The sequence below is a fragment of the Pongo abelii genome, chromosome 2 (genome assembly GCF_028885655.2).
Source record: "Pongo abelii isolate AG06213 chromosome 2, NHGRI_mPonAbe1-v2.0_pri, whole genome shotgun sequence".
NCBI lineage: Eukaryota > Metazoa > Chordata > Mammalia > Primates > Hominidae > Pongo > Pongo abelii.
This window is the reverse complement of record NC_085928.1, coordinates 2,832,496-2,904,584: the sequence shown is the minus strand read 5'-3', so window position 1 is coordinate 2,904,584 and position 72,089 is coordinate 2,832,496.

The window sequence follows — 72,089 nt, the reverse complement described above, 5'->3', positions numbered from 1 at the left end:
ACTAACAAGTCAATATACAAGAAAAAGTGAGCATGTATAGCTCCTTTTCATTGATGAGGAAATTTAAGCTAATAAATTCATTGTTTTTGCAAAATGAAATCACTGATAGAGTAGAGGATGTCTACAAAGACCACGCTCTTGACTTCAGGCTCTGATCTCCTCATTAGCAAACAGAATGTTGAAGTCCTTTCATTTTCAGAATCTTGCTTGCTCCTCTCCCTCTGCCGGTCTACTCTGAACTCAGTTTTGGATCAATCAATTGCTACTTCAGAGACTGCCTTTTCTTGAGAAACTGCATTCCTCTTCCCATATATCCTCAGATGGCATGCTGTGCCTGAGCATCTTGAATAGACTCATTCTCTAGGTTTGGAATTTTTCCTCTTTAAAATCTGCATTCTCTCCAACACAAACACTACTGTGAGATATTTCAAGCTTGATCCTAAAAGGGGCAGGTGGTTCCAGAGATGAGATAAGTTTCCAACAGATGAAAAAGGAAGTGTTAAGGGGAAAAGCAGTTTCTCAAAAAGATAATATCACTGAAATGTTTCCATGGTAATTTTGTTCTTTAAAATTCTTTCTCTAATATAACTATTTTTCTTAGTATGCAATATAAGCATGTTTCTATCTTTTCAGTGTCTTTGGATGAAATGCAAATATATATATATATCACTTATATATCACTTTGTTTCACATTTTGTAGGTTTAGTGATGTTGATACAGAAAAACTATTCTCTGTTTGTTTTGAGAATTCTCAACTGAAAGAACACAGTTTAAATTTAATTAAATAAGACATACCTACTTGCAGATCTATACTGCTTGAGAAGTTAGGAAGATTTTTACTTTGGAATTCAGTAACTTAACTAAAAATAGCATATCCAGTTTGGGAAGAGAAAGACCTCAAGCTGATCAGTCTCCTTGTCTTCACATTGTAAAATATATTTCTGCTATCTCCAATTTCCAGAAATACCAAATGTGTTGAAAATTACATTTTGTCCTCGGTGTTCTGGATTCAATTCAACAATAATATAGCCTAACAAGTTAAATAAAAATAGATTTTAATAGCAAAACTAACAGACAAGCATTTCTTACTGAATCAATAAGTAAAAGAGTTTAAGTTGTATCCCTAAATAAATAGGTGCTGTTTCTGTTAGATCCTAGTATTTTACTAAAGAGAAATAATATTTTTCATAAGATATTTACATGACAGGTTAAACCTGTCTCTCAGACATCACATTTAAATTTAAATACATTTTAACTTACTGAAATATATATTACTTCATATAAGTATAAATATACTTATAAATTAGTATAAATATTTGATGAACTAGTTTACAAAACTAAATCAAATCAAGATATGTAGATGTAAAGAATGTCCAAATATGCTACCATATTGAATTAAATATTTAAAAATTATGTACTAATCTAAGAATAAATTAAGGGAATACGCACTAGTCTAAGATGAAAATGAATTAATAGGTAAATGTAAGCAATACATTTTCTCTGACCAAATTAATCCACTATTGATGGTTTATGTGAATTATTTTAAGATAATATAACAAGGTTTAGCAGCATGTATAGCAGTGCTTTTGTAACAGAATATGTGACAGAGATTTATTTAATAGTAAGATAGATATTTTTATATAATATGTAAAAAATGTTTTCCTTATGCAACAACCATTCATAATGGAGAATAGCAGAGAACAATAACTTATTGTATACCTTCATATAATTGAGCTTAGTCACAATATATTTCTCCCAATATGGAGTGAAATGGAGGCACGGACAGAATCATAGCCTGGATTTTCTTTAGAAGATTGAGAAGGCTTTACAGAGGCTAAATAATGCATATGGAAATGGAAAAAATAGTTGATGATAATTTTATATATGAAAAAATATACTACTAAATCACGTCCAGAAATTATTATCAACATATTTTTAATTTCATATAAATCCAAATGTTGTAAATAAGTTTTTGGCTGAGTCCAGAACCATTAAAATAAAGGTAAACCAATAACTTTGAATTGAAGTCCAAACTTTCTTACATTAATTTTAGATAAAAAATATCCCTCTGCACGTCCTTTGTACTGCCTTATATCATCTTTCAGAGTAGATTGAAAAACACATACCAGTCTGTATGGTGTTCACAGGAGTCACATTTTAACCTAAGGACACCAAAATGTTGAAGGCAGAAAAACATGGTTAGAAAACATGTGAATTTAGAAAGTTTGCTCAATACAATTCTGAATGATCTGGGCATACTTCAAAATGGCTACTTCTTCCCTTCCCCTGATGGAAGCACAAGAGAATTTTCTGATCTTCACCCTGATGACCTAGTAGGGCTCTTGAAGATAAAATTTACAAAAGTGTATTATCTCCTCATTCCTCACCAAACCTAGACTCTAAGAGATTTTATCTTTCAAATTAGTCTATGTTCAAACTCCTGTAATTAATTACCATTTAAGTGTTGCTAACAGCAAGCACTGTTGCTACTAGAAACTTCTGTTCTCAGTAAACTGAGATTCTCTCTTCATGTGTCTCCTCCTTTTCTTCCCCCCTTTTGGGTGAGAGGTTGTTGGTTTTTAGTTGGTACAGCTTTTTTTCTTGTTGTAAATGGGGGTGATGACTCCCAAGCTCTAAACATGTCAGAACTTCAGAGCTTTTCAACTTCTGCCTGATGTAAATTCAAGTTGTAGCTAAGGATTTAAGGCAAACATTGGAGGTGACTTTGAGTCAGGCCACAATTCTTTTTATACCCTAGTCGCTGAAGACTTAAAATGTTACTGTAACTAAGATGTATTTGGCCTAATGGTTCAGTGTCCTGTGCAACCCCAGAATTCAGCAAAGTCCCATTGGGGAAATTTGACTGTGTGTTTAAGGCTCTTTAACTATCTAGTTTGTAATTCTAACCTCACAAGACTGCTGGCAGCTTCTCTCCTTCCTTTTCAGAGGACACATTTCCTCTGACTGTTCAAAACTTAGCCTCCATATTCAATGAACAAATACCTGCAGGAAAAATGTCTGTCAATCACCAATATGCCTCTGAAGAGTTTAGTCCTCTGTGGAATTTTTATTTATTTAGTCCTCATTACTTTCTAACACTTTCACAAGGTATTTTTGTGTGTGATTTTCCCAGCTTTTCATTGTTGTTTTTTCCACAGGATCATTGACTAGCCATGGCCTCTACCTTTTACATGTAAATAAATGTTTCCTTTCTGCCATTTTAAAAGGCTATTTTAACTGTCTATGCAATACTGGACTGGCATTTATTACTTTCATAATTTTTTTTTTTTTTTTTTTTTTTTTTTGAGACAGAGTCTTGCGCTGTCACCAGGCTAGAGTGCAGTGGCGTGATCTTGGCTCACTGCAACCTCTGCCTCCCAGGTTCAAGCGATTCTCTTGCCTCAGCCTCCCGAGTAGCTGGGACTACAGGCACACACCACAACACCCAGCTAATTTTTGTATTTTTTGTAGAGACAGGTTTTCACCATGTTGGTCAGGATGGTCTCGATCTCTTGATCTTGTGATCTGCCTGCCTCAGCCTCCCAAAGTGCTGGGATTACAGGCATGAGCCACCGCACGTGGCCGTGCTTTCCTAATTTTAAAGTTGTCTTCTGATTGTCCTTTGGTTTCAGCATTTCTTTTAACTTATATTTTGTTCATTCTCTCTGAATTTAAGATTAATTGTTTGTTTCTGATTTTCAGGAGTTTTGTTATACTATTTTCTCTGAATTTATATCACTTAGAAATTATAGAACATTTGAATCTTTGAGATGTTAATTTCTAACATCAATTTTTGAAAATTCTCAACTACTATCTCCTCAGATACAATTTGTGTGAAAATCCTTTAACCTCTGCTCTTGAGATTCTAATTATATGCGTGAGAGATTATTTTATAGTATTCCAGGTCTTTTATTCTCTTTTATTTAATTTCCTTTAAAGAAATCCCCATGTTTTTAGTTTCCGAGGGTTGCTGTAACACATTTCCACAAACTGGGTGGCTTAATAAAACGGAAGATATTCTCTCACAGTCTAAAGTCTAGAAGTACAAAATCAGGATGTTAGAAGAATGAGTTCTCTCTGAGGGCTTTGTTCCATGTATCTCTTTGAGCTTCTGGTGCCAGCTGGCAACTGGCTTGTCGATGCATCCTTCCAGTCTTAGTTCCTATCTTCACATGGTATTCTCCTCATATTTGTGTCTTCATGTGGCTGCCTTTCCTCTGGGTTTCTCTTCTCTTCATATCAAAATTCACTTATATTCAATTAAAAGCCCACCCTACTCCAGAATGGCCCCATCTTAACCAATTATATCTGCCAATAATTTTGTGTCCAAACAAGGTCCCATTCTGAGGTACTGGAGGTTAGGGCTTCAACACATATCTTTGGGGAATCACAATTTAACCCATAGCATAGCAATTGATTTTGCATATTTTCTTTTGACCTATCTTTAAGTTTAGTAACTTCGTCATCTGCTCTTTGATTATTTTATTAGTCACGATTCTGGAAGTTAACCTTTAATTTTTTAAAATAATTTATAATTTTGAAAATTATTTCATTTATTTATTTTATTCCAGATTTATTCCATTTTTTATAAATAATTACATTTACGTTTCTGTCTATTAACTTTAATATCTGGATTATATCCATTTCATTTTTTTCTCTCGGATTTGATTTGTATTGTACTATGTCTTGAATGCTTAGAAATTTTTAAATGAATCCAGCACACTTTAAAAATAGTTTTGGAGTCTCTTAGAATGGGTGCTCTAGAAATAAATTCCAAGACAGAGTGCTTATCAAAAAATACATCTTATATAGATAGCTATGAAGTAGGATAGGAAATGAAATCGCAGAGCAAAAATGTGGCTCCACTAATTCTAATCTTGTCTTGATCCATAACAGAAGGTCTAAGAAGTATACCTTGTACCAAAGTGTTGAACTCTAACTCTAAAGCAACAGGGTTGCCTTTTGTATTCTAAGACAACCATTAGCCTTGGCCATATTTGATCATCTGACTTCTCAGATGATCTTATTGTCAGAGACTGGTTTATCTTTTTTGTTTTCCTTTTTTCGAGATTGAATGACAGGCATAACTTTCCAGAAAAGGAATCGTTGAGTCAAGGAAAATCATTTGGAAAAGTAGGATTTCTGTTAACTATATTAAGTTTAATTAAATTTAGTCTAAAGCAGCCTCTATACATGGCAAACTGCAACATGACTTAGCATGTAAACAAACTGCATCCTAAGAGTATATTCTTAGTCCCTCAATCCAAGAAGACTAGAGTGTTTTCATCTGGATCTCCAGTCAATTTTATGTATGAGAACTGTGGACCCAGAACCTGTGTTTTCCGAGGAAATGGGTGAACCTTACCAAAGGTAAGTTAGAGTTACCAAGGATAATAGAGTTACAGTGGCCACAGTGAGGAAACTCTTTACAAAAGGCAAATAGGCAGAGGTCTTTATAGCTACAACAGCTACAGGCATCAAGGAGACTCCTTCCTATGTATTTTAAACCCAAACAATGAATCTCAAATTTAAAAATTCTGTTTTCCTATATATCTCCCTTTATTGTTAACAGCCCAATCACTGGAAAATAAATTATCCACTTTTGCATAAGCAGTTCTGATGGACTCACTCCCTTTGGCCTGGAATGTTTCCCCGACTAGAGAGGCCCCACTTAACTCCCAGGACAATAATCAATCAGTCTCTCAGAGAGATAAAATAATATTTCTTTGGTTAGGGTTTTCAATAAAGTCTAAAATGTCTCCATTTCAGAATCTTTCCAATTGAGAGTATTTTTTGGAAAACATTTATAAGAATCCTCTCTACTTTCTCTACTTCATCCTACTTCTCTCATAAGCACCACTCAGTCAGCAGAAACCCTTCTGCTCAAACCCCTTTTGACTACATGTTCTGCCAATTCTGTTCACCTTTCTTGTAATTATATTTGCTATACTCCCAAACTCCTTCTTGAGGTGAGGGAGAGGGGACAAATTAGCCTGTCATTCAATCTTGAAAAAAAGAAAACAAAAAAGATAAACCAGTCTCTGACAATAAGACAATATTAGCAGTGTCCACGCTGGGTCTAGGAATAGAAAATATTCTTCCTAGGATTCAGTAGTTCCACTCACTCAGTATTCTAGTTAAAAGACACAGCTTGCAGTGAGCCGAGATCATGCCACTGCACTCCAGCCTGGGCGACAGAGCGAGACACCAGCATGACACATGTATACATATGTAACTAACCTGCACCTTGTGCACATGTACCCTAAAACTTAAAGTATAATAATAATAAAATTAAAAAAAAGAAAAAAAAAGACACAGCTGAGTTAGGGAAATTGTCAGTCTAACCAAATTAGTCTCCAAAATATGACTTTCTGTCATAAGAGCTGTTTATTTTCAGCTGGTTATTTTGAGACCCTTTTGTAAAAGAAATTTACATCTTTAAAGGAAATCTTCATTTGTCGAGGCCTTCTTTACACCTAAATTACTAGAAACATTTACAATGGCGAAGGCATTTGTTTAAAAATATATAACAACTCTTGTCTTTGTTAAAGACACTCTTCCTCAGGATCTTGCCTTAACTGGGCCTTTATCAATATCCTTCTTTTCTGGTTTAAGCCAATAATGGTATTTAGGTCTGAAGTCTCAGCTCTGTGCCTATGAGACATAAATTTCCTACCTGGTCTTACCTAAGAACCATCCCTTTGGAAATGCAAATTTCTGGGAGACAACATCAGAAGATGAGAGAGCAAAAGAAAAACAACTGTTTAGAAATTGGCAAATAATTTTTTTTCTTCTCTTTTTCTCTCTCTCTCTCCCGCTCAAAAATTAGTTAAAGGTTTTGGCCATTTGAGTAGGTAATCTTTTTTCCTTGGGGAAACAGAATTTGACCAGATTTTCTTTAATAAATTTGTGAACTTGATAGTATTGTGTCTGGCCCATGGCTAAAATTTTAGAATGAAAACTATAAGATCTGTTTCTGCCTTGAGAAATAAGACAAATTTGTGTATAGGATGTGTTTATGTATATCTGTGTGTGTAATATATATGTTATATGTTTGGTTTCTCTCTTATCTTACCACATTGCCAAAATTAAATTGTAAACAGCTGTATTTAATTGGCTTAGAGAAAAATAATCACATATATAAATTAAGTATCCCTTCAGAAAAAGAAAAACTAACCTAAATGCTTTTCAAGTTAATGCCATTTGGGTAATAGTTGATAAATAAGAATATTGATGGTTTGATTAAAGCAGACATATCTCTAGAGTTGTCAGCATTAAATATAATACATAATCATGGCTTTTCCTACCTTTGTTTACTGGTAAAATATGTTATTTCTATATCACAAAATTCATCAACTAAACAAAGTTAAACATGATTGCTAGTTGTTTACTATACCATTTTCATAAGCATTCCAAACATGATTGTTAAAAACAAGTGATTTAAGTTCATGTAAGATATAATTTCTATGTAAAAGATGTCCTTCTGAACCCGGAAGCTTTTAACATTCTCAAGACTGAGAGAAGTCTGTACAAATAACAATTTAATTCTCAAGCTCACCCAGACAAAAGCAAAAACCTAAGTTGATAGGGATAAACTTTTTCCTTTTCTACAGTTTCTTAATATTGACAGATTAAATGTATATGAAATTGTTGGTAGACATGTTCTGCGCCACACTGACAAATTATACTAAAATAAAGGATATGCTTTTAGATATTATGATTCATAGATTTGCCAAAGTACAGACTGCCAGTGTGCAACTCACAATTGCTTGCTTCCTAGTGTTCACTGGAAATTAAAGATCACTATGAGCTATGTAAGACTTCTAATTAATATATGTAATTAAAATTATTAGAAATAGTAAGGCAAAAGCTCCATATGAAACTATAAAAGGAAGGTAAGATATATTTTTGGTAAGAAAAATATATAAGGTATGAAGATGTTTTGTTAAGAAAAAAGAGTAATGCTTGTACTAAAGTAGAATAATTGGTTATTTCAAAATAAAAAATAAAATTGTAGGATGAAAAATGGAATGGATAAGAAAACTGGAGAATGTGGAGTATAAATCTTGTAAAATAAATTTTATGTGTGATGAAGCTGGCTAAGATTAGAAGGGAATTATTTAAAGTTTTTCCAAAAATTGAGCATTAATATAAAAGGAACACTGATAGAAAACTAAAATTTGGCCCACTGTGTTAAAACAACACAACTTTCTTGGACTACTGGTCTATTCTTAACAGAAAATTGTGAGTTTTCTTTACCTTTTGAGTAGCTGGTCTAGGAAACAAAGATTCTGTGTTTTACCACCATAATTTCCTGTGCTTTATGTTGTCTTTTTTAGGGGTTTTTCCATCACTTAAAACTGGGTTATATCTATTGAAAGTCTAAGGTTTTTCTACCTTCTGTATCTTTCTGTATTTTCCCTTGAGGTCTTTAAATTGCCAGTCTTGTTAAATAAATGACTATTCTTCACAGTGGCCTGTGATACTATTTTGATGAAATGTTTTAAACCCTTGATTTTTTTGATAAGTTTCCCAAATCAAAATCAAAATTATATTTTTATTTCTATTTCTACATTGAATTAACTGGGATTTTCCAAATGAGTCTTTGGAGCATCTCAAAGAATATCTAGATAGACAGACAGACAGACAGACAGATACATACATACATACATACATACATACATACATAGACAGATACATAGATACATTTTTTTTTTTTTTTTTTTGAGACAGAGTCTTGCTCTGTCGCCCAGGCTGGAGTGCAGTGGCACAATCTCGGCTCACTTGCAACCTCAGCTTTCCAGGTTCTAGCAATTCTCCTTCCTCAGCCTCCCGAGTAGCTGGGACTACATGTGCACACCTGCACACCCAGCTAATTTTCTTTTTTTTTTTTTTGTAGTTCAGTAGAGACAGGGTTTCACCATGTTGCCCAGGCTGGTCTCAAACTCCTGAGCTCAGGCAATCCACCTGCCTCAGCCTCCCAAAGTGCTAGGGTTACAGATGTGAGCCACTGCGCCCAGCCAACAGATATATTTTCTTACAAAAAGAGGGATATTAAACTAATTAGGCTTATTTGTTTTGTTAAATTACATAAAAGTCATTGTTAAATAATAAGGAATGCTAAATATCCCATGATTTATGGCCTAGCACCGTGGTTCATGTCTGTAATCCCAACACTTTGGGAGGCCAAGGCAGGCAGATGGCTTGAACTCAGGAATTTGAGACCAGCCTGGGCAACATGACAAAACTCAGTCTCTCTAACAACATAAAACTTCACTGGGCATGGTGGTGCATGCCTGTAGTCCCACCTACTTGGGAGACTGAGGTGGAAGGATTACTTGAGCCTAGGAGGTCCAGGCTACAGTGAGCTGAGATCACACCACTGCACTCTAACCTGGTTAACAGAGTGAGACCCTGTCTCAAAAAGAAAGAAAAAAATTTATTGAGTTATTTTTGTATGGATGTCTTACCAATATGTCTTCTATAGTATGAAATTCCTAGAAATCTGATGAGACAATTGGACTAGTAGAAATTCCCTGAACTCTAGTGAAGAAACTGGTTTTATAAAACTGATAACCCAACATCAACAGTACATTGACTATATACCAAGAAAATTCTTTGGCATATTTTCATGCTATGCCAGCCAATACTGAAATTGTTAAGATTTGCAATTTGAATGAACTCCACAGGATTAATTGAAGTCAATTTTTCCATAATAACCTATTTAATAAAAAGTTATGCACCTGAATTTGGGAAACAAAATTGGTATTTAAGAGGATATAAATCCCTTGTTAAGCATAGACTGAAGGAGAGCCTAGATGGCTGCTTGGTCCTTCCTAAGTCCTTAAAGCTTTCATTTTTGAAAGCCCTGTGCTCTAGGACTCATCACGGATTAGATAAAATTGTACAAATCATAAATATAAAGTAGTAAAATGACTATTCTAAAATTCCTAAAGTGGTTTATAGCCAATGTTTGATTCATAAATTCCATAATACTGTCAAGACAATAAAAATCTCAGGTGATACATTTCCAGGACTGGATGGATCATTTGAACACTTACAGATGGACATTTCTATAGAAATCTCTAGCAATAGAAGTACTCATTTCACTGGAAAATTTGTAAAACAGATAAATAAGGTATTACAAGCATGGTGGTATTAGGCAAAGCTGAGAAAATCAATTGGATTGCCTTGGTCAAATAAATTACCAATCAATGGCAATCAGATCCACTTTCACTGGAAAACATAGATTAATCCCTTATGAAAATAGTTACTGGAAGGCCTATGCCACTAATAATAGAAACATATGCATCTCCTGCTCCTGTAAACTCTGACATGACTCAATATTGCAAAGCTTCTGATGCATTATGACAAAGTGTATTTTCACCAGGTAAAATAAGTCCTTTCATGATCCACAAACTGATGACAACTAGACCTTATTCTGTAGAACCTGGAGATTGAGTTTTTATGAAAAGACACCAGAGAAAGACTGCCCTTGAACTCTTTTGAAGAGACAATATCAAGTTTTTTTCTGCAACAAAACCTCAGGGCCTCAAGTCTTAGATCCATATCTATCAACTTAGAAGAATGCTTCCAGACTCTTGGGACTATACAGCCATTGGAGACTTCAAGGTAAAGCTAACAAGGAAAAGTCTTTTCTTTGGAAGATGACATCCTAGATGTAGAAGGTTTTCCCAAGATCTTAAATCAAGACTTTGTTTCTCTGTCACCATGAAACATTTGTTCCCTTTCCTCTTTACTCTGGTTTTGTTTTGTTTACTGCTTACAAATGGCAAGGTAATGTAAAAGTTAAAATTTCATAATCTACATTCTATAGGGTTATGCGTTTAGAGTCGCATATTAAGATTTCTTCTTTAATTTTAAAAAGCAAAAACCCATAGTAAAGGTTCTACAGTTAAATTATACCAAAAAATTGAATAAGAAATCCAAGAGTAAGATAATTTAATAATTTTGAGACAAATTTATAACCCTAATTCCTTAATTCCTTCTAACCATGAAATTATTTAGTAAGAGAATCGCAGACAAATATTATTAGTGTTTTTCTATTGCTGATCCCCAAAGCATCCCACAGAGAACTTTCTGTTGATCCCATCTAGAATATATTTTTATGTATGTATTATTTAAATATCAACAACGCATGTGAGCAACTCCATATATCAACAAATGGGAAATAAGGGGCAAGTGTGGATTAGGGATTCTAATGGTATCATTGTCACTCCATAACTAGTTGGAAACTGAAAATTTGTCTACACTTCTTAACTGGCACTATAAAATAAAGAAGATTTGCCAGCAGGCATAAATCACTCTAAATGGACATGTTTAAGTAGAATTATCCTTTCTCAGTTTGGAATAAATGCAAATAAAAATATGATTAAAAATCTGTACCAAACATAGCTACTATAACTGATTCCACTTCAAAGGTTATAGTAGCCCAGCACACATTTTTAAATTCTCTTGTAAAAATTGTTTTAGACAACACGATTGTTTTGGACTATCTATTGGCTGAACAGGAGAGAGTGTGTGTGATATCTACTTAGATGAATATGTTTGATACAGTAAAAACTCAGTTGTGAGAAATCAATAAATGAGCTACTTGAGGTTGCAATGAGCCAAGATTGCGCCACTGCACTCCAGTCCAGGTGACAGTGCAAGACTCCCTCTCAAAAAAAAAAAAAAAAAAAAAAAAAGCAGGTAGATTCCCCTTCTGGCTTATTTTTACTATGTTGATTTTGATCAGTTCAGTTCATGGGGGCTCCTGTTAAGGAGTATATTTTAGTCTGTTGGTATTGGCTTCCTAACAGCTATTATAATAGCCTTCCTGGTCCACTGTTGTCCCTCAAGAGTCTTAAATGTCCCTGTGCAGCCATCATTATATGTCATCTGTTCTCACTACAGATAAAATAACAAAAACATGAAGAGGACATAAAAAAAATTCAGTTAACCTGCTATCAAGAATTGTGAATTTTATTCAGAGACAAAACAAATCCATTATGATGAAAACAGAGAGCAGCATCCATGCCCACGATTTAGGTCAGTCTCTCAATTAGAGATTGACCCAAAGGGGGCAATTATTAAATTTAATTAAATTGTGCCTAAAACTGACTCCATACATAGCAAACTGCAATATAATTTAGTGGGCAAACATAATGCAACCTAACTTAAAACTATATTCTTGTAATAGATAGCTGAGTCTCAGCCAATCAGAGCAACCAAGTCTCAGCCAATCATAGGTTACCAACTTTTAACACCATGTCCATAAAAGGCAAATGCCTTATCATACCATGCCCAAATAAGGCAATTGCCACACAGTAACCAATCAAGTGGTTTCTGTGTGTCACTTCTTTCTGTTTATAAATACTGTCTGTCTGCATTGCTGGTAGACCTCTATGAATCTCTACTGGTTCAGGGTGCTACCCAACTTACACATTGTTCTTGGCTCAAATAAAGTCATCTAAATTGAATTTGTCTAAAGTTTTTCTTTTAATAACTATTACCAAATAACCCTATCAGCAGTTAGAGATGTGGACATCAGCCTGTTCAGGAGGGTTTGAAACCAAAATAACATCTATTACAGAGGCTGAAGTCTACATCATTCTTCTTCAAAAACAGCTCACTTTTTCTTCTGTATGATAACCAACATAGGTTCAATTCAACTAAATCCCTCCAGGATTTAGCTGAGTAGATGCTGAATTGTGGTTTTGATGAAAATCAGCACCCCACAAGGTTGACTTCTTCCGAGTGCCTAGACCTTCAAAGATGTTGGTTGGGTGCATTGTGTGTGTGCCCTTCAAGGCCACAGCTCTTTCTCTAGTTCTGGATGCACATCTTTATCTCTTCAGTTTAATCTAATTTTAGAAAACTCTGCTCTCCTTTTAAAAGTTTTAAGTGAAATCTGACATCTCCCAGCTACATGGCTTCATAACTGAGCAAATATGTTGAGGAAATAACTATGAATTTGAAGTTTCAAACTTGCTACTTCTCTCTTTAGCCCATGAGATCAACAAAAAGCCTTGAATATTTTGCTTTCCTACAGTAGTTCCTATTTGCTCACATAAAACCATATTTTAAGCTTCTTGAAAGTGACCAAGATCAGCAAATACTCTCAGGAAAAAAAATGTGGCTACAAATTGTCAGGTAAGTATTCCATGGTTCTACCTCTCTAAAAACGTAATTCCTCTCTCTCTTTTTTTTTCCTTTGATGTCTATATTTATTTTTCTAATTTTTCTATTTGCTCATGAAAAGAACATTGTTCTGCAGCAAATTATTCCATCCTATCCAAAGGAAATTTGTAAACATGGCTGGGCATGGTGGCTCAGGCCTGTAATCCCACCACTTTGGGAGGCCGGAATGGGTGGATCACCTGAAGTCAGGAGTTCGAGACCAGCCTGGCCAACATGGTGAAACCCCGTCTCTACTGAAAATACAAAGATTAGCCAGGCATGGTGTCAGGCGCCTGTAATCCCAGCTACTCAGGTGGCTGAGGCAAGAGAATCACAATCATTTGAATTCAGGAGGCAAAGATTGCAGTGAGCCAAGATCGCACCACTGCACTCCAGCCTGGGCGACAGAGTGAGACTTCGCTAAAAAAAAAAAAAAAAAAGAAAAAGAAATATGTAAACATTTTTTTTAATCTCTTAAATGGAAGTTACTGTATGGTGATACATTTTTGTTTAAATGATTTTATTATAAGTTGGGGCAAATCAGTGCAATAACTATAGTATACAAATATTATGGAGTTTTAGAAAGCAGAGATAAATTATTATTTGGGGGAATGGAAATGTGAAAAACAAAAAGTAGTATGTGTTTTATGGTTTTGAAAACATATTAGTACAAATAAAAGTAAACATCCTAAGCAAAGAGAGCAATGGAACTAAAGTCATAAAGTTAATCTATAAGGTATGGGTTTAAAGTTATGTATTGGCAGTAATAAAAGATAAAACTATGAAGTTTGGTTGATACCAGGATTGCAGAAGGATTGGATTGGCACCAAAAATGTGATCATTTTAAATAGATAAATGCTTGCTGAGCATTTTGTAATGATTCTTGAAATAGTTAATACATATCAAAGTTATCCTGTAGAAAAATTAAACAGCTCTGCATATTCAAGTAGGTTAGGAAATGTCTACAACATTCTCGAAGATCATTAAGAAAATCTAGGAAATTAGAAAGAATAAGAAATATCAAATAGAACCTATACAGAAGTTACTTAAATTATTTAACAGCTATATAAAAAAAGAATTAACATTTAGTACTCAAAATTTGCTAATTTGATATAGCAGAATGGCAATGTGCCCTTAAAATGTTTTTTTTCCCATTTGCTTATGGTAATAGTGAATTGCCTGAGCATGTGGCCACTCTGCCAAAGACCAATTCCTGGCCTTTCTTGTACACAGCGTGGCATGGTCATTTGACTAAGATCTAAAGAGTAGAATATGAGAGGAAGTGATTGTCCAGCTCTTTTTGGCCTCTTGCTTAAAAGAAAGTTGTCTGGCCTAGAGTTTCACCCTTTCTCTTTTTGGAAAGCCAATGTGATGTTTACCTATGCTCAACCATGAAAAGGAAGAACTTCTCTCTCTAGCAAGAACGATCATGTGGAATACAGCTTCCCTGCTATCCTGGAGCACCCACCTCCTGATTTCTAAATGAGAGTGAAATAAAATCATTTCTCATCTAAGTCAGGGACTTCTTATATAGCAGCTTATGCTATACTCTGAAATACACAAATGTAGCTGACAGGGAAAAAACAAAATATTCCTGTTAACAGAAACAGGTAACATAGAGAGTGGAGAAGACTGATATATGCTGGAGAAGAGGGTAAAAAAAGGAACCCACACCTCAGGTATAAAGACTGATTTTTAGGGACCAGTAAAATATTCAAAAGAAAACAGTGACTAGAAAGTTGATGACAATATGAGGATTAGGGAGAAAATTGAAAAATAATGTAGAAAACAAATGAAGAAACCAAATTCCACAAGCATTTATTCCATGTCTAGCTATACAATTTATTTTTAACTTTAATAATTCATCATATTAAGAATAAATCACTTAGCTTCAGCAATAGGAAGTAGAAGGTAGAAGGAAAAATTGTAATCCGTTTTCTTAGCCAATTGAAGACACATTCGTAATGTATCACTTCCATTTTTCTATTCATTTGTTTCTTGCTTTTCTTAAAACAAAAAGTGACTTTTGAAAGATATTTTACCTTGGCCTTTATAATGGTTTTATATATTTCAAAACAGATAAACATTTTATTATAAATGAGAGGTGAAATATTTTCTTGTTATTCATAACTGTATATTTGGCGTCTTAGCAATCTTTACCATTATAATACAAAAAGTCAATATAAATGTTATTAATTAATGAATCTATCATCCATTTAGACATTGTTAATATTTATCTTTATTCTGCGATACATTTGAAACCTAAATCTGTTCTAAAAGTTTATCTTATAAAACACATGTCCATTTTTATGCTATTATAAGAAGCATCTTATGCCAAAACAGGCAAAAAGTCCATTTTCAAGGGATATTATTTTAAAATCATTGAATTTGTTATTGAAAAAACCATCAAGAAATTACAGAGACCAGTGTCCTTCGATAGCATTTAAAAAAGCAGAATGAACTATCTCAGAATTATCCCATGGGCTAAGAAACATTGTCCCATGGGCTAAGAAAGAGACAATTGTTTTAAAAATGAGCTTCGTCATTGCCTACTTGAAATAGAACTGCAGTTTGTATCTTGAACAATGCTGAAGACATATACTTCAATATATATTTATCATTAAATATATGGATTGCTTATATTAATGTAAATGAGTTAGAAACATAAGAAAAAAATAGTAAATACCTTGAGGCAAAATTATCATTTTATTTATTATATATTCTGGGTTGTGAAAAAAATTCACTCCTACTTTTTATCAACCCTAAAAATAATTCACTTAGCAGTATGCTATTTTTGATAGTTCATCCAATTAATTATGCCTGGAGAGAATACTAGAAAAGTGACGCAATAAGGACAGCTCTTCTCTGGAAAATGCAGTTTCTTTGGGTGAGATCATTGTGGGTGACTTTTGCTTAAGGTATTGGACTCTCAATTCTCTAGGAAATAATTATGGAAATCCCAAGGGGAAAAGATGTGACATGATTACAGAGGTCAGCGGTAGACTGGGGGTGGCTCCCATGATTGTTAAGTCTTATTTTAACTTAAAATATTCTAGCATTATTGAAAAATACACCAACCGATTTACTGAAAAATGAATAGAAAATTTTTCTAAACTTCCTACGTGCTTTTATCAACCTTTGCCAACACCTTAGTGTTTATGTTATAGAACTATAAAGCTTACAGCTAAAAGAAACCCAGCAGATAACATTTGCTTTTCAAATTAATTTGCTTTTCAAATTATATTGTCTTGAGTTACAACAATGCAAATAATATTTTCCATATATTGCTTTAAAAATATAGTTCCACAAGAAATTAATCAGCATGTTGTATACAATGAAATATTATAAATGAATGAATTAGCTAGCAGTAATCTATAATAGTATCCTTTAGCAAGACAAGATCTTTGACACACCAATAAGAATACAATTTTAAGGACAGATACTTGTCAAAATATACTTTTAGCATTTCCTGGTAAGGAGTGAAGATATGGTGGGAAATTGGGAAAATAGATAATTAATGTTATTTAATATTTTTAGTAAAAATTAGTATAAGCACATCTAAAATAATGACTAAAAATTGTACAATATAAATTCATAAGGCTTTAATAATTCAATAAAAATTTATGTCTACAAAATACCAAATGTAGTGTTACTTACTAATAATTACTTGCTAAAGAGAAAGATGTCTAGAAGGTATCTTTTTCTTTGAGTTGCTCAATTTTTGACAAATTACACAACTAAAAATAGTAATTTAGAAATTACATTTGAAATGGATGTAAATGCTTTTTTTTCCCGGGCAATATGGCCAAATAGGAAGAGCTCCACTCTGCAGCTCCTAGTGAGACCAAGGCAGAAGGCGTGTGACTTCTGCATTTCCTGGTTCATCTCATTGGGACTGCTTAGACAATGGGTGCAGCCCATGGAGGACAAGCAGAAGCGGGGCACGGGGCGGGGGGGGGGGGTAGGCGTCACCTCACCCAAGAAGTGCAAGGGGTTGTGGAGCTCCCTCCTCTAGCCAAGGGAAGCCATGGGGGACCCTGCTTTGAGGGATGGTGCATTCTGGCCCAGATAGTATGCTTTTCCCACAGTCTTTGCAACCTGCAGACCAGAGGATTCCATTGGTGCCTGCACCACAAGGGCCCTGGGTTTCAAGCACAAAACTGGGTGCCCATTTGGGCTGACACTGAGCTAGCTGCAAGAAGTTTTTCTCGTATGCCAGTGGTGCCCGGAATGCCAGCAAGACAGATCCATTCACTTCCCTGGAAAGGGGGCTGAAGCCAGGAAGCCAAGTGGTCTTGTTCAGCAGATCCCACCCCCATGGAGCCCAGCAAGCTAAGATCCACTGGCTTGAAATTGTCGCTGGCAGCACAGCAGTCTGAAGTTGACCTGGGATGCTTGAGTTTGGTGGGGGGAGGGGTGTTCGCCATTACTGATGCTGGAGTAGGAGGTTTTTCCCTCACAGTGTAAACAAAGCCTCTGGGAAGTTCAGACAGGGCAAAGCCCACTTCAGCACCTCAAAGCTGCTGTAGACAGACTACCTCTCGAGATTCCTCCTCTCTGGGCCAGGCATCTCTGAAAGAAAGGCAGCAGCCCCAGTCAGGGGCTTATAGATAGAACTCCTATCTCCCTGGGAGAGAGACCTGGGAGAAGGGGTGGCTGTGGACACAGCCTCAGCAGACTTAAATGTTCTTGCTTGCTGGCTCTGAAGAGAGCTGCAGATCTCCCAGCATAGCGCTTGAGCTCTGCTAAGGGACAGACTGCCTCCTCAAGTGGGTCCCTGACCCCCATGCCTCCGAAGAGAGCTGCAGATCTCCCAGCATAGCGCTTGAGCTCTGCTAAGGGACAGACTGCCTCCTCAAGTGGGTCCCTGACCCCCATGCCTCCTGATGGGGAAATACCTCCCAACAGGGGTTGACAGACATCTCACACAGGACAGTTCTGGCTGGCATCTGGTGGGTACTCTCTGGGATGAAGCTTCCAAAGGAAGGAGCAGGCAGAAATCTTTGTTGTTCTGCAACCTCAGCTGGTGATACCCAGGCAAACAGCATCTGGAGTGAACCAAGCAAACCCCAGCAGACCTGCAGAAGAGGGGCCTGAATGTTAGAAAGAAAACTAACAAAAGAAAGAAATAGCATCAACACCAACAAAAGGACAACCATGCAAAAATGCCATCTGAAGGTCACCAACAGCAAAAACCAAAGGTAGATAAATCCATGTAGATGAGGGAAAAACCAGCGCAAAAAGGCTGAATGTTCCAAAAACCAGAACATCTCTTCTCCTCCAAAAGATCACAACTCCTCACCAGCAAGGGATCAAAACTGGATGGAAAATGAGTTTGATGAATTGACAGAAGTAGGCTTCAGAAGGTGGGTAATAACAAACTCCTCCAAGCTAAAGGAGCATGTTCTAACCCAATGCAAGGAAGCTAAGAACGTTGAAAAAGGTTAGACTGTTAATGAAAATAACCAGTTTAGAGAAGAACACAAACGACCTGATGGAGCTGAAAAACACAGCACGAGAACTTCATGAAGCATACACGAGTATCAATAGCCGAATTGATCAAGTGGAAGAAAGGGTATCAGAGACTAAAGGTCAACTTAATGAAATAAAGTGTGAAGACAAGATTAGAGAGAAAAGAATGAAAAGGAATGAACAAAGCCTCCAAGAAGTATGGGACTATGTGAAAAGACCAAACCTAAGTTTGATAGGTGTACCTGAAGGTGACAGGGAGAATGAAACCAAGTTGGAAAACACACGTCAGTATATTATCCTGGAGAACTTCCACAACCTATCAAGAAAGGCCAACATTCAAATTCAGGAAATACAGAGAACACCACAAAATACAATACAGGAGCACCCAGATTCATAAAACAAGAAGAGCAACCCCAAGACACATAATCTTCAGATTCACCAAGGTTGAAATAAAGAAAAAAATGTTAAGGGCAGCCAAGAGAAAAGTTGGGTTACCCACAAAAGGAAGCCCATCAGACTAACAATACTGGAGAGTATTGTTAGACTAACAGTGGATCTCTCTGCAGAAACCCTAAAAGCCAGAAGAGAGTAGGGGCCAATATTCCACATTCTTAAAGAAAAGAGTTTTCAACCCAGAATTTCATATTCAGCCAAACTTAGCTTCATAAGTGAAGGAGAAATAAAATCCTTTACAGACAAGCAAATGATGAAAGATTTTGTTACCACTAGGCCTGCCTTACAAGAGCTCCTGAAGGAAGAACTAAATATGGAAAGGAAAAACTGGTACCAGCCACTGCAAAAAGAAACCAAAATGTAAAGACCATCAACAATATGAAGAAACTGCATCAACTAATGGGCAGAATAACCAACTAGCAACATAATGACAGGATCAAATTCACAAATAACAATATTAACCTTAAATGTAAATGGCTAAATGCCCCCAATTAAAAGGCACAGACTGGCAAATTGGATAAACAGTCAAAACTCATTGGTGTGCTGTATTCAGGAGACCCATCTCATGTGCAAATACACACATAGGCTCAAAATAAATGGATGGAGGTAGATTTACCAAGCAAATGGAAAACAAAATAAAGCAGGGGTTGCAATCCTAGTCTCTGATAAAAAGACTTTAAACCAACAAAGATAAAAAAAGACAAAGAAGGACATTACATAATGGTAAGGGATCAATGCAACAAGAAGAGCTAACTATCCTAAATATATATGCGACCAATACAGGAGCACCCAGATTCATAAAGCAAGTTCTTGGAGACCTACAAATAGACTTAGACTCCCACACAATAATAGTGGGAGACTTTAACACCCCACTGTCAATAGTAGACAGATCAATGAGACAGAATATTAACAAGGATATATTCAGGACTTCAAATCAGCTCTGGACCAAGTGGACATAATAGACATCTACAGAACTCCCCACCTCACATCAACAGAATATACATTCTTCTCAGCACCACATAGCACCTATTCTAAAACTAACCACATAACTGGAAGTAAAACACTCCTCAATAAATGCAAAAGATTGGAAATCATAACAAACAGTCTCTCAGACCACAGTGCAATCAAATTAGAACTCAGGATTAAGAAATTCACTTAAAATTGCACAACTACATGGAAACTGAACAACCTGCTCCTGAATGACTACTGGGTAAATAACGAAATTAAGGCAGAAATAAATAAGTTCTTTGAAACCAATGAGAACAAGGACACAGCATACCAGAATCTCTGGGACACAGCTAAAGCAGTGTTTAGAGGGAAATTTATAGTACTAAATGCCCACAAGAGAAAGCAGGAAAGATATAAAATTGACACCCTAACATCAAAATTAAAAGTACTAGATGAGCAAGAGCAAACAAATTCAAAAGCTAGCAAAAGACAAGAAATAACTTAGATCAGAACAGGACTGAAGGAGATAGAGACACAAAAAACTCTTCAAAAAAATCAAATGAATCCAGGAGCTGGTTTTTTAAAAAGATTAGCCAAATAGATAGACTGCTAGCCAGACTAATAAAGAAGGAAAGAGAGAAGAATCAAATAGGCACAATAAAAAATGATAAAGGGGATATCACTACTGATCCCAGAGAAATACAAACTACCATCAGAGAATATTATAAACATCTCTATGCAAATAAACTAGAAAATCTAGAAGAAATGGATAAATTCCTGGACACATAAACCTCCCAAGACTAAACCAGGAAGAAGTCGAATCCCTGAGTAGACGAATAACAAGTTCTGAAATTGAGGCAGTAATTAATAGCCTACAAACCAAAAACAGTCCAGGACCAGGCAGATTCACAGCCAAATTCTACCAGATGTACAAAGAGGAGCTGGTACCATTCCTTCTAAAAGTATTCCAAAAAGCAGAAAAAAAAGACACCCCTCCCCAACTCATTTTATGAGGTCAGCATCATCCTGATACCAAAGCCTGGCAGAGACACAACAAAAAAGAAAATTTCAGGCCAATATCCCTGATGAACATTGATGTGAAAATACTCAATAAAATACTGGCAAACTGAATCCAGCAGCACATTAAAAAGCTTATCCACCACAATCAAGTTGGCTTCATCCTTGGGATGCAAGTCTGCTTCAACATATGCAAATCAATAAACATAATCCATCACATAAATAGAACCAATGACAAAAGCCACATGATTATCTCAATAGATGCAGAAAAGGCCTCTGATAAAATTCAATGCCCCTTCATGCTAAAAATACTCAATAAACTAGGTATTGATGGGACGTACCTCAAAATAATAAGAGCTATTTATGACAGACTCACAGGCAATATCATACTGAATGGGCAAAAGCTGGAAGCATTCCCTTTGAAAACCGGCACAAGACAAGAATGCCCTCTCTCATCACTCCTATTCAACATAGTATTGGAAGTTCTGGCCAGGGCAATCAGGCAAGAGAAAGAAATAAAACGTATTCAAAGAGGAGAGAGGAAGTCAAATTGTCTCTGTTTGCAGATGACATGATTGTATATTTGGAAAACCCCATCGTCTCAGCCCCAAAACTCCTTAAGCCGATAAGCAACTTCAGCAAAGTCTCAGGATACAAAATCAATGTGCAAAAATTACAAGCATTCCTATACACCAATAATAGATGAACAGAGAGCCAAATCATGAGCAAATCCCCTTCACAATTGGTACAAAGAGAATAAAATACTTAGAAATACAACTTACAAGGGATGTGAAGGACTTCTTCAACTGAGAACTACATACCACTGCTAAAGGAAATAAGAGAGAACACAAACAAATGGAAGAACATTCAATGCTCATGGATAGGAAGAATCAATATCTTGAAAATGGCCATACTGCCCAAAGTAATTTATAGATTCAATGCTATTCCCATCAAGCTACCATTGACTTTCTTCACATAATTTGAAAAAACTACTTCAAATTTCATATGGAACCAAAAAACCGCCAGTATAGCCAAGACAATCCTAAGCAAAAAGAACAAAGCTGGAGGCATCATGCTACCTGACTTCAAACTATAATACAAGGCTACAGTAACCAAAACAGCATGGTACTGGTACCAAAACAGATATATAGACCAATGGAACAGAACAGAGGCCTCAGAAATAACAGCACACATCTACAACCATTTGATCTTTGACAAACCTGACAAAAACAAGTAATAGGGAAAGGATTCCCTATTTAATAAATGGTGTTGTGAAAACTGGTTAGCCATATGCAGAAAACTGAAACTGGATCCCTTCCTTACACCTTATACAGAAATTAACTCAAGATGGATTAAAGATTTAAACATAAGATGTAAAACCATAAAAACTCTAGAAGAAAACCTAGGCAATACCATTCAGAGCCTAGGCATGGGCAAAGGCTTCATGACTAAAACACCAAAAGCAATGGTAACAAAAGCCAAAATTGACATATGGGATCTAATTAAACTAAAGAGCTTCTGCACAGCAAAAGAAACTATCATCAGAGTGAACAGGCAACTAACAGAATGGGAGAAAAGTTTTGCAATCTATCCATCTGCCAAAGGCTGATGTCCAGAATCTACAAGAAAATTAAACAAATTTACAAAAAAAAAAAAAAACAAATAATCCCATCAAAAAGTGGGCAAAGGATATGAACAGACATTTTTCAGAAGAAGACATTTATGTGGCCAATAAACATATGAAAAAAAGCTGATCATCACTGATCATTAGAGAAATGTAAATCAAAACCACAGTGAGATATCATCTCATGCCAGTTAGAATGGTGATCATTAAAAAGTCAGGAAACAACAGATGCTAGAGAGGATATGGAGAAATAGGAATGCTTTTAAACTGTTGGGAGTGTAAGTTAGTTCAACCATTGTGGAAGACAGTGTGGCAATTCCTCAAGGATCCAGAACTAGAAATACCATTTGACCCAGCAACCCCTTTACTGGATATATACCCAAAGGATTATAAATCATTCTACTATAAAGGCACATGCACACATATGTTTATTGCAGCACTATTCACAATAGCAAAGACTTGGAACCAATCCAAATGCCATCAATGTTAGACTGGATAAATAAAATGTGGCACATATACACCATGGAATACTATGCAGCCATAACAAAGAATGAGTTCATGTCCTTTGCAGGGACATGGATGAAGCTGGAAACCATAATTGTCAGCAAACTATCACAAGGACAGAAAATCAAACACTGCATGGTCTCACTTATAAGTGGGAGTTGAACAATGGGAACGTATGGGCACAGAGACGGAAACATTACACACCAGGGCCTGTCCAAGGGTGGAGATTAAGGGGAAGGATAGCCTTAAGAGAAATACCTAATGTAGATGACAGGTTGATGGGTGCAGCAAACCACCATGGCATATGTGCACCTATGTAACAAACCTGTACGTTCTGCACATGTATCTCAGAACTTAAAGTATAATTAAGAAAAAAAAGAAAAGAAAATTTATGTAAATATTTTCTCTTCATAACCCAACTTTTTAAACAGTCCGGTTGTCCAGCAAATTACACAACACAATTTCTGCATGTTCCTGTGCATGTGTACGTTTTGCCATCACTGAGGTTTCAGTGGAGTATTGAGCAAGCCATTTGAAAAATGTTATTTTAAACAAATGGTACATTCTAAAAAATAGCACTTATTGGGGTACAAGATTAATATTGCTACTTTAAATTAGTTTTACCTCCATGCTCAGGCTTTCCATAAAATTTTTTTTCTTAGTAATTGTTGAATTATGCCCCCAGTTCACAGGCCAAATGGACTCCCTATAGCTAAAATGTTAAGCAGAATCAAGAGGTTATGACATAGTGAGGGAGAGGTCACATTCTCTGTGTGCTTGGAAACGTGTTACAAAACCTAGCTTTCTACAACCAATGCAAAGAATGGTTCCTGAAAACAACTGCAGGTAGAAATCGCCCAACTGACCACCAAGAGACCACCTGGGATCAACCTACCAACCACGTAGGCCCAGACAATTGAGAGACTGGCGATTTGAGCTTAAAGGTCACCCAATCAAGACTCTGTTCTTCGCTTCTCTGACCTGCCAACCCCTGCCCTTCAGTCTTTGTCTTTATAATCTCCTACTGTGTGACCTGTCCTTAGAGCACACTACTGTTGCACGCCAGTGGCTATGTTTCTCCAATCTGGAGATTGCTTTTAGAAACTAAAATTCTCCTTTTGCCTCCACAGATTTCATTGGTCTTTTGTTAACATTACTTATAACAATTAACTGACAGAGCAAAATGAATTTTTATAGAATATAACACAATTTATGTAAAAATGCTTTTGTAAGCATTACACTACAAAAAATAGCATATTAACACTTAAATATTGTAGAATCCTAAAATATAGTGTAAGGAATAATTGGACATGGAGTCAAAAGTAATCTTTAAGGATGAATCTTACTACTTTACCTTATTTAAAAAATGATATAAAAATGTCATTTTATTTTGATTTGTAACATGTACATAGTCATATAGCAAATACTGGTACCAGATATTTGAAAAAGTAATAATTGATCACTATTATGGGTTTTCATTTTCAAACAGTAGTATTTTATAGTTTTAGTCATCTGTTTTGAGAATTTAGTTGTTCTAACTTTATATTTGATTAAATATAGTGAAATTGCTATTTGTAAAGTTGTGAAAAATAGGCAATAATAAACAAAATATTTTTTACATGAGACCTTACCATGAACCTAAAATTTCTAAATTATAAGTAAAAATTCTTATAAATACTATATGTGTGGTGATTAGTATTAAGTGTCAAGTCGATTGAATGGAAGGACACAAAGTATTGTTTCTGGTTGTATCTAGGTGTTTCTGGGTGTTGCCAGAGGAGATTAACATTTGAGTCAGTGGACTGGGAGAGGAAGACCCACCCGAAATTGACTGCCAGCACAATTGGGTGCTAGAAAAAACAGACAGAAGTTGGAAGAAGCTGATTTGCCCATTCATCTGGTCTTCATCTCTCCCATGCTGGATGCTTCCTGACTTCAAACATCAGACTCCAAGTGCTTCAGCTTTTGGACTCTTGAACTTACACCAGTGGTTTGCTTGGGGCTCTCGGGCCTTTGGCCACAGACTGAAGGCTGCACTATCGGCTTCCCTACTTTTGAGGTTTTGGGACTTGGACTGAGCCACTACTAGCTCCCTTGCTCCTCAACTTGCAGATGGCCTATCGTGGGACTTCACCTTGTGATAGCATGAGTCAATTCTCCTTAATAAACTGCCTTTCATATATACATACCTCATATTATCTGTCCCTCTAGAGAACCCTAATACAATATACATACAAATGTTTATGTGAAGTTGGTCATTATTTGCATTTTCTATTTTATTGGGATTTCTCTGTTAAAAAATCTCATAAATAGAACTAGTAATATAAATATATTTATACGGTGTTATTTTAAATTATTCTAGTAAACAGTATAATTTATTCAACTAATCCTCTTTTCTATAATTAGATTATTTTTAGCTTTCAAAATTAATAAAAAGGGATAATACCAATGCTAAGTTGTGACTGTTTCTGTTAATTCTTAACTATTTTCTTAAGATGTTAATCTTAAGCAAAGTTGTAGTATATTTGGATAAAGTTACACAGTTTTTATGGGGCATGTGTGTGTGTGTGTCAGAGAGAATAAGAGATTATTTAATTGTGTTCAAAATTATTAATCTGAAAATATTTTTGTCCTTTAAATTTTTATTGCATTAAAATTGGGCTAGAGTGGATGACTATTAAGTTCGAGAAAATATTTTTTATGTGAAAACATTTTATTAGAAGGAAGACAGGACAGAGATTGTTTAAAATATATTTCAGGTGTTTGTGTTTGAGCAAGTTTGGGGGATGCTGCTCTACACTACTGCATATTAAAAGGAAAAAGTGATACTTCACAGCTTAATTATGTCTGCTAAAGAACTTGTAATGGATCGGATGGTTAAATAAGTGTTATCCTCACATACAATTTTTATTTAACAGTTAGGATTACTTTACTATCACATAGAATTTAACCAAAATAAATTTCCATACATATAAAATGGAATCCTTCTATACTCTCTCTGTAGGTTGAACATTTGTGTAACTTATTAGAAATAATCAAATATTTCATTCAATTTTTCATTGTCAATTTGGGTGACTGTCAATGAAAATCTGTATAATACTTTCAAGTACTATAATGGAAACATTGATATTTTGCTTCTTAGGAGTATGGAAGAGTAGAAAATTGAACTTGCTTTGTGTTTCTAACTCAAGTGAATACAACATACACACTATACACAATGTGTTATAAATATTATGTTAACTCTCAGGCATACACTAACTTATCTACCCACCTCAAAGGATATTTCCTTGATTGGTAGTTAAGTCAATGGGGACTGTTTATAGTAACAATCATGGCTTTCAAAATTGGTTTCCTAGGCATTTAAAGACTATTTATTTACTTATAATTTAAATTTTAGTTTATTTTAGATTCAGGGAGTACACGAACATGTTTGTTATATGGGTATATTGCGTGCTAGTGGGGATTGAGCTTCTATTGTATCAATAATGTAAATAGTGAACATTTTACCTAACAGGTAATTTTTCAAAACTGGTCCTCTTCCCACGCTCTCTGCTTTTGGGTCCCCAGTGTTCATTATTTCCATCTTTACGTCCATGTGTACCCGTTGTTTAGCTTCCATTTGTAAATAAGAACAAATGGTATTTCATTTTCTGTTTCTGAGTTAGTTCATATAGGATAATGGCTTCTAGCTTCACCCGTGTCGCTGAAAACAACAAGATTTTATTCCTTTTTGTGGTTGGATAATATTCCATGGGGGGGGTGTTTGTGTGTGTATACATATATATACACACATATACATACATACATACACACATATATACATATATACATATATACACATGTATACATATATACACATACATATACACACACACACACACACACACATATATATGACATTTTCTTTACCTAGTCAACCATTGATGAACCAACACTGAGGTTGGTTCCGTGACTTTTCTATTAAGAAGAGTGCTGTGATGAACATAGAAGCCCAGGTGTCTTTTTTGTATAATAATTTCTTTTCCTGTGGGTAGATACCCAGTGGTGGGATTGCTAGGTCAAATGGTAGTTCTATTTTTAGTTCTTTGAGAAATTCCCATACTGTTTTCCATAGTGGTTGAACTAATTTACATTTCCACCAACAGTGTAGAAGTGTTCCCTTTTCTGCACATCAATGCTAACATCTGTTGTTCGTTGAATTCTTAATAATAGCCATTCCGACTGGTGTAAGATGATATCTCACTGTGGTTTAAATTTACATTTCTCTGATGATTAATGGTGTTGAGTGTTTTTTCATGTATTTCTTGGCCACTTGTATCTCCTCTTTTGAGAAGTGTTCGTTCATGTCCTTTGCCCAGTTTTTAATCAGGGTGTTTGTTCATTTCTTGTTAAGTTGGGTTCCATGTAGATTCTAGATATTAGTTCTTTGTCAGAGCCATAATTTGCAAATATTTTCTCCCATTCCGTAGGTTGTCCGTTTACTCTGTTGATTATTTCTTTTGTATGCAGAAGCCTTTTGTTTAATTAAGTCCCATTTGTCTTTTTTGTTTGCTTTTGGAATCTTCATCATAAATTCTTTGCCTAGGCCAATAACCTGAAGAGGTTTTCCTGGGTTATCCTCCAGGATTTTTATAGTTTCAAGTGTTATATTTAAGTCTCAGTTCATCTTGAGTTCATTTTTGTATATGATGAGAGATAGAGGTCCAGTTTTTATTCTTCTGCACTTGGCTAGACAGTTTTCCTAGCACTACTTATGCAATAGGATGTATTTTCTCCATTATTTATTTTTGTTAACTTTATCAAAGATCAGTTGGTTGTGGACATGTAGCTTTATTTCTGGGTTCTTTGCTATGTTCCATTGATCGATGTGTCTACTTTTCTACCAATATCATGCTGTTTCAGTTACTACAGTAGTTAATTTGTAGTATAATTTGAAGTCAAGGGATGTGATGACTTCGGATTTGCTATTTTTACTTAGTATTGCTTTGGCTACAGGATTGTACAGCTCTTTTATAATTACATGTGAGTTTTAGGATTGTTTTTTCTAATGCTGTGAAAAATGACATTGATAATTTGATAGTGATTGTGTTGAATCTGTAGATTCCTTTGGGCAGGTTGGTCATTTAGTGGTGCTGATACTTCCAATTCATCAGCATGGATTGTTTTTCCATTTGATTGTGTCATCTACAATTTCCTTGATCATTGTTTTGTGGAAATTTTTTACCTCCTTGTATAAACATATTCCTAGATTGTGTGTATGTGTGTTTGTGTGTTTGCACCTATGGTAAATGGAATTGCATTATTGATTTAGCTCTCAACCTCAATGTTATTGCTATATAGAAATGCTAATAATTTTTGTACACTGATTTTGTATCATAAAACTTTACTAAAATTGTTTATCAAGTCTAGGAATCTTTTAGAGGAATATTTAAGGTTTTCTAAGTCATATAATCATTTCATCATTGAACAGAGATAATTTGACTTCCTCTTTTCCAATCTCAATACCTTTTATTTCTTTCTCTTCTCTGATCGCTCTGCTTAGTATTTAGAGTGTTGAACAGGAGAAGTGAGAATGGACATCTTTGTCTTGTTCCAGTTCTTAGAGGGAGTGCTTTCAACTTTTTCCCATTCAGTATGATGTTGGCTGTGGGTTTTGTCATATATGGCTCTCATTATTTTGAGATATGTTCCCTCAATGCCTAGTTTGTTGAAGGTTTTTATCATGAAGGGCTGTTGGACTTTATAAAATACCTATTATACATCTATTGAGATGATCGTATTGTATTTGATTTTAGTTCTCTTTATGTGGTGAATCACATTTATTGATTCATGCATGTGAACCATCCTTGGATCCCTGGAATAAAATCCACTTGATTGTGATGAATTCTTTATTTAAATATGAAGCCATAGCTATAGGCTGCAATCAAATAGATTGTTTCTGCTGATTTATTCATATTAAGTGCCGTCATAAATTAGATTAAATATTCATTGTCTAATCTGCCATTGTGAGATGGCAGAAATCACCATTTAATTTTTAATGGATGTTTATGATTTATATCTGATATAAAGTAGAACTTTCTACGTGTTTAGTTATTCTTTAAACAGTATCAATATGCATTAACATTTATATCATTTCTGCATCTGAGTGCTGTTCTGAACACTGCAAAAAAAAATTTACCCAAGTAATTACCTATCACATTGGCTGTACTGTCTTTAAATGAATTTAAGACACACTACTCTTTAAGTAATACAATTGATAATTCTATATAAATATTACTATACATAAAGTTTGAATAAAGTTTGAATGAATTCTATGTTTGCATTTATCCTATCTCTACAAATACAGTACACACAAAATATATTTTTGAAACAAATCTGAAGTGTTCAAGTAGTAAATTAAGATCTGAGACACAAACAAAATGTTGCAGAAATCCATGTTACCACTCTTCCAGAGATAGCAACAAAAGTTAAATTGACTGTATTTTTTCTTTCTTTCATAGACTCTTAAATGTCACAATCATAATTCTATGTTGTTATATTTTAGTAAGGCTGTTTCTTATATTTTAACTTATCCTAAAAAATCTAAGTCCCACCTTTGATCATTTCCACAGAACACATCTTCCCTAAATGAAATTTATTTTCTAAATTAATTTTTAGGGGTGCTGTATGCATCAAAGCAATTTGTAGAATTCCAAATTCTAGAATGTATCTATTGTCATATTACAGAGGAAAAGAAATAAAAAAGAAACCTTCCTTCTCCTACGTAAATGGTTTAATCTAATATTTTGTTTTCCTAAATGCCCTTCTGCTGGCTAAATATTATCTAATGCAAGCCAAATGCTAAGCATTTTATAATAACTTTAATATAAAAATATCAAATCACTTTTTATTGAATGATTCTATAAATCAAGAGAATTTTCAACATTCATAAAAATTTTGCAGTGTGAAAACTGATGACGTGCCGAATTATTTTGACTCTTCTTAGGTCTTCAATGGGAATAATCTACTTTCACAAGGCTGTTATACATACACACACAAACACAAATATATATGTGCACATATGGGCATATACATATATATCCACAATATATGCAAAAACTTTTTATAATTTTAATTATAAGACAAAATATTTGCAATTTAGCAACTAGTCATTATCTTTCATTTTCAATAGCTATTTTTTCTTTCCTTAAATCCCAAATGCTTGACTATTTCTACAACTCTATCTAGCACAGCAGCAATAAGGCTCTTAAATGCAATCTTCTTTCAGATTAATAAAGTGAATAACCGAAAAAAGTTCAGAATGCTAAGTTGTGCAGAAGTAGGAAACATTTCTTCTAATTCATACTATTATTTATCTTTGTTAAATTCCCAAATTTGAGGCAGATGTAAAAGCTTGAGCCATTCCTTTGGCTAAGCAAAATCGTACTGATTTCATAAAGGTTACTACTGTTCTTCACAATAATTTTAAACAATAGTATCTGTCTTTTGGATGGTAAGAGATACAAATCTCTGAAAATTTTCATCTAAAATTATAATTTGTTTCTCTTTTAATACACACTTTCTAACAATTTAATAAACTGTTGCAAACTCTTTGGCTAAAAATTGAATAAAAGATAACATTGTATCATGGTTCTTTCTGAAATCATTTAAATTCTCATGTCTTGAGTTCCTTTTAACTTATATGTGGGCTTCTCAAAGAGAAATTCAGAATAGAGCTAATTAAATTCACAGTTTAGCTGGGTATGGTGGCTCATGACTACAATCTCAGCACTTTGGGAAGCCAAGGCAGGCAGATTGCTTGAGCCCAGGAGTTGGAGACCAGCCTGGGCAACATAATAAGAACTCATCTCTACAAAAATATAAAATAATTAGCCTGGCATGGTGGCCTATGCCTGTAGTCTGAGCTACTCAGGAGGCTAAGATGGAAGGATTGCCTTAGCCTGGGAGGTCGCAGTTGCAGTGAGCTGTGATCAGGCCATTGCACTCCAGCCTGCGCAACAGAGGGAGACCCTCTCGTCTCAATAAATAAGTAAATAAATAAATTCACTCTTTAAAGAATCTAGTACTATAAGTTAAAATTTTGACATATTTTTCTTATTACATGTTTCTTTTTGTTTGGAGGCACATTTATTTGTTTTCTGTCTTTGTCTGAAGAGTGGGAAAATACATAAGAATATTCCTTTGTTGTAAATGTGTCATTTTATATCATGTTTCAAAATCCTTACAGAATTTACTTAATAAAATAAACAAGAAACAGTTTACTACTGAGATAGCAGTTAGTTTTAAAATTGAAGAAAATATCCGTTTCTAAGTAATCTGAAATATTAATGAATAATATCATTCTTAACAATCATGATAGAGTATCAAACACTATTAAAATTGGTATGACTCCTATTTTATTTTTTTAAATTAATTAATTTATTTATTTATTTTGAGACAGGAGTCTTGCTCTGTCGCCCAGCCTGCAGTGCAGTGGTGTGATCTCAGCCCAATGCAACCTCGGCCTCCTAGGTTCAAGCAATTCTCCTGTCTCAGCCTCCCAAGTGACTGCGACTACAGGTGCCTGCCACCATGCCAGGCTAATTTTTTGTATTTTTAGTAGAGAGTGGGTTTCACCATACCGGTCAGGCTGGTCTCGAGTTCCTTACCTCAAGTGATCCACCCGCCTCAGCCCCCTAAAGTACCGGGAATATAGGCACGAGCCACTGTGCCTGACTGACTCCTATTTTAAAATAAAGTAAATTTAATCATTGGCCCTAGGCTCCCTTTGCTGAAATTTATCTTGCTTGGACCAGAGGACGAGCATCTTTTAAAAGATTTAATTTTGATATATAATTCCACAGCTACTGACAGATATGTACATGTTGTATCCTATATCATACAATATATAGGATTATTCAGTCCCATGTTATTCTGTTGTACTGAAAAGGCCATGTAATAAATTACCTTGAGAAATTAATTTATTCCATAGTGTATTGGTTAGATTATTATATACAGTTTATAACTATTAATACCATTTATAAATTATAAAGTCATTATTCCAAACCTATTTTCAAAATTTTTAGAAGTTTTTTTTCACCTTAAAGTATTTACTTTTCAAATGATGATTTCAATTCCAATAACTGATAAGGTGTAACTATTAAGATAATAATTATTTACACCAGTTATGTGAAAGATAGACGTTTGACCATTTATAGAATAATAGAAAAGACATTTAATTATCTGATAGTTTCTTTGTTGCTTAATCTTTAAATATTGGTTTGTGAAATGATGAATATACACACATTCTCATGTGTTTCATCATCTCCTCAAATAAAGACATTAACAGAGCTACAATGCTATAACTGCATCAACGCTCTGTATTGACACTAAAGTACAGATCACGGTATAATTGCTAACATATTATGGCATGATCATAACTATAAACTCCTGAATCCCTTCAATTATTTTAAAATATGATTGAGTAAAATCTTTGTTTATTAGCTTGGTCCCTTGTAGAACTACAGTCATTTGTCACTTAATGATGGGGATAGTTCTGAGAAACGAATCATTAGGAAATTTCCTCATTGTGCAAAATCATAAGAGTGTACTTATACAAATTTAGATGATATAGCCTCCTACACACCGATGCCTGTAAGGTTTAACTTATTGCTCCTATGCTACAAACTTGTATAGCATGTTTTTGTACCGAATAATGTAGGGAATTTTAACACAATAGTAAGTATTTTTGTATCTAAGCATACCTAAATATAGAAATGGTTCAGTAAAAATACACTATAGGAGATTTAAGATAGCACACTTGACACATATAGTTTATTTACTATGAATGGAGCCTGCAGAACTGGAAGTTTTACTGGGTGAGTCAATGAGTCAGCTGTGAGTGAATGTGAGGGCCTAGGACATTCGTGTACACTACTGTAGAGTTTATGAACACTGTACACTTACGGTACACTAGATTTATAAAGAATATTTTTCTTTTTTTAATAGTAAATTAATATTAGCTTGCTGTAACTTTTTCACTTATAAACTTTAATTTTTTAAAACTTTTTGACATTTTTGTAATAATAATTTAAAATAAACACATTATGCAGCTGCACAAAAATATTTTCTTTCTATATATTCTTATTCCATAAGCTTTTTTTCTAATTAACTTTAAAAAATGTTTTTTAAACTTTTCTGGTACAAACTAAGACACACACACATTAGCCTAGGGCTGCATAGGGTCATCAATATCACTGTCTTACACGTCCACATCTTGTCCCACTGGAAGGTCTTCAAGGGTACTGAGCACTGTCATCTCCTATGATAAGAATGCTTTCTGCTGCAATACTTTCTCAGGGACATGCCTGAGGCTGTTTGACAAATGACTATTTTTTATAAGTGGAAGTAACTATAAAATAACAATAAAAAGTATAGTATAGTAAGTATATGCACCAGTAACAGAATCGTTTATTATCATTATAAAGTATTAAGTAATGTACGTAATCGTGTGTTATACTTGTATACTTCTGGCAGTGCAGCAGGTTCGTTTACACTAGCATCACCACAAACATGTAAGTAATGTATTGCACTGCAACATTGGGACAGCTAGGATATCAATAGACAATAGGAATTTTTCAGCTCCATTAGAATCTTATAGGACTACTTTCATATATGTGGTTCATCATTGACTAAAATGTTATTATGCGGCGCTTGACTGTAGGTGAATGGTGGAGACGATGTGGGTTCTAAGAAAAACAGCCTTGGTTGGGCAGGGTGGCTCACGCCTGTAATCCCAGCACTTTGGGATGCTGAGGTGGGCGAATCATGAGGTCAGGAGTTTGAGACCAGCCTGGCCAACATGGTGAAGCCCCGTCTCTACTAAAAATACAAAAATTAGCTGGGCATGGTGGCAGGCACCTGTGATCCCAGCTACTCGGGTGGCTGAGGCAGGAGAATCATTTGAACCCAGAAGGTGGAGGTTGCAGTGAGCTGAGATTGCACCATTGCACTCCAGCCTAAGCGACAGGGCAAGACTCCTCTGTCTTAAAACAAAAACAAAAATAAAAACAAAAACAAACAAACGAACAAAAAAGACAGACTTAATAGACCAAGAATTTTGATGAGTACAAAATCAGTATATTTTACTCAGGGTATTTTCTGTGGTATAAAGTGCACCTGAGCACCAGAGGAAAGCCTGTCTTAGAATCTCTTTGACAGGAAACAAGTGCTCTTATGTACAAATGCAGAGAGCACAACAGGTCTGAAACTCTCACTGCAGACATAATATCTACATCCCGTGGTCTTTTCCTCTAAGTGCAGAATGGCATGTTTGAATCTTGAGCCAGCTGCCGCCAGTGTGTCAATTTGGTTAGTATAAAAGCTTTGAGTAAAGAAGTCCCATCTAAAAGGTCCTTGTACATATTTGCTAATAAAGAGAAAAATGCTTATTAATGATTCATTAACCCACTGCATTATAGTTTTAGACATACTCCTGTAATAACACTGGAATTTCTTAATTTATATTGTCAAATTAATTGTCTTTTGGTAGATAATTTAAATAGCTCTAAATATATTAAAATTATTCCTTAATATTTTGAAGTTATTAATGTTCTAGAAGTATGTAGATGGACATCATGGTCATGTCTCTGCTATAAAAGTTGCATTTTCAAGCTATCCCGGGAAGACTATAAATTTCTATTTTTTCTAAAATTCAGGATTATTTAATCAAAATTCAAATAGTCATTGTTTAAAGATGTCTTAGAAACTTCTGTTTAAAAAATACATATGCATATGAAAATAGTTAAATTTTATTTAGCATTACATTAATATTTGTCTATATTTCTAGATAAATTACTGCACTAATGTTCAATAATTTGTAGTTTCTCTGATGAAAAACAATTTGTAATTATTAAGAAAAGAGAAAAAGTATATATATATATATATATATATATATATATATATATATATATAGTAAACCTACAGAAGAAATTCTATATGGAATACAGGCTAAAAGGAATGTGATTCATTCTAAAATGCAGATTAAACAATTTCAAAATGGATTCCACTAAAATATTAAAGCACCTTTCTATTTGGCCGTTGTAGAATTATCGGTATTATTTATTTACTCAGCGATTATAATCTCACCCAGAAAGAAATAAAGAAGGCAGTATTGTCATGACTAAGCTACTGAAAAAATTCAGAAAAAGCAGAGATAAAGCATGAGAAGATCCTGGAATCCTGAATTGCATTCCTTAATTTCAGGTTCCGTTCACGGGACCTCCACTCTTGATATGGGTATGCAACTCCTTTTCAGTGAATTCTCCTATAGACAAATATAACTCTTGTCAAAGTACACATGCAAAAATAAATAAGTAATAAAAACCAGAAACAAAAAAAAAAAGAAAACAATTACTGGAAATCACAGGAAAGAAAGCAAAATTATATAGTTAATGGAGGGTAATTAGCATTTAAAAGAAGAGAAAGGTCCTCAGATTAGATTTTAATGCTTTTAGCTTGAGGACAGGCACTAATTGCACAGGTCTAGACTCTGCTATAAAAGCCATAGTCTTTGTGTTCTGAAGAATCAGAGAACAATGTTTTTGGAAACCGTCCGGGAAGTAAAGAAGGAATACAAGAGAAGTAAAAGCTAGAGAAATGCCACTCTATTTGTGTGTATGTATAAACTGTACCCAAACATCTGAATAACTCCCCACTTGTGCAAGCACAGGACAGAATCCAAGCATCTCAGCTACATAGAAGAAACTAAACTTAGATCTAAGATGCTATCAAAAAAACAGAGGTTGTGCTTTGAATTCTCAGAAGTAATAGTTTTCTGAAATAAATAAAAACTGTTGATAATCTAAAACCTCTACAACACAACATGTACAATATTCAGAATATAATCCAAAATTACTCCTTATATAAAGAAATGTGAAAAATGACAAAAGTTCAGAAGAAAATATCATCAACAGAGACCAATTCCCAGAAGATACAGATATTGGAATTAGCTGAGAAGAATTTTAAACATTTTATAATAAGGATCATGAGATAATGAAAAATATGTTTATAATAAGGTAAAGATAGTATGAATCAACAGGGAAATAGAAACTGTAGAAAAGAAGCAAATAGATGTCCGGGAACTAAAAAAATACAATATCTGAAACAAAGCTTCTATCTGTTTGCTTATAAGAGACAGGGTTGCTTATAAGAGACTGCAGGTTGTGAAATAGCTCATCCATCACAGAAAGAAAGTTGTGCTGTATTGCATTCAATCCTCTTGATATTCAAGTACTTGCTATCATGTGATTCAGCACCTCAGTAATGGCTTTTACCATTTGAGTTTATTCAATTACCCCTTTGCAATGAAGGATTTTGTTGTGGTGGATAATAGATAAGAAGATTATGAAGTGCAAACTATCTTTCATGATTATCATCTCTCTTTCCTTTTGTCTCTATCTCCGTGTATATGAATGACATGTATTTCCTTTTTATAATTTTAATTTTAAACTCTAGCAAATTTCTCACCACATGGATACAGACAACTTATTTATTCTTGTGATTACCAACTAAACTCACATGCGTCTCCTCTCTTACTTTGAACACGGATCTTGGAAATCATGGGTAGATAAATAGAAACCCTGACAATATTGATAATGCCATGCTAAAAATAACATGTACATAGAATATATAGGAATGGATGAAGAGCTCAAGGAGCCCTAATCAAGTGCTTAACATATGAATGACTGAGCCTTGAGATGAATTGAGCCCCCAGCCTTTTAGTTGCCAAAGATAATGCCATATGAAGCAAAGCCACACTCCCTACTAAGCACAGCCCAGACTGCAAGTATGAGCAAAATTTGTGCTTTAATAAAAAAACAGCTTTATTAAGATATAACTGATGTGCCATAAAATGTACTCATTTAAACCAATTTTCATGATATTTACTCTATTAAGAGACTTGTGCAATTACTAAAAAATCCGTTTTAGAATATTTAGAAACTCTGTACTCATTAGACATTATTCGCCATTGCCCACATCTCTTCCCCTTGCCCTAGGCAACCATTAACCTACTTCCTGTTTTTATAGATTTACTTATTGTATCTTGTAAATGAAATCATATAATGGGTGGTCTTTTGTGACTGCTTTCTTTCACTTAGCATAATGTTTCCAAGATTCATCCACGTTGTAGCATATATCATATTTCATGTCTTTGTATTGCCAAATAATGAATGATTACATGAATATGCCACATTCCATTCCATTCATCTAATGGAAACTTCAGTTGTTTTCACATTTTGGCTATTATGAATGACGCTGCTGTGGATATGAATGTACAAGTTTTGTGTGAACATGTGTTTTAATTTCTTTTGGGTACTTGCCTAGGAGTGGAATTGCTGGGTCATATGGTAATTTTATGTTTAACTTTTTGAGGAATTGCCAAACTGTTTTCCACAGCAGCTGCGCAATTTTACATTCCCACTGACAGTTTATGCTTTCTCCTGACAGTCAGCTTTCTCCACAGCCTTTCCAACACTTTTTTTTTTAATTTATCTTTTTAAATGTAGCCAGCCTTATGAATGTGAAGTAAGATCTCATTGTGATTATATTTCCTTAACAGCTAGTGATGTTGAGCATATTTTCAGTGCTTATCATCTAGCTTATATCCTCTTTAGAGAAATGTTATTCTGACCTTTTGCCTTTTTGTTATTTGTCATATAATAAATGAGTTGTAAGTGCTCTTCTGTAACACATTCACTGACATATGATTTACATAACATGGATTCACCTTTTAACGTGTTTTTTTGCATGTTTACAGAGTTGTGCAACCATCACAACTAATTAACTTGAGAACACATCATCCCAAAAAGGAACACTATACCCATTAGCAGTCACTCTCCATTGCACCCCTCACTCAAATATGTTAATTTTCACATATTTGTGTTCTGTAGATATCTGTAAAGTCTAGTTGTTTTACCGTGTTGTTGAATTTTTCTAATCCCTGTTGATCTACTGCCTGCTTGTTCAATTACTGAAAGTGGAGTATTGAATCGCTAACAATTGTAGACACTATGTAGCTTTATTGTGTTCTTTTTAAATTCTGCCAATCACTGTCTTTGATTGGAATGTTTAGTTTGTTTGCATTTCTTATAATTATTTACAAGGCAAGATTTAGATCTGCTGTTTTTCTGTTCGTTTTCTGTCTATTTTTTCTTTTTTTTCGTGACTACTGTTTCCTTCCTTGTTAAATTTTCAGTGTGACATTTAAATCCCCTTGTCATTTAATATATACATAAAACATATGTGTAAAAAATATATATGTATTATATAAATATATTCATATGTATAAAATGAGAGAAGGATTATATATTTATATTAAATGTCCCATTTTAATTTACTTGTCATCTCATAGATACGCAGACACACACACACATACACACAAACACACATACATAATATAGAGTTATAGTATTAGTAATTGCCCTGGGGATTACAATTAACATTATAGCATAAAATAATCTAGTAATATAGTTTAGATTAATAGTAATTTAATTTCAATAGTATAACAACTTAGCTGCTACATTGCTCCACTCCTTTTGGTATTATTTCTGTTCTTATTGTCCTGCAAATTACATATTTATACATAGTAAGCCCGTCAACATGGCTTTATAATTATTGATTTATGCAATTGGCTTTAAATAAAATATAATAAGAAAATAAATAAAAACATGATATATTCATATTGCATTTCATATTGACCTATCTAGTTTATTTTTTATAATTGTTTCTCATTTCTTTATGTGGATTTGAGTTACTGTGTAGTGTTTTGTTTGTTAGCCTGAAAGAATTCCTTTAATATATTTTCTAGGGTATGTCCGCAAGCAATAGATTCCCTGTGTATTTTCTTAAATTTATTTTCTCCTTCATTTTTGAAGGTTAGTTTTGCTGGTTATAGAATGAGTGGTTTGACAGTTCTTGGCTTTCAGCACTTTGAATATATCATAATATTGCCTTCCTGTTTCTCTGGTTCCTAATAAAAAGCCATTTGTTAATTTTATTAAAATCCCTTTTATTCAATCAGTTTTTTCCTGCGTTTTCAATATTTTTTCTTTCTCATTTTTTATCAGCATGACTGTGATGTTTCTGGTGTGACGTCTTTGCATTTATCCTAATTGTAAACATCTCTGAGGAGTGTAATGCCTTTCATCAGATTTGAGAAGTTTTCAGCCATAATTTTCTCAAATATTCTTTTCACTTCTCTTTCTCTCTCATTTTTTCAGAGACTCATATTACGTGTATGTTGGTAATTCACTAGTGTCCCCCAAGTCTCTGTTTTTATATATTCTTTTACTTTTCTTTATGATCCTTAGCGATTTTTTTAGCTCAAATACTCTGTTCAGCTCATCTATTGAATTTTTTAAATTTCAGTTATTTTACTTTTAGCTCCAGAAATTCTACTTGTTTCATTTAAAAAATAATTCTGTATTTGTTGTTATTTTCCAATTGATAAGACATCATTCTCATACTTGCCAAGTCAGATGTTCCCTGGACCCCCAGTTTACCGTGCCTAGCCCACCTTACAGAGTTCAGACTTGTCAGCCTTCATAACCATGTGAACCAATGAGCTAATTCCTTAAAATAAATCTCTCTCTCCATATATACACACAGTCACCACAGAGTCACGTATTATTTAACAACAGGGATGTGTTCTGAGAAATGCATCTTTAAGTGATTTTGTTATTGTGCAAACATTATAGGGTGCATATATACAAACTTCAATGGTGTAACCTACCATACCCCTTGGATCCTAGATGACAAATCTGTAAAGCATATTACTGTACTGAATACTGTAGATTATTGTAGCACAATGGCAAGTATTTTTGTATCTAAACATATTTAAACCTAGAAAAGGTACAGTAAAATACAGTATTATAATATTATTAGACCACTGTCATATACACAAGTCCATCACTGACTAAATGTTGTTATCTGATACATGACTTTACACGTTTGTGTGTGTGTACAAGTGTGCATGTACATGATTATAAACACATTCTATTGGTTCTCTTTCTCTGTAGGACACTAAATAATAAATGACAACCTTGTACATGTTTCTATGCTCCTGAATCATGAGAACATGTCCAAGCTTTTCAGACCCCACTATAGCCATCTCTTTCTCATATTAAAAAAAAAAATTGCAGGGGAAGGGGCCATCTCTTATCTAACACAACTAGCAGCACCGTCTCTGGCAGCTGCCATGTTAAACAACTATTTTTTTTTTATTTTTGATAAGTGATTTGAGTATGGAGATTTTCTAATTGAGAAAGCTCTGAATCACTTCAAATAATGACTAGCTCTCTGAATGAGGCCTTTCCTGTGGGCTGCCAGAAAGGCACGGTAGTGACAATTTCATTTCTGGGAGTTTGCGGGCAGCTAAAAAACCACTCTACTCCCTCTCCCCGCCCCTGCCCAGTGTCTGCTAGGCTGCTGGTTTTCACAGCTACCATCTTTGTAGAGTTACTATTTTTCAAGATTACTATGAAGTTCTGGAGAGGGTCCTAGGAATAAGGCAAGGCAAAATGCCACAAAGGTCACTGTTCTTACAGAGATTCAGGTCTTTGTTTACACTGAGCTCCGTGGGTTTCATAAAATGTTGATTTAGGCAATTTTGCCAATGTTTTTCTTGCTTTTACGGAAGAGTAGATTTTCCGAGGTTCTTATTCTACCATTTTGGAAATGCTTTCAGATGTTGATTTAAGGCACTACATTCTTGGGTGTTCTTATTTGTTCAGTTGGTTTTTATTTTGTTTTGTTTTGTTTGTTGCAGCAATAGATAACACATATACATTATAGTAACAGAAGTATGGTGTTGTCATAACAGTAATCTAAAAATGTGATATACTCTTTGGGATTAGAAAGTAGACAAACTATGATATATCCTCAAAAAATATTGTGAACAGGACTTCAGGAAAGGCGTCAGTAATAGCTTAAAGGAGCGTGAAGAGAATGTTATTGGAAAAAGAAGAAAATGAAATGTTTGTTATATACTGCCAGAAAGTTTAGCAACACTGGCTCTAGTACTGTGAAGAAGAAAATCCAAGGTGAGCCTGTAAACTACTTTCATTGGACTGCAGAAAGATGTAACAGTCCTTCAGAGAATCATTTACTTAAAAAGAGGTTCTCTGGAATTTTTAAGAACATAAATCACAGACTCTTTCATTAAACAATAGGGCTTCTAGAATCTCAGGGATCTTTTCTCTCAACAGTCTTGCAAACATTCTAAGATAGAATAAGGATAATCTGTAAGATATTTGTGGGTATGATTCTTGTCTAATGGAATACATTATCAATTGATTCATAGAAGCTTATGTATTTTGTAAAGAATTATAAAAACTTGAGCTGAAAGGGTATAAAGTAAAAGACTATACAAATTTCTGTAAGCAGAAACCAGGCTAAGGAACCTGCTCATGTGCAAATATAGACTTCATTGCGTGGAAGAAGAGGATAATGTGGAGAGTAGAGTCAAGTCTCCAGCAAACAGAGCCAAAACAAAAGGAGAATCATCCCAAGCAGTAGGATAGAGTTCTTCTCAAGAAATTGGGAAAATGTTCTAGGCTGGACGCATGACTCTTAAGTGCCTTATTCTTCCAGGTTTTGAACAATAGGGTCTATATTGATTATCCTTTGACTGATCCATCATTATATGTAGGCTATGCGAGGATATATGACATTTTTCTTAGTTTACACTTTTTCACATTGAAAAGGACTCTGCACAGGGAATTGTACTTAAGGAGGCTCATCTGCACCTGGAGATCCCAAATGATACCATAACCGGATGAAACTTAGAAATTTTAGTGGAGGGAATGAGGGCATTTTCAATGTGAGGTGGTTTTGAATTATTATGGCCAAAGGGAGAGTTCTTTCAGACCATATTTTCAAAAATAGCAAAACCTCCTATATATTTCATTATGCATAACCTTCGATCAAGAGATGAGATGCAGGTGCCTTCTGTTTGAAATTCTGTGGCCTTTTTAATAATCTCGACGAAATGTGGCAGAAATATCACTGAGTGATTTCTAAGTATATATTATAATATATAATTTATTACAACAAATGTATTATAACATAATATATATTGATTATCCTTTTATCCTATTTATTATAATATGTTATCATATATTATGATAAATATTATGATAATCAGGTAGCTTAGACCTGATTCTCTGTCTTGAGACGTATGTCTTGAGTGCCCTGAGATGACATATAAGAAATATGAGTACTTAGAAGATACCATGCTGGAGATAGTACTTGGAGACATCATATAGAAATAGAGTTGCCCAATAAGTCACAGCTATATTAGGTACAGGTTTTTGAATCTTCCCAGCATCAGTAATGAACTTGAGAGAGATGAGTGAAATAGGCTTCATATATCTCAGTCTCATCTTTTGAGACATCCAAATGGTACACTAGACATTGTGAAAAAGGGGTAAGCCATCCTTACTGGGTCATCTCAAAATTTCTAATTCACAAACAAATGACAAAATGTATTGTATTATGCAAGCACATATAGTGGCAATGTGTTACTCAAAACCCCAATTATTTCAATAAAAACTCTAGCATAAAATATAATAAACTATTTATTGAATTAAAATCAAATATTAGGGAAATTCAATATTAAATTAACAATCAAGGGACATAGTTACAGTATAGTTTTCTTTCTTTTTTCTATCTTCTCTAGAAGAACCACATTATGGATTCTATCCCTAGTAACTTGTGTCTTTGGAAATTCATTTTATTTGAAAGATACTGCTTTCTTTTCTATAAAGGAAGTGATATGGTTTGTCTGTGTCCACACCCAAATCTCAACTTGAATTGTATCTCCCAGAATTCCCACATTTTGTGGGAGGGACACAGAAGGAGGTAATTAAATAATGGGGGCTGATCTTTACTGTACTATTCTCATGATAGTGAATAAGTCTCATGAGATCTGCTGGGTTTATCAGGAGTTTCTGCTTTTGCTTCTTCCTCATTTTTCTCTTGCTCCCACCATGTAAGAAGTGCCTTTCACCTCCCACCATAATTCTGAGGTGTCCCCAGCCATGTGGAACTCTTAAGTCCAATTAAACCTCTTTTTACTCCCAGTTTCAGGTATGTCTTTATCAGCAGTATGAAAATGGACTAATACAGTACATTGGTACCAGTAGAGAGGTGCATTGCTGAAAAGATACCCAAAAATGTGGAAGCAACATTGGAAATAGGTAACAGGCAGAGGTTGGAACAGTTTGGAGGGCTCAGAAGAAGATAGGAAAATGTGGGAAAGTTTGGAACCTCCTAGAGACTTGTTGAATGGCTTTGACAAAAATGCTGATAGCGATAGGAACAATAAGCCCCAGGCTGAGGTGGTCTCAGATGGAGATGAACAGCTTGTTGCAAACTGGAGCAAAGGTGACTCTTATTATGTTTTAGCAAATAGACTGACAGCATTTTGCCCCTGCCCTAGAGATCTGTGGAACTTTGAACTTGAGAGAGATGATTTAGGGTATCTGGTGGAAGAAATTTCTAAGCAGCAAAGCCCTCAAAAGGTGACTTGGGTGCTGTCAAAAGCATTCCATTTTAAAGAGAAATAGAGCATAAATGCTCAGAAAATCTGCAGCCTGGTGATGCAGTAGAAAAGAAAAACCCATTTTTTTAAGGAGAAATTCAAGCTGGCTACAGAAATTTGCATAAGTAACAAGGAACCTAATGATCATCCTCAAGATCATGAGGAAGATGTCTCCAGGCCATGTCAGAGAACTTTAGTGAAACCCCTCCCATAACAGGCCCAGGGGCTGTGGAGAAAAAGTGGTTTTGTGGGCTGGGCCCCGGGTCCCAGTGCAGTGTGCAGCCTAGGGACTTGGTGCCCCGTGTCCCAGCCACTCCAGCCATGGCTGAAAGGGGCCAATGTAGAGCCCAGGCAGTTGCTTCAGAGGGTAGAAGCCCCAAGCCTTGGCAACTTCCACATGGTGTTGAGCCTATGGGTGCACAGAAGTCAAGAATTGAGTTTTGAGAACCTCTGCCTAGATTTTAGATGTGTGGAAATGCCTGGATGCCCAGGCAAAGTTTGCTGCAGGAGCAGGGGCACTCATGGAGAACCTCTGCTAGGGTAGTGCGTAAGGGAAATGTGGGGTTGGAGCCCCCTACACAAGAGTCCCTACTGTGACACTGCCTAGTGGAGCTACGAGAAGAGGGCCACTGTGCTCCAGACCCCAGAATGGTCGATCCACTGTCAGCTTGCACCATGCACCAGAAAAAGCTGCAAACACTCAATGTCAGCCCATGAAAGCAGCCAGGAGGGAGGCTATACCCTGCAAAGCCACAGGGGCAGAGCTGCCCAAGACCATGGGAACCCATCTTTTGTGTCAGCATGACCTGGATGTGAGACCTGGAGTCAAAGGAGATCATTTTGGAACTTTAAAATTTGACTGCCCCGCTGGATTTTGGACTTGCGTAGGTCCTGTAACCCCTTTGTTTTGGCCAATTTCTTCCATTTGGAATGGCTGTATTTACCCAATACCTGTACCCCCATTGTATCTAGGAAATAACTAAGTTGATTTTGATTTTACAGACTCATAGGTGGAAGGGACTTGCCTTATCTCAGATAAGACTTTGGACTGTGGACTTTTGGGATTAATGCTGAAATGAATTAAGACTTTGGGGAACTGTTGGGGAGGCGTGATTGGTTTTGAAATGTGAGGATATGAGATTTGGAGGGGCCAAGGGTGAAACAACGTGGTTGTCTGTGTCCCGCCCAAATCTCAACTTGAATTATAACTGCCAGTATTCCCACATGTTGTGGAAGGGACCCAGGAGGAGGTAACTGAATCATGGGGAACAGTCTTTCCCATACTATTCTTGTGATAGTGAATAAGTCTCACAAGATCTGGTGGTTTATCTGGGGTTTCTGCTTTTGCTTCTTCCTCATTTTTCTCTTGCTGTCACCATGTAAGAAGTGCCTTTTGCCTCTCACCATGACTCTGAGGTTTCCCCAGCCATGTGGAACTGTAAGTCCAATTAAACCTCTTTTTGTTCTCAGTTTCAGGTATATCTTTATCAGCAGTGTGAAAACGGATTAACACATGAATAAAATGGATGAAAGTATATATAATTTCTAGAATACTTTCTATAACAAATGCTTGTCATATGAAATCTTTACAACTTTTTCTAGATTTAATATTGCACATACCTTATAATGGAACAGAACACTACAACTCTTGAATAAGATTTTGTAAAAATATGTGATTGCCAAAAGGAGAAGTAATTGATTTTTAATTCTGGCAAGTGCAAATCTACATAGAACCCCTTAGGTAGGTTTATTATAAATGAGGTCATAGTTATATAACCCAAGAAACTATTTCCAGTTATAGATAACCCAAATACTGTGCCTATGTCCACATCACCAGTGAGAATGGGAAGGCAGACTCTTGATTTTTCCAAAGATTCAGATTAATACTAAATTACATCCATCACAAAATTAAGACCAGGAAGTAACACTGGGGTTGGCCTGAAGAGAGCTTTGTGCCACATGGATAGAAAGACATTCTAGAACATAATTCATTCCACAGAAAGAGTCAAGGTGGTTAAATCAGAATGTCTTACTGTTGAAAGAAAAAAAGGATTTTCAATCCAATTTAAGATATTTCACTTAAAAATGTAAGAATTTAGCTGCCATATAATAGTAGTAATTCTCATTTTTGGGGGAACAAACTTTTAGAAGGAATGCAATTGATCAGACATTGGCAGTGATTCCTTTGTAGGCTCTTTTGAAGAAAATACAAGTATCAACACAAAGATAAGGATGAAAAGCTGGAGAGAATATAGCCATGAGAAATACCTTTTTTAAATCATAATATTTTGTTTCCAATCCAGTGTTTTCCAGTGATATGTTTTGTATATTAGTCTTGATTAAACATAGTTATTAGAAATATTTCTCAACCATTGCCAAATAATTTATCATGTAGCTTAACTGATGATTATTAAATTTATATTGGCACTCTCTTGCCTTCAAGTCAAAGTTCATGATTTAACAAATATATACGTATGTATATATGTAGACAATTGAATAAAATATTTGAAACTAGTGCTTTATTGTCAGTTTGAAATTATTTATTTTTATTTTCCATGAGATACCAGGCATTTATATCCCTGAGGTGTCTATAATTACTATAAATTGTATAAAAATGTTTGAAGTACTTGACATAATTATTTTGTTTAAAATACTTGTATCTTTCTAGAACCAATGCATGGATGTTTACATTGTATGCTTGGAGCTCTAGAGAGTAGAGTGATTGAACTACCTATTTCAGATGTCTATAATAGTTTTGCTTATCTGAAACACACTAATCAATCATGGCAATCTTTTTCACTGAGCCTTGAAGAGACTTCACAATACTTCTCAACACAAGGGCAATTGCTATCAAGCTATCTAAGCTAGAATTGGAAATAAAATATATTTTTCTATCCCTAGGCTAGAGCTAAAAACTTATAGTAGTATCTACTCTCCTGATACAGTAGTACAGATGCTAAGAAATGACATCAGAATGCAAATCTTCTAGCCTGTCTATTTCCTAACATGAATGATTGAATGCATAAATTGTTAGAGTTCTGGGAGTATATTCCCGCTATTTTTGTAACAAGTTCTACTTTCCTCGGGGGCACATGGTAAGATTGCAATATCCTGCCTCATTTCAGGTTGGTCATATACATATAACTTGTTTTTATCAATGAAATGTAAGCAAACATGATGTATATCTCCAAGCATGTAAGCTATCCCTTGCACCTTGTGAATTTGGAATTATTTGTTGAGATAGAGCATTCACTAGCTTGAGTCTAGAATGATAATAAAAACCCCTACTACTGACATACTTTGGACAGAGTAGAAGATAAATACATGCTTATAATTTTACACCATTGAGATTCAAGACAATTTGTTAAGGGAAATAACATAGCACCAAGTCTATCATAACTAATTCAGAAACTGGTACCTATGAGTTGGTGGCTGCCATTAAAAAATAACAATGATAATAACTGAAATACATTTATTTGGCTTATGGGCTGGATGGTTAGTAGCTTGTGAGCTATTATCAGTGACTGGAAAGGTGCCAATCTATAATATCCAGTAGAAAACTGTTTAGATTGTCACCCACAGTAACACTTGAGGTAGAAATTGTGGTTAATAAAGTAACATGTATAGGAGAAGAGGTTAGAAGAAAGAATGTTTTAACATGTTTCTGGTTTGTGTTGGCTCAATTTGGCAAGATATTAGAAAAATATTACCAAAGTAGTATGGAACTTCCAGAAGTTAGAGTGAGGATATCTGTAAATTTTGTCCCTCATAAAATAAATGAAAACACTGCCAAACTATGAAAATCAAATAATTCAGCACTCTTAAAATTAACCAAAGGCACACACACACACATGCACACACACACATACACACACACATACCTGGAAAGCATATTTCAGGAAAAAGTACTGAACTTTAATATGAGCAGTGAGGTCTTTGTCATTTTACGTAGGGTTATTCCTACCTCCATGCTTCAATTCCATGATGAGATAGTCATAAAAAGCTGGCCAGTCGACAGCCAACAAAAGGGACTTACTTCTTTTCAGGCTTGGTTAAGAGCCCCATTCTTAGAAAATAGGCAAATGTTTGATTAAATTTTCACCTCCGTTGAAAAAATCCATTCCTAGTCTTGGCATTTGATCTTATGCCAAGCTTCACTGCATGGAAAACACCTTACTTGCAGTGGCTTATGGTAAACAGTAGTCATCAATAAGAACAGATAAAGGCTAGAATATGACTCTGAGATGGGGACGTTTTAAGAAAATCTTTTGAGACATGCAAAGAAATAGGAAGGTATGGCCCATACACAGTGCATGTGGTAGTGATGGGGATACCTGTTAAATGAAAAAGTCACTGAGGGATCCAGATATTGGACTTATTATACAATGACTCTAAATCAGCAATTATATACATTTTAAACAACTAAAAAAGTATATTTGAAAATTAAGGGAAGGTATGGCAATAATATCTCACCAAATAAAGAGTACAATAAACAAAAATATTTTTTAATAGAAATGAATAGAAATTTGGGGTTGAAAAGTGCAATAACTAAAATGAAAATTCTCTGGAGATGTTGAAACTATAAGCTTGTAGAAGAAGGAATTATCAAACCAGATTTGTCAATATCTGAAGAATAGAAAGTAGAAAAGATATATATACATATATATATGTATATATATATTTTTTTTTTCTTTTTTGAGATGGAGGTTTGCTCTGTCACCTAGGCTGGAGTGCAATGGTGCGATCTCTGCTCACTGCAGCCTCCACCTCCTGGGTTCAAGGAATTCTCCTGCGTCAGCCTCCCGAGTAGCTGGGACTACAGGTACGCACCACCACACCCAGCTAATTTTTGTATTTTTAGTAGGGATGGAGTTTCCCTATATTGGCCAGGATAGTCTTGATCTCCTGACCTCATAATCCACCCACCTCAGCCTCCCAAAGCAAACATTTTTAAGAAGAAACACTTTTAGTTTCCTCTGGCATACTATCAAGCAAATCAAAACAGGTACAATATAAATTACAAAAGCAGAAGACAAAGAAAATAATCAGAAAAATATATATATATGAGCTGGGAGATGGTGGCTTAGGCCTGTAATCACAGCATTTTGAGAGTCTGAGGCAAGAAGACCACTTGAGGCCAGGAGTTCAAGACCAGTCTGGGCAACATAGCAAGACCTTGTTGCCAAAATAAATTGTTTTTAAACATAGCTAGGCATGGTGATGTGCATCTGTAGTCCTAGGTACTCAGGAGGCTGAAGCAAGAAGATTGCTTTAGCCCCGTAGTTCTAAGCTGCAGTGAGCCATGATTGTACTAATGCACCACATAGCCTGGGTGAAAGAGCAAGATCCTATCTCAAACGAACAAACAAACAAACAACAACAACAAACATGTAAATAAATTATAGTCAAAACTTTATGAAATCCGATTTTTAAAAACACATTAATATCACATCCAAGAAGTTCAGTGAACTCCTAATAGGATAAACTCGGAGATCTACACATTGACACATCATAGTAAAACTGTCAAAGTCAAAAACAAAAAGAAAATTTCTAAGCAGCAGAAAAAGATGGTTGCTTATGCACAAGGCATCTTCAATAATAGCAAATAGCTGGCTTCTCATCAGAAACCATGGAGGCCATAAGACTGTAAAATGATATACTCAATGGACCTAAAAGAAAATGGTTGTCAACTAAGAATTCTATACCCAGCAAAACTATCCTTCACAAATGGAGAAATAAACACTCTCTCAGATTAAAAAAAGGCCTAGAGAATGTATCACCAACAGACTTGTACTGAAGGCTAATAAATTGTAGGATACTAGATGATAAATTGAATTCAAATAAGGAAATAAAGATCACAAGCAAATGTAATTATATGAGTAAATATGAAAGACAGCATACATATAATTTTGTTTTTAATCTTTATTACCCTCACTACCATAGAATACAAAATTAAATAAAGTCAAGTAAAAAAAGTAACTTTCTGAATTCGAGCAGAAAGTAACATATTTCTAGAAATACAACATGTTATTCTTAGGTCCATCCACTAAACAGTTATAGAAACAATTAAATCTCAACTGTATTAATACCATAATACTGAGCATTCTGAGTAGCCATGGTAAAGTTTGTAAATATCATTTACCATTAAATGGACAAAAATTCCTAGGAGAAATGACTGATGTCAACTCCATAACAGGAAGTATATAAGATAACCATTTTTGAGAGAAAAACAAAATTGACAAACCTTTAGTTAGACTAAGAATAAAAAAAAGAAGGTTCAAATAAAATTTTAAATGTGAGAGGAGATATTACAACTAAGTATCATAAGACAGTATATCAAAAATTATATGCTAACAAATTAATAACCTTATAAAAAGATTTTTTCCTAGAAACATATAACCTACCAAACTGAATCATAAAAAAAAAAAAAAACAGAAAATCTTACCAGGCCAAAAACAAGTTAGGAGACTGAATCAGTAACAAAAAACCCTCTAACAAATGAAAGCCCAGTACCCAGTGACATTTCTGGTGAATTCTCTCAAACAATTAAATAAGATTTAATTCCAATCCTTCTCAAAATCTTCCAAAAACTTGAAGATGAGGCAACCCTTCCAAAGTCATTTGCAAATCTGGCACTACTCTGAAACCAAAGCAAGTCAAGGACACTATAAGAAAATAAAATTAAAGACCAATATCCTTGATGGATACAGATGCAAAAGTTCTCAACAATATGCTAGCAAACAAAATTCAACAACACACGAAAATGATCACACACCATGATCAAGGGCACTGTATAATTTGGATGCAAGGATAGTTTAATATATACAAACCAATAAATGCAATATACCACATAAATAGAATGAAGGATAAAAATTACACAAGCATCTCAATAGATGCAGAAAAGTAATGGACATAATTCAGCATCCTTTCAAGATAAAATCTCTGAAGAAATTAGATACAGACGAAATAAACCTCGACATGATGAAATATGTATGCGTCAAGCCCACAGCTAACATTGCACTCAGTGGTGAAAAGGTGAAAACTTTTCCTCTAAGATTAGAAACAAGGCAAAGATACCCACTCTCACTACTTCTATTTGACATAGTATTAGATCTCCTAGCTGGAAAAATTATACAAAAAAAAAAATTAAAAACATCTAAGCCAGAAAAGAAGAAAAATTATTTCTGTTTGCAAAGCAGAATATGTAATCTTGTAATAGAAGGCTGGGTGCAGTGGCTCACACCTATGATCCCAGCACTTTGAGGGGCTGAGGCAGGTGGGTCATTTGAGCTCAGGAGTTTGAGACCACTCTGGCCAACATGGTGAAACCCCATCTCTACTAAAAATACAAAAATTAGCCAGGCATGGTTGTGGGCGTCTGTATTCCCAGCTACTCTGGGGGCTGAGGCACAAGAATCACTTGAACCCAGGTGGTGGAGGTTGCAGTGAGCCGAGATTGTGCCACTGCACTCCAGCCTGGGTGACAGAGTGAGACTCTGTCTAAAAATAGTAATAATAATATTAATAACCTTATCTACAGAAAATTAACTCTACCAAAATCTATTAGAACTAGCAAATAAATTCAGTAAAGTTGCAGGACACAAAACCAACCTTCAAAAATTAGTTTTATTTTTATACATTAATGAACTATTCAAAAAACAACTTTTAAAATTTCATTTACAATAACATTTAAAAGTAAAATACTTTGAAATAAATTTAACCAAGGAGGTGAAAGATGTGTATAATGAAAATTATAAAACTGTCATGAAAGAAACTGAAGACACAAATAAGTAGAAAGATATCCTATTTTCATGGATTGAAACACAATATTGTTAAAATGGCTTTACCACACAAATTGATATACTGATTCAATGCAATCTCTATTAAAAATTTAATAGCATTTATATAGAAGTATTAAAAAATTCTAAAATTCATATGGGAAAACAAAAGACTCCAAATAAGCAAAGCAATCCTGAGCAAGAAGAACAAAGCTAAAGGCACCACAATTTCTGATTTTAAATTGTATTACAAACCTGCAGTAATAAAAATGGAATTATACTGGCATAAAAATAGACATATAGACGAATATAATAGCATATGGGGCCAAGACATAAATACATCCCTATATGGTCAACTAATTTTTGACAATGATGACAAGAAGACAAAATGGGATTACATTAAACTAAAAATCTTCTGTAGACCCAAGGAAAAAAAACAACATAAAAAGACCTGTGGAATGGGAGAAAATATTTACAAATCATGTATCTGATAATGGATTAATGTTCAAAATATTTAGGAAACTCCTACAATTCATTAGCCAAAAAGCAAATAACCAGATTTAAGTATGGGCAAAGGACTTAAATATACATTTATCCAAAGAAGACATGCAAAGCCAACACATATAGGCAAAAGTGCTCAACATTAGTAATTTTTCGGGGAAATGCATACTGAAACTTCAATGAGATATTACTTCACACCTAATAAGATGGCCGTTATTAAAACACTACAAAGGATAGTGTATGTTGACAGAGAGGTGGAAAAATGGGAACCCTGGTATACTGTTTGTGTAAATGTAAATTAGTAGAGCCATTGTGGAAAACATTATAAGTTTTTCTCAAAAAATTAAAAATATGGCTATTATATGATCTAGCAATCCTATTTCTGGTATTTATCCAAAGGAATTTAAATCTGAATTTTGAAAAAGATACCTGCCTTCCTATGTTTATTGCAGCATTATTTACAGTAGATAAGATATGAAAACAACCAAATGTCTATCAATGGATAAGTGGAAAAAGAAAATGAGGTAATACACATGAATTAAAATATTATCCAGCCTGTAAAAAGATGTAAACCCTTCCATTTGAATCAACCTGGATAGTCCTAGAGGACATTATGGATAGTCCTAGGGACATATAAGTAAAATAAGCCAGACCCAGAAAGACAGATACTCTATGACTTCACTTATATGTGAAATCTAAAATAGCCGGGCTCATAGAAGTGGAGTATAGAATGGTGTTTGCCAGGAGCTAACAACACAGGAAAATGGGAAGATAATGGACAAAAGGTACAACATTTCAGTGACACAAAATAAATAATTTCAGTAGATTTATTTTACAGCACAGTGCTGATAGATAACAATACTGTATTGTATACTTAAAATTTGATATGATGGTAGATACTATGTTTAGTGTTCTTATCACAAAAATATATATATATATAGTGATAATAATAAAGGGTACAGAGGAAACTTTGGTAGATGATAGTATGTTTATGGCTGTGATGGTGGTGATGATTTTACAGGTGTACACTTACTCTCATACCCATTAAGTTGTATACACTAAATATGTGCAGCTTTTTACATGGCAATCATACCTCATCAAAGTGGTTAAAAAATAAACCTGGAACTCATTACAGTAAAAAAATAAATTAATTAAAAAACAGCAACAAAATAACCCACACAGATAGAAGATACAGAAAAGGAGAGGGGAGAAAAATGAACAAATGAAAGCAGTTCATTTGCTGTTGTGGAACATAATAGATAATCAAGTCTTTTTTATTCCACTTTTCATGTTAATGGTCTAGATACACTAAAGGAGGTACAATATCACAGTAGTTATAAAAAGGCACAACTAGTGTTTACTAGAAACCAACTTTAAATATAAAGATTAAGATTTGTAAAAAGGGATGGAGAAATATGTATCATGCTAACATAAATCAGCAGAAAGCTGGTGTAACCATATTTATTTCAAACAAAGCAGACTTCTGATCAAGAAATATGATCTTTGATAAAGAAGGATAATATATAATAAAAAATTATTCAGAAAAACATTGCAATTCTAAACATATATGCACTTAATATCAAATATGTAAGACAAAATCTATTATGATTTATAAAGTAAATAGAAAAATATACAATTACAGTTTCAGTATAATACTGTTATAACCTATTATAATTATAATAAGACATATAAGTTATAATAACACAATAGCCTCCCCCCTTATCTGTGCTTTCAATTACCCACAGTCAACTATGGTTTGAAAATACTAAATTAAAAATTTCAGAGAAACAATTTATAAGTTGTAAATTATGCACCTGTTTAGTAGTGTTATGAAATCTCATGCTGTCTCACTCTGACCTGCCCAGAACATGAATTATCCCTTTGTCCAGTGTATCCAAGCTGTATATACACTACCTGCTCATTAGTCACCTGGTAACCATTTTGTCATCATATCAACTGTCATGGTATCAAAGTGCTTGTGCTCAAGTTTTCTTTTAAGTTTTTATTTTACTTAAAAATGGCCTGAAAGTACAAGAGTAGTGGTGATGGCAATTTGAATATTTCAAAGTGTAGTCATAAAGTGCTTGCTTTAAATAAAATGGTGAAAGTTCTTTACTTAATAAGGAGAACAACGTATGCTAAGTTTACTAAGATGTACAGCAAAAATAAATCATATCTGTTAAATTGTAAAGAACAAAAATATGTGTATAGTATATATTGGATTTGCTACTATCTGCAGTTTCAGGCATTTATTGGTAGTCTTAAGATGTATCCCCAAGGGTACATCTTAAGGGATGTACCTTAAAAGCCACAAAAGACAGATTAATCTGATACGCATATTGCTGAGTGAAAGAATCTAGTATGTAAGGTCACATTCTATATAATTATACTGTCATTCAGAAAAAGGCAAAATTTTGCATTTAAAGTATCAGTGGTTGCCACTAGTTCATGGAGAGAAGGAGAGTAAATAAGTGAAGCAAAGTGGAATTTTTAGCATGGCAAAGCTCTTTGGTATAATAGTTGTAGTAGAGGGTACATAACACTATGCATCCATCAAAAAGCAATAAAACTTTACAGGACATAGTATCAACTTTAATATGTACAATGAAAATATCATTCTATAAAGCAAGCATAACCCTGAAACTTAAACCTAACAAGGACACTCACACACATGAAGACTACAGGCCAGTATCTCTGTGAATATAAATGCAAAAAATTCTCAATAAAATTCTACCAAACCAAATTCAACAGCCCATTGAAAGGATCATTCATCATGATCAAGTGGTACTCATCCTAGGAATGCAAGGACAGTTCAACATATGCAAATTGATAAATGTGATATAACACATTAACAGAATGAAGAGCAAAAATATAATTACTTTAATAGATGCAGAGCAGGTTTTGACAAAATTCAATATCCCTTCATCATAAAATCTTTCATGAAATTAGGTATAGAAAGTATGTATCTTAATAAAATAAAGGTTATATATGGCAAAACTACAGTTAACATCATACTGAACAGTAAAAAAGCTGAAAACTTTTCCTCTAAGATCTGGAGTAAGACAAGGATGCCCACTCTCACCACCGCTATTCAACATAGCACTCAAAGTCCTACCTAGAGCAATTAGGAAGCAAAAGAAAGAAAGAAAAGACATCGACATTGGAAAGAGGGAAGGAAGTTAAATTGCCCTTGTTTGCAGATGACATGATATTGTATTTAGGAAACCCTAAAGACTTCACCAAAAAACTGTTAGAACTGATAACCAAATTAAGTAATGTTTCAGGATACAAAATCAGCATACTAAAATCAGTTGCATTTCTATTTTCTAATATCAAATTATTTGAAAAAGAAATTTTAAGAAATTCCATTTACAAAAGATAAAAATTCTAGAAATAATTTTAATCAAGGAGGTGAAAGGTCTCTACAACAAAAACTATAAAACATCCATGAAAAAAATTGAAGAAGATACAAAAAAGGAAAAGATATTTTGTGTTCATGAATTCAAATAATATTGTTGAATATCTCTACTACCTAAAGTAATATAAAAGTAAATGCAATCCCTATCAAAATACCAATGAATTTATTCATGAAAACAGAAAAAAATATTCTAAAATTGGTCTGGAACCACACAACATCTTGAAGAGCCAAAGCAATCCTGAGCAAAATGAACAAAGCTGGAGGCATCACATTACCTGACTTCAAAATGTACTAGGAAGCCATTGTAACCAAAAACAGCATGGTACTGGCATGAAAACAGACACACAGATTAATAGATTAGAATAGAGAACCCAAAATGTGTTCACTGAGAACATACATTGGAGAAAGGACAGTGTCTTCGGTAAATTGTGTTTGGCACAATTACATGCAAAAGAATGAAATTAGTTACTTATCTCTCACCATATGCAAAAACCAACTCAAAATAGATTAAAGACTTAAATGTAAGACCTTAAACTGTAAGACTACTAGAGGAAAACATGGGGGAAATTCTTCATGACCATTGATATGGGTAAGAAATTTTTAGATAAGACCTCAAAAACACAGGCAACAAAAGAAAAATTGGACATTACACTAAAAAGCTTTGCACAGCAAAATAAAAACAAACAATCAGCAAAGTAAAGAGGTAATCTATAGAAAGGGAGATAATATTCACAAGCTATACATCCAAAAAGGGGTTAATATCCAAAATATATAGAAAACTCAAATAATTCAATAGCAAGAAAACAAATATTTCTACTAAAAATGGGCAAAAGACGTGAATGGATACTTTGCAAAGGAAGACATACCCAGTGCCCAACAGGTAGAAGAAAAATTACTCAACATCAGTAATCATCACAGAAATGCAAATGAAAACCGCAATGAGCTATGACCTCACACCTGCTATGATGGGTATTAGTAATAAAGACAAAATATAACAAGTGTTGGCAAGGATGTGAAGAAAAGGAAACATTTGTATATTTTAGGTGGTAATATAAATTAGTACAGTCACTAAAGAGAACAGTGTAGAGGTTCCTCAAAATATAAAAAAATAGGACTATCATATGATTCAGCAACCTCATTACCCTCATTCATATATCCTCATTACTGGCTCTATATCCAAAGGACTTGAAATCAATATGTCAAAAATACATCTGCACTTTCATGTTTATGGCAGCACCATTCACAATAACCAATACATGAAGTCAACCTAGGTGCCTATTAACAGATGAATGGATAAAGAAAATGTGATATACATATATGTAAACACACACGCACACACACACACACACACACACAACAGAATACTATTAAGAAATAAGATGGAACAAGCTCCTGTCATGTGCAATAACATGGACAGACCTGAAGAATATTATGTGAAGTGAAATATTCCAGGCACAGAAAGACATATTATATGTTCTCACTCACATGTAGAATATACCATAGGTTTTCTCATAGAAGGAGAGAGTAGAATGGTGGTTACCAGAATATTGAGTGGTTAGGAAGGACAGAACATGGGAAGATGTGAGTCAGAAGATACACAATCACAGTTAGATATGAGGAATACTAAAATGAGCACAATAGAAAAATGTATAGATACAGATACTAGGCAAGTGGCCTGGTATCAAGGGGTAGAAGGGAAGAAGATAGAAAGGGGAGGAAGAGAAATGAAGAATGACTACTAATGGTTATGGAGTTTCTTTACTGGACGATGAAAATGTTCCAAAATTGATTGTGATGAAGTTTGCTTAGCTCTGCTGTGAACATACTAAAACCATTGGATTGTATATTTTAAATAGGTGAATTCTATGATGTGTGAATTATATTTTAATAAAGCAGTTAAAAATCACACTTAGAAATTATCAAATAAATTTCCCATTCACATATTATGGAGAATATCACTTCACATTTGTTAAATGAGTTAATGGATACCTGAGAATATTAATTCCACTTGATGAAATGTGTAGGAGATTCTTCTGCAAAATTACATTAACTTTGGTGATACAATTATATCAAAACTTAATTTATAAGAACACATATTGTATAAATGAATTTAATATGAATTATGCATATTTTTAAAATGTTATTCGAATGGCTTACAGACATGTGAGCATATTCTTAAAATATTACTCAATGGCTCATAGAAACAACACAGGAAAAAATACCTGAAAGGTAGTACCCAAACAGAAACATGTAGAAGGACAGGCACAGTGGTGCCGTGTTTAAAAGCATGGAATCTGAATCTAGACTGTCTAGGCACAATTTTCCTTAGTAACCTTGAGAAATTTACTTTCTCTATGCCTCAGTCATATCATTATGAAACAAAGATAATAATAGTTCCATAGAAAGATAACTCTATATTTAAAGAGGATTAAATTGTGTGTGTGTGTGTGTGCACGTGTATGAAATACTTACAAGTTGTTGGTACATAATTACTACAGAGGTGTCAAATATTAATATTGTACTTAAAATATCTGCATGCAAATTAAATTTATTAAATAGCAATAATGATCATTGGCATTCACTTTACATATTAAAATGTCACTTTCTTGTCCAGTTGCAAAATTCCAAAATGCAGACCATTCTGTATGTGATCCTGAATGTTACCATCAGCAAAAATCATGGTTATTTCACGTCAGTTTCTCCCTATATCCCATGAAGGCAGTTTTGTGTCTGTATTTCCATGACTCTTGATGATGAAATGCATTTTGCTATTGTGTTGATTCAATGTATTCTATTTCTACCAAGGAAAACTAAGGGACAAAATAGTTATAAACATGAATAATATATTAATAAGGCCTTACAAGATACCTAAAAACTACTCCACAATGTTTATAATAAATTTCTGGGATAAATTACATCCTACTGTGTGGATTATATTTTTTCCTTTGATATTTGATAAATACATTACATGTTTATAAGAATTTATAAGACTATAATGCCTCTACATCTCTATTAAATTACATCTTTTCCTTTGTTCAAATATTTCTATTCTTTTGACATGATTTCTAACACCAGAAATTAACATTTTCAACACTATCAGTAGCATAAAAAATTAAGTAGGAAGATGGACTTCAGTGAGAAAGCTGTGTACCAAAATTGTGATTGACAGAGTAAAACAGAATTTGCTTAGATCATTTTAGGTCATTTTTCAAACTCTGGGTTTTGACTCTGTGTCAGCACACAATGTGATCAACAATTTTAAAATGAAATAGTAGTTATTATATAATTACAATATGTATGTGTGCGTACACATCTGCACTATGTGGTTGGAAACTAGTCTTGAGGTGGAGAGCTGAAGAATGTATAATTTGCTAGGGGTTTATTTTGTCTGAGGCAAAAGTATGGATATTGACATCTTAAACAGATACTATTATGATGGTACCCTACCTTAAAATCTACTCCGTTAGTGACATTTCTAACTACTGTCAGTAAATACAGTTCATATCAAATAATTTAATCTTCAACTATTAACATAATGTTAAAAATGCTGTAGTTTTTTTGTGTGTCAAATTTTATATATGAAGCAGAAGTACATAAGCTTATTTTAACTTCATTATTCTTTACATCATATCTCACTCTAGTTTCATTATTTAGGAAAGCATCATTTTGATCACAACATTCTAGAAACATATATACTATCACATGCAAAGGGTAATGGCAATTATTTGTATTTGAAGGTTAATTGAAAGGATAGTGAGAAGTGTACTAGCACAATCTTTCTTCTATAGATATTTTTATTCTTCAACAAGATTGAGATTTCAGAATATCAATTTATATTTTTTATTATCATTCTCGTAAAATACAAGGTCTTTTAAAAAGGATACATAATATTTGTACATGTTTATGGGATAAATGTGGCATTTTGTTATATGCATAGAATTGTATAATGATCAAGTCAGGATATTTAGGATATCCATTACCTGGAGTATTTATTATTTCTATGAGTTGGAAAGACTTCATGTCCTCTCTTGTAGCTATTTTAAAATACACAGCAAATTTTTATTAAGTATAGTGTCCCTACTCTGCTATCAAATATTAGAATTTATTCCTTTTATCTAACTCTATGTTCTTGTTGTTTTGAGACAGGGTCTCACTCTGTTGCCCAGGCTGAAATGCAGTGGCACGATCTCAGCTCACTGCAATCTCTGCCTCATAGGTTCAAGCGATTCTCTCACCTCAGCCTCCCAAGTAGCTGGGACTACAGGCATCTGTCACCATGCCCAGCTAATTCTTGTATTTTTTTTAGAAGAGGCGGGGTTTCACCATGTTGGCCAGGCTGGTCTCAAACTCCTGACCTCAAGTGATCCACCTGCCTCAGCCTCCTAAGGTGCTAGGATAACAGGCGTGAGCCACCACACCTGGCTGTAACTCTATGTTTGTATTCACTAACCAATCTCTCTTCATCTCTCTGCCACACATACATCTTTCCCACCCTCTGATAGGTATTTTACTCTCCACCTACATGAATTCGTTTTTTTTTTTTTTAGCTCGCACATGTGAGAACATGTGATATTGTCTTTTTGTGCCTGGCTTGTTTCACTTAACAGAATGACCTCCAGTTCCATCCACAATGTTTCAAATAAGATGATTTTATTCTTTTTTGTGGCAAAATAGTATTCCATTATGTATTTTCTTTTATCCATTTGTCCCTTGATGGACACTTAGGTGGGTTCCATATGTTTTTGCTATTGTGAATAGTTCTGCAATAAACATGGGGGAGTAGGTATCCCCTTGGATACACTGATTTTCTTTCCTTTGAATAAATAACCAGTAGTAGAGTTACTGGATCATATGGTAGTTCTAGTTTTAGTGTTTTAAGAAATCTCCATATAGTTTTGCATAGTGGCTGCCCTAACTTACATTCCTACCAACAGTGTATGAGGGTTCTTATTTCTCCACATCCTTGCCAGCACCTGTTACTTTTTTGTCTTTTTAAAAATAATCATTCTAATTTGGGTAAGATGATGACTCATTGTGGTTTTGATTTTCATTTTCCCTGATGATTAGTGTGTTGAGCATTTTTTCATATACCTACTGGCCATTTGTATATCTTCTTTTGAGAAAGTGCATTCATGTCCTTTGCCCACATTTTTTAATTCATACAATTATTTATTTGATATACAATTATTTATTTGATATTTATTTATTTGATATCCCTGTCACCAGGGATTCTGCATTGGGGGATGGATCCTTTAACCAAGATCAATAGAGCCAGAGCTCTGGACCAGCAATCCCAGTTCCTGTGATAGTGAGTAAAAAATTGCAGACTAACACCAAAAATGCAAGCTTAAAGCAAAGTTTATTGAAACACAGTAATACACTCTCAGAGGGGTAGAGGGCTGACTTCTGTGAAGTGAAATCAGCCTCTCTCTATAGAGCTCAGGGTGCTTTTACAGGATTTGTGGGGAGGAATTGAGGCTTGGGCTGTGTTTGAGTGATGGGTTGATGTTATTTGATTGGCAGTTTATGGTTATATAATGGAAGTTAAACTGCACATGTTCTGTTTTACCCATAATTCATTAAGAAAAACCCACTCATGGGGGCAAAGCCACATGTAAATTTTATTCTAATGCTGTATAATTAGGTTGGGGTTCCTGGGGGTTATGGCCTAGTCGGACTGGCCACGTGCCGCTTCAGGGGATTTTTACCTTTGCTCCAGTTTTTCTTTCTCCAGAATGTTCTGGCCACAAGCTTTACCACAAACTCCATCTGTTAGGGTGAAGTTAGGGTGGTTTGGGGCTGAATTTAGGTGGGCCAGGGTCTGTCTTAGTGACAGCCCTTTTGCTCTTTTCTCTCACCCCCTCTCAGCTGTTAATGTCTAACTAACTACCTAACAACAGCGTAAGGTTTAAAAGATCAAATTATCTCAAAGCACTCAGCACCATGTTAATATTCTGTTCGAACTAGTTTTGTTCGTATGTTTGTTTAGGAGATAGCTTCACAAGTTGGTGATTGATATTCTGCCATGTATGAAACCATGCATGGAATTCAGAATCCCAACTTGTAAAATAGCAGTATGGTCATCATTAGTGGAAAATTGTTTTCACAATTCTGAGCAGAGACTAATACTAAAATCGTGGCTATTATTCATTCTTAAGCATCAGAAATGCTTTCAAGTTCAGCTAACAATGATATACATGTTTTTGGACTTTTAAAAAAAGTATTGGACTTACCTGTATTTCATTACTTTCATTCTAGGTTCCAACTTTCATTCTAGGTTCAGGGGTATTTGTATAAGATTGTTACATGGGTAAATTGCATGTCTTGGGGTTTGGCGTATAGATTATTTCAACACCCAGGTTATGAGCATGTTGCTTGATAGGTAGTTTTTGTACCCTCTCCCTCCTTTCACCATTTACCCTTAAGTACACCCCAATATCTATTGTTCCCTTCTTTGTGTCCATGTGTACTTAGTGTTTAGCTCCCATTTATAAATGAGAAAAGGCAGTATTTGATTTTCTGTTCCTGTGTTAATTTGATTAGGATGATGCCTCCAGCTCTGTCCACAATGCTGCAAAGGACATGATTTTATTCTTTTTTATGGCTGCACAGTATTCCATGGTGTATATGTACCACATTTTCTTTATTCAGTCTGCCATTAATGGGCATGTTGGTTGGTTCCATGTCTTTTCTATTGTGAATAGTGCTACAATGAACATATGTGTGCATGGGCCTTTTTGGTACAACAATATTATCCCTTGGGTAGATAACACAGTATTGGGATTGCTAGGTTGAATGGTACTTCTGTTTTAAGTTCATTGAGAAATCTCCAAACTGCTTTCCACAGTGGCTGAACTAATTTACATTCCCACCAGTAGTGTATAAGTGTTCCCTTTTCTCCGCAATCTCACCATTATCTGTTGTTTTTTGACTTTTTAATAATAGCCTTTCTGACTATTGTGAGATGATATCTCATTGTGATTTCAATTTGTATTTCTCCACTGATTACAGATGCTGAGTATTTTCTCACATGATTGTTGGATGCATGTGTATCTTCTTTTGAAAAGTGTCTGTGTCTTTTGCCTACTTTTTAATGGAATTGTCTGTGTGTGTGTGTGTGTGTGTGTTTACTGTTGAGTTGTTTGAGTTCCTTGTGTATTCTGGATATCAGTCCCTTGTCAGATGAATAGTTTGCAAATATTTTCTCATATTCAACAGATTTTTCTCTTCACTCTGTTGTTTCCTCTGCTGTGCAGAATATTCTTAGTTTACTATAGTCCCCTTTTACTATTTTTGTTTTTGCTGTTTGTGCTTTTGAGGTCTTAGCCATAAAATTTTCCCAGACCGGTGTCCCCTATCTTTTATTCTGTATTTTTATAGTTTTATGTCTTATGTTTAAGTCTTTAATCTACCTAGATTTGATTTTTGTATATGATATGATATAGGGGTCCAGTTTCATTCTGTTGCATAAAAATATTCTAATTTCTAAACAGTATTTATTGAATAGGGTATCCTTTCTCCAATGTATACTCTTGGTGCCTTTGTCAAAAATCAATTGGCTGTAAACATATGAATTTATTTCTACACCCTCTATTCTGTTCTATTGTTCTGTGTGTCTGTTTTTATGTCAATACCATGCTGTTTTGTTTACTATAGCCTTTTTATATATTTTGAGGTCAGGCATTATGCTACTTCCAATGTATTTTCTTAATGAGTCCCTGCATTTGAGACAAATACCATCTCTAACCTCCTACCCCTGACCCAGACACACAAAGACACACATGCACATTCTCTGGTCTGATCATATGTGACCTCTTTGGTCAAATTTCACTGAACTCTTTTTATACTATATTCCTATACCCATGAATTTGCCCATACTGTTAACTCTGGAATACTCTTTCCTGCAATTTTCCATGATACTTTCTCAGTATATACATCTTTGAGATTTTGTTTTAATTCCTATTTAAATATGCTTGCATGTTGAAGATCAATGCTCTATTTCCACTTACTAAATAATGATTAGCAAAACATGTAATTTTCTGTAGGTTATTTTTGCGATAGTCCTAGGAAGAATAGTAGTAAAAGCCTTTCAAAATTTTATTTAAAAATATATTTCAGTGTTTTTTTAATCCTTTAGGGTATGGGATCTTGGGCAAATTTCTTAACTTTTCTGAATATCTGTGTCCTCATTTGTAAGTGCTAAAATATAGAAGAGCAAATTAGCAAGAAATCAAAAAAATACTTGAAATCAATACATATGCATTCGTAATTTGCAAACACATTAATTAAAATATTATAGCATTATTTATTTCTTACACTACTCTAAATGTTCACCGAATATAAGGAATATATTTTCTGAACAAGTCAAGAAAATAGTTTAATAATTGAAGTGCTTTAATTGGAATCACAAAATTATTTTAATAATTAACAATTTCAGAATGGATGTGGTGGCCCACATCTGTAATCCCAGCACTTTGGGAGGCCAAGGCAGGATTTCTTGAGACATAGAGTTCGAGACCAGCCTGAGCAACATGGCAAAAACCCATATCTCAAAAATACAAAAACATTTAGCTGGGCATGGTGGAATGTGCCTAAAGTCCCAGCTACTCTGGAAGCTGAGATGGGAGTCTGGGGTGGTAGAGACTGCAGTAAGCCGAGATCATGCCACTGCATTCTAGCCAGGGTGACAGAGTGAGACCCTGTCTCAAAAAAAAAAAAAAAATTTAACAATTTCAGTTAACTGATATTTTTAAAGTAAATCCTATTACACTATTGGTGAAAATTTGATTCCACCAATAAAAATGCCTGTATTTGTTTTTATCTTTTGAAGCAAATGGTATTTATTTATTTACTTAATTACTTCAAAATGAATTAACATTCTATGTTACTGAATAATCAAATTCGTTCTGTGTATTATTTATAACAACTTACTCTACACCCTGGAAAATAATCAGCTATCACTACATTGGAACATTATGGTTCATAAGCACTTACTGTTGTCCCTTCATTTAAGAAACCTACAGTTTTTATACATGCATCAAATTAAGTAAACTCCAAGTTGAAATTTTTGGACTACTGATCACTTCTTAAATAACCAGCATACATACAGTGAACCATTCTAAACACCTTAAGGTACACAGTGTATTCATTTTTATTTAGTTCATGCATAGCATTATTCTAGGATGTGAATTCTAATCAGAAGAAACACAAATGATACTTTGCCACTATGGATTATGAAATAATTTTGTTAAATGTGGACTATGTAATGCTCATTCACATTTTATACAAAAGTTCAAAGAAAGGTAATTTAGAGTCAAGAGCATAATTTTTATTTGCTACCAATCTTTTAACTCCTTTAAGCTAAATTTAACAGAAATCTCTCTTTGAAAACATTCTGTATATTTAAAAGAATCCCCTTTGTATAATCTAACAAATATGAAGAACATTTTTTGGAAAATGGCCAAAGTCTTTGTCCTGATTCCTACTCGACATAAACACTAACAAGAGGAATGGTCTATAGTCTATATTAATATTCTAGTGGATACCTGATTGTAGTATCTGCCAAAATTCCTGCCAAATTGAGATCTTGTGAGGCCTCAAGGATGCTAATTATTTTTCTTATATTTGTATAATAGAAGCTATAATTTTGTATTCAATTGAATAGCTAAGAAATACGACAACTCAAACAAAGCTATATAATTATGATTCATACACACAAGAGTCTTAACACCAAAAAGGCACTAATAATATCTTTCTGAGCACAGTTTCACTCGTTAAAACGTTGTCTTGAATTCTTGAAACTGTGTATTTGTTATGGGTAGTCACAACTCAATGTTTAGCTAGTTAATATCGCATAATGATACCAGAGGTATTGTACAAGAGATAAAGTGGCATTTCCCAAGAGTGTGCTAAAAATATAACATGTATGTCAATCAATTCTAATGGTCCATATAATCTTGTATTCATTCCATATCTCATAATCACTAAAGTTTTTTAAATGGTTTTATGAGCTCTAAGCTGAACAACCCTCCATTAGTATCACCTATAGTAATCTCTCTACCTCACAAAGGCGGTACTAATGTGCATTAATAACAGTCCAAAATGGATGACAAATTCCTTTATTCAATGAGATACTTCTAGTTCAGAGTCTTTCTCTGCCTACTAAGATTGGGTTTTTACCACAAAGATTCATTTCTAGCCATCAGCGGTATGTTCATGACAATGGTTTCTTTAAATACTTCCTCAAATTACAACTGTTTAATTTCTCTTGATTCATATAAAATATATATCCATTAATTTTATTAATTGCAATTTAATCGCAATAGTTATATTTTGGCTAAGAAAAAAGAACAAAGTTGGAGACATCATGCTACCCAACTTCAAATTATACTACAGGGCCACAGTAACAAAAATAGCATGGTACTGGTACAAAAACAGACATATGGACAAATGGAACACAATGGACAACCCAGAAATACGGCTGCATACCTACAACGATGTAATCTTCAACAAACCTGACAAAAGCAAGCAATGGAGAAAGGACTCCCTATTCATTAAATAGTGATGGGATAATTGGCTAGTCATATACAAAAGATTGAAACTGGACCCCTTCCTTATACCATATACAAAAATGTACTCAAGATAGATTAAAGACTTAAATATAAAACTAAAAACTGTAAAATCCCCAGGAGAAAACCTAAGCAATACCAATCTGGACATAGAAATGGACAAATATTTCATGATAAAGACACCAAAAGCAATCGTATCAAAAGCAAAAATTGACAAATGAGATATAATTAAACTAATGAGCTTCTGCACAGCAATGGAAACTATAAACATAGTGACAACCTCCACAATGGGAGAAAACTTTTGCAAGCTATGTGCATGAGAAAGGTCTAATATTCAGCATCTGTAAGGAACTTAAATTTACAAGAAAAAAAACAATAAAAAGTGGGCAAAGGACATGAACTAACACTTCAAACGAAGACATACATGCGACCAACATTCATATGAAAAACAGCTCAACATCACCAATCATTAGAGAAATGCAAATCAAAACCATAATAAAATAACATCTCACACCAGTCAGAATGGCTACTATTAAAAAGTCAAAATACAACCTATGCTAGCGAGGTTGTGGAGAAAAAGGAATGCTTATACACTATTGGTGGGAGTATACATTAGCTCTGCCATTGTGGAAGACAGTGTGGTTGGCTCCTCAAAGACCTAAAAACAGAAATACAGTTTGACCCACTGGGTATCCACCCAAAGGAATATAAATTGTTCTGTTATAAAGACACATGCACACATATGTTCATTGCAGCACTGAATAGCAAAATCATGGACTCAACCTAAATTGCCCATTGGGGAAGACTGGATAAAGAAAATGTGGTACACAACAGAATACTATGCAGCCATAAAGAAGAAAAAGATCATTTTTTTTGCAGGAACATGTCTGGAGCTGGAGGTCATTGTCCTTAGCAAACTAATGCAGGAACAGGAAATCAAATACTGCATGTTTTCACTTATAAGTGGGAGCTAAATGATGAGAACACGAGGAGAAACACACACTGGGCCTACTTGAGGGTGGAGGTTGCGAGAAGGGAGAGTATCAGGAATAATAAGTAATGAGTGAGTACTAGGCTTAATACCTGAGTGACAAAATAATCTGCATAAAAATCCCCCAGGACACAAGTTTACCTATATAACAAACCTGCCATGTACCCATGAACTTAAAAGTTAAATAAAAATAAATTATAAATTCATATTTTGTTAAAAGTTTCCTACGTTAGTCTGTATTTATCCATTAAATGTTGCTTTTTGAAGTCCTTCATGCCGTTCTTATTCTTGATGGTTTTATTTCAACAAGATGGTTTTATTTCAATACATCTTATTGAAACCATGAAATAAACCATGATTTAATATAAAATGAATTATTACTCAATTTCTAAAATAATGCTTTTGATGGGAGTAAATTCAAAGTAAAAATGTCAAAAAGACAGAATGAATAGCTAGCTAGCTAACTAACTGGTAGATAGATAGATAGATAGATAAATAGATAGATAGTAAAAGATAAATAAAAAGAGAGAGAAAGGAAGAAAGAAAGGAAATAAAATTTACCATAAAATTAGTTTAAACCATATTCAGTAACTGGATAATGACATGTTATCGTGATTTTGCTTTTATATCTACTTTGCCATATTCACAAATCAGATACCATCAGCATTGTTATATGTTGTAATTTAAAATAAATGCTACAGAAAGACATCACCTTTAAATAATAATGTAAAATAAAAAAGACAGGGCATATGCATATGGTTAACATAGTTAAGTCTGATTAAAACTATAACCTAATAAAACTGTAACTTAATAATTCAAGAAAAACTACTAATGTCCAACACTAAAAGGATAAAAATAAGTAAACCCAGAAACACTTTTATGTTAGAGTGTAGACCAAAATAAACTAAAGCTACTAATTTATCTGACATATATCAAATACTGTTAATAAGTAAAAACTTTTTGATATTTTGCTACAAAATATGAGGTAGATTCTCTATTAATACAGAAATAAAACAGTATAAACTTGTCTATATATCTTCAGACAAAAATATTTCATTTTAGAAAACCTCAGAAATATTTCTGGTTTTTTTTCTTGATTTATAAGAAAGTAGGAAAAATGGTAAGAGTAAGTAGCATGAGAATTTATTTTTTTATTTTTATTTTTTTCAGCCTTATCCTCATTCTTTTTTTTTAGTTTTATTATTATTATACTTTAAGTTTTAGGGTACATTTAACTTTGTTATGTTCACTGGCTCCTCCTCACTAAGCTTACACACCTGTATTTAACATTTTATATTACTACCTTTAAGAAATGTGTTTTGCTGTATTTTAGAAATATGCTAGCTTTAGAAAATATCCCAACCATACTGTTTATTATTGGTTTGCATAGAAATACATTTAAAGATGCTTGTCCCTTAAATACATTCAGATACTTGTCTAGTGATCTATCCTCACATAGCCTAACATACCCACAGGGAATGTATCCAACCTTGTTGACACTCCACTTCTTATACTCTCAGCCCACATCTCAGTTCACCTGCATTGTCTACTGACAGTTTCTAGGCATGGATTGCTTCCCATCTCCAGTGACTGCACTTCTGTTTCTCTGCTGAAAGCTTTCTCCAGCAGTTAGTGCCCTCAGGTCTGCTCTCAAAAAATGAAGGGTAGGAATCTAAGGATAAATACCATGCACTTCAGGTTCCACGATGGGATAATTATGAGGCATGCTCCACATGACGGACCATAGCAGGATTCAGCCTAGTGATCTACAACATTAACCTGCTCATTTACATGATATCTCTAGGCTTTCCTTCTTCCTGGTTTCATGTTCCCTCGTCTGTGCTTCCTGGATTTATCTCTCAAATTAACTAAACATACCTAAATCCCTACCACAGGGTTAGCTTCTAGTGGAACCCAAGCTAACACAGTCAAAATGTAAAAAATTTCTCTTGTAAACACATATCCTACTGTTAATGTGGCTATAATACAATGATTTATCAGATTCTTTGCTTCTTCAAAGATAGTAATTTGGTAAGTCAGTTTATTAGCTGAAGAACTGTGCTAACTTCAGTTTTTCCTTTTGAGACATAATTGGCATAATTTTAAAAATTATTTTTTTTACCATAAAGATTTCAGTAAATCATTTGAAGGAGACAATAAGATTTCATATAAGCTTTCAATCATTATTTTTTTTGGCTATCTTTCATTATCGTTTTGTTTTATATATGTTTTTGAGAAGCAGATAATTTGGACCCATTTAAACATATTTACACAATGGCTATTGTGGCTTCCACCACTAAGTCCTGTGAATCATGGAAAAATTATTCTAATACCTACTCCAAAGGAGTTATCAGTTTATGAACAGGCACAAGGGTACAAACATCACACTGTATTTAAAATTAGAATAATTTACAAATTCCAAAGATGTTAAAAGATGATTTCATGTTGAATTTTGAAGGATTGATGTAATTTATCAGGACTACATGGAGAAGGATAATTAAGGTAACAATGCAAAATGTTTAATCCATAAAACTTCTTTAAAACAATCTTAAACTTCAAAGTATTTCTTTTCTGCTTTTTAAATATCTCATGTTTGTTTACAGAGTAAATTCTTTCTAATATTCTTATCTTCTAAATTATATTGTTATTTTTGAGGTTTTGGTACCACATTATTTTTTTCTAAGTTTATTCATATTTTAACATTTTTGTGGAATTTAAATTTTATTATAGTAAGCTTTTATTTTCTGTCTTGTCTCATTTTCCCAATTTACTCTAAGTTGCTATAATTGGAAAATTTATTAAAACTATTTTTTATTCTAGTCCATCAACACCGTATTAGTTTTCACACTGCCACAAAGAATACCACCAAGACTGGTAATTTATAAAGGAAAGAGGTTGACTCACAGTTCCGCATGGCTGGGGAGGCCTCAGGAAACTTACAATCATGGTAGAAGGAAAAGTAGGCATGTCTTACATGGCTGCAGGCAAGACAGAGAATGCATGTGTAGGAGGAACTGTCAAACACTTATAAAACCATCAGATCTCATGAGAACTCACTCACTATCATTGAATAGCATGGGGGAAACCATCCCCATCATCCAATCATCTCCAACCAGGTTCTGCCCTTGATACATGGAGATTATGGGGATTACAATTCAAGATGAGATGTAGGTGGAGACATAGAGCCAAACCATATTAAAAACATAAAATGTTTTTCCCTGGATGGATCGCTAGGGCACCCTACTCCCTGGGTTCTCAGATCAGCAGAAAGGTAGTTACAACAAAATATACCCTCATATCAATCAGTCAAATTGAGTTTTCTTGGCCTGGAAGTAAGAATATTGTGAAAGATAAAATTATAGAATCACTACAATACAACTAGATTGTATTCATGATTTGTACATGGTTAAGTTTCTCTTTCTATGAAGGGAATTACCAAGGTATTTAGATATTTTCTTAAAAAGAAATCAGATAAATGTGGGAAACAACATCCAGGTTTTAGATTCATTAAAAAGTATTGCGTGACCATGACTACAAATAACTCCTCTGAAGCTCAGTTTTCTAATTAAAAAAAAAATTTTTTTTTAAATAGGCCTGATGACTTTGCAGTTCTTAATATCAAAAGTCTCATCAAGCAGTTATTGTCAATACCCTATACTTGTAGTCTGGTGGTGATAACCTAAATTCATCTCAAAACTAGCTCAAAGCAAAAGCAGAGAATGAAAATAAAATTTAGAATTCTATAAAACCTGAAGGGTTCTAAAGACAATCGCAATATTTTAAGCTGTAGGAAGTATGGACTTTGACTAAAACAAATATTAAAGTTAATGAAACAATGTCAGTATTCACGCTATGGTAAAACTTAATGATGCTACAATGGCTGAGAAAATGAAGGACATGACACATTATCATAATATTCATTTTGATGTTAAATTTTCAGTTTAAGTTTTTAAATCAGGTCAGAGACAATTTATGCACACCCATGTTTATCTATTCTGTCAGTCATCACCTCTCCATTTTAATATATGGCATCCAGCATTTAATAGAGTTTCTAAAATGGACTAATTAATCATGAAATACGTTTTAGCCAGGATTTCAGGTTTAAACTCATTTATGCCATATCTACTTGAAAGCAAAAGATTACACCTGACTGGAAAATGAACCATGCTATTATCTCACTAGAGAATTAGGCAGTTAAGAGTCACTCTCTTGAAACAGCATGTATTCCTTTAAACGCAAGTTCATAATTAAGACTGGTTCTACTTTGCATGGACACTGTGAAAGATACTTTAGTGCTTCTTTCTTGAAAAAATTACCCAACTTTAAAGTTTAGGATTCAAAATATTTTATTTAGGAAGATTATATTTTTATTAAAGTACATGGTACTGATATAATAGGATTTAAAAAATAAATTCTGAATTATTAATAGAATTTAGCCCATTCTTTCCCATTAGTTGATCTAGCTGTATTTACCTTGCAAATGTGTATGAGAAGGCGAGAGGATGGGGAGTTTTCCTTGTTCCTTTGCATTAGCTGTGAAGTACACATATAAATCCGAAGGTGATGGAATTTATTAGCTCATTAGCTTAGGGATTACATGGAAAATGTTAAATTTCAAGACTCAGTCCTCATTCTCTTCTTTGCTCATTTATCAAAAAGAAGAGAAGGGGAATTTTAGGTCTTCAAAGTTTTAAATTAAATTCTTTTCTTTGTCATGCTCTATTTGAAAATTAGTGATTTTAAATTAGTAACTCATATCCAATAAAGTAAACTTAAAAAAATACCAAAATGAAAAAAGTAGAGAAAAGAAAAATTAAAAATTAACTATATGCCCAGCAGCCAGAAATAGCTATTATTATCATGTTGAATGCCTTATCACTAATTTCCATGATTTACCCTGGAAATTTATTTGTTCATTTATTATAAACGTATAATATTGAACATTATTATGAACATATAACATATAACGTTTATTTGTTCATTTAATATGAACATATGAGCAGATGGTATTATTCTGTTGGTGATATTTTGTAGTCTGTTATTATTTACCAT